The sequence below is a fragment of the Podarcis filfolensis genome (genome assembly GCF_964270895.1).
Source record: "Podarcis filfolensis genome assembly, chromosome: W".
NCBI classification, from domain to species: domain Eukaryota; kingdom Metazoa; phylum Chordata; class Lepidosauria; order Squamata; family Lacertidae; genus Podarcis; species Podarcis filfolensis.
The window spans coordinates 37,341,757-37,413,169 of record NC_139619.1 but is presented as its reverse complement, the minus strand read 5'-3'; the positions used below and the strand labels follow the sequence as shown (position 1 = coordinate 37,413,169).

The following is a 71,413-nucleotide window of genomic DNA, read 5'->3' as shown; positions in this document are numbered from 1 at the left end:
CCAGAGTGCTGGGGAGCGTACAGGCCCAGGCTGTGCACCCAAAGGTGGGGGTGCAGAGAACGCAGAAATGGCCGGAAGGGATGCTGTGAGAGCTGTTGCTACACGCCGCCGCTGTTATCGATGTGGCGCCCCCTCCCATCTTGTGAAAGACTGTCCGGTGGAGGCACAGGAACAGCCGAAGGCCGTCTCCCATAGCTACCAGATAAAGAGCTCTTCGAAATGTGGGAAACCAAGGCCGAAGGCAGCTGGCAGAGAGGGCTCTGAACATAAACATTTAACAGCCTCTATGGCAGCAGTCAAGAGCTGTCAACAGGACGCTGTACTGACTTTTGTGATAGACTCAGGAGGCTCTCATCATCTCGTGCCCTCTGGTGGTTTCCTGGAGAACTGCACCTCTGTAACTTCTGGAAAAACTGTTTGTTTAGCAGATGGGACTAAACATCCTCTCACGCAGTCTGGCTCACTGTTTTGTTCTTTCTTACAGGATTCGATACAGGCGTTTGTTGTTCCTGGACTGTCCTGCGCGTTGCTATCTGTCAGTGCTCTTCTTGCTGATAACTACAGAGTTTGTTTTGAGGATAACATGTGTTATATTTCCAGGGATGGGCAGCAACTAGTCAGTGCTGAATGTAAAGATAGGCTGTTTGTGCTAGAAGCTTCTCTTACAGGTCCAGATGACACGGAGGCAGCTCAAGCACAGTGTGCCAACGTTCCAGTCCATGATGCGTGTGCTCATCTCTGGCACCGACGTCTGGCTCACGTGTCGTGGGGGTCCGTGCAGAAGATCCCAGAGTGCACTGAGGGGTGCAAAATGAAATCATGTGCTAAGTTTCTAGATTGTCGGGCGTGCAAGCACGCAAAGGTGAAAACATGCACATACCCAAGGTCTGAGAGGGTGACCACTAGGCCTTTTCAGTTAATACATGCAGATTTGTGTGGGCCGATGTCCGTGACCAGTATGGGCGGAGCCAAGTTTGCGCTGGTACTGATTGATGATTTTTCGCACAACAGCTGGCTGTTTACCCTCAAACACAAAAGTGAAGCTGCGCCGCTAATCAAAGACTGGATTGCGGCAGTGGAACTGCAGTTTTCCACACGGGTGCAAAACTTTCAGAGCGACTGCGGTGGGGAGTTCACCGGGTCAGCTCTGTAAAGTTTCTTCCGCAAGAAGGGGATTCAACACAGGCTGACTGCTCCACATAGTCCCCAGCAGAATGGGATCGCGGAACGCAGGAATCGAACGCTGCAGGAGATGTCCTCTGCGTTGCTATTTGATGCCAGGCTCCCACAGTGCTTTTGGGGGGAGTCTTGGCAGACGGCCAACTTTATTCTGAACAGGTCGTTCAATTCAGTGGTAGGGGACACACCCTATTTTCTGCTGCACGGTAAGAAGCCAAAGGTGCATTACTTCCGTGTTTTTGGCTGTGAGGCTTGGGTCCTCATACCAAAGGCCAAACGCAAGAAGGGTGGCCCTAGGTCCCAGAAGATGATTTTCTGTGGGTACGAGCCAGGGACCAAGGGGTGGAGGTTTGCTTATCCGTCAGGGAATCAGTCCAGGATTCTGCTCAGCAACAGTGCTGAATTCTGTGAGCAGAGTGGCTGGACACGGATACATGGAAACCCTTATATTCTGTCAGAGAGTCTGCTTGACTCTGCTGCTGATGATGAAGAAGAAGAGGTGGAACCTGCTACTGAGGCACAGAGTCCAGACCCAGAGCAGGCAGAGGGGAGAACTTCTCCTAAAGCTGTGAAGCTTGAGCAACGCAGTGTTCCATCTTCTCCCACAGGTTCGGCTGAGAAGTCCAGAAGGCGCAGTAAGTCAGAGGGGGAGCTCTCTGGTGCCAAGGGCGTTCTGGCTGGCCCTAGTGGGTCAGAGGGGGTTCCTGAAGTAGTGTTGCGCCGATCAGCTCGGACGACGAAGGGGAAACCTCCTGATAGGTTTGCAGTCACTAGTCACTGCCTCAGGAAGAAGCCAGGAAATGGCATGAGGCGATGCAAAAGGAGATGAGCCCAATGGAGTCTCTAGGTGTGTTCTCCCTCACGAAGTTGCCGGTGGGCAAACAGGCCATGAGTAGCTGCTGGGTTTACCGTCTTAAACCCACAGCGACTGGAGAACCACAGTACAAGGCCAGATTAGTAGCGAGAGGATTCACGCAGCGAAGGGGGTTGCATTATACGGAAGTTTATGCTCCTACCTCCAGAAGTGAATCTCTATGCGTGCTCTTGGCCATTGCTGCACAAAGAGGTTTGCTGGTGCATCACTTTGATGTGGACGTTGCCTACTTGAACTCAGACCTCCAGGAGGATCTGTACATGCTTCCTCCTCCAGGGTTTGAGGGCAATGAGCAATGTACTGTATGGAAACTTCAGAAGTCGATTTACGGTCTGAAGCAATCGGCCAGGAATTGGAACTTGTGCCTGAATGAAGCTTTGGAGAAGCTAGGCTTCAGAAAGAGTCTTGCTGACAGTTGCCTGTACCTTAGAGGGTCAGGAGACTCACAGGAAATGGTGTTGTTCTTCGTTGATGACATCATTTTTGTCGCGAGGGCAGACAAACAGGTGCAGAAGTTTGCCAAGGAGCTAGGGAAGCGGTTTCAGCTCAAGAACCTGGGTGCAGTAAAGATCTACCTGGGCGTGGAGATAGCTAGAACTGAGGATGGTAGCTTCTTGCTCAGTCAGAAAGGCAAGATTGAGCAGTTGCTTGAGAAGTTCAGAATGTCTGATTGTGCGGGGGTGAGGACACCCATGGAGTCGAGTTACGTGAAAGATAGCCAGCAAGCGGAAAGTGCTGAGTTTGAGAATGCTGAGCTCTTTCAGTCAGCTCTGGGTAGTCTGTTGTATCTGTCCCAATGGAGCAGACCAGACATTGCCTTTGCTACCAATCTGCTAAGTAGGGAAGCGTCAAAACCCAGTGTAAGTGCTTGGCACGGTATCAAGCGGGTACTGCACTACCTGCAGGATACCAAAGACTTCAGTCTCAAGCTGCCAGCTGAAGGTGAGATGAAGCTCATGTGCTTTGCAGACAGTGACTGGGTGAATCTGCAGGACCGGAAGTCTGTATCTGGGTTGGTGATAAAGTTTGGGAAGTCACTGGTTGGGTGGAAGTCCCGGAAGCAAAGTCTCATTGCGCTGTCCTCTACTGAGGCTGAATTCAGCGCACTGTCAGACTTGTGCCGGCAACTGGAGTTCTATAGATGCTTGGTGCAAGAGATCTGTGGGGATTGTAGCTTGCCCATCACGGTTTGGGAAGACAATCAGCCCTGTTTGAAATTAGCTGAATCTGGGCAATTTAAGGCCAGAACCAAGCATCTAGACATACGTTTCCATAATGTGTGTCAGAGTGTTCAGTCAGGTTTGATACGGCTGAAGTATTGTGCCAGTCACGATAACTTTAAAGAAATTGGAGTTCTTGTTGGAAATACACTAAAAAAGATATACCAAGAGCTCAGGCCACAAGTTTCAATATAAGGAATAGTTCCTACTCGAGAGTTGAAAAGAAAAGAAAAACGTGTATATTCTGCTAAGAATAACAATTTGAAACTGATTGTAAATTTAAACACAACGTGTAAGTATGATAGTTTTAAGTAAATTTAAACACAACGTGTAAGTATGATAGTTTTAAAGTAAAACGTTTAAGTACAGGAATAATGTAGTTTCAAATATGCAGTGATATAGTATAGAGGTACATGAAATACCAGTACACAACAATTATTTTGTACAATTCTCAATGGCAGTCAAAAGGAGTCCATATTATATAGAATCAGAATAAGGAATAAAGAATCAAATAGGGCCGAAAAGGAGTATCCGGAGTGTGAATCAGATGTACGACTCAGTAGTGGTGACCAGGACAGGGCCCTGTTTCGGAGTAAACGCCTTCTTCAGCTGGTAATATCAAATAATATGTCAAAATAAATCAGGTTCTTCAATACCATAGATCATAAATATAATAAAGTATATAAATTCTAAAGTGTATTAACACATATCATGATATTTGGTTCCATACCTCGGTTTTTTGAGGACTATAAATCTGTTGGAAGTCTGTATCATTTAATTCTTTTATGTTTCTTTTTCGACATGCGTCTAGAGATAAGGATTTACAAGAGTTATTATTTCCAGTCAAATTGTTTGTGAAAAACGGACATCAAAAGAGTGTTTTCTCACCTTAGATAATGGAATGCTCCCAAGTTTTCTTGCGTTTCTCTGAGCGTTTTCCATTAGGGGGTGAGATAATTGTCTTATATGTGTGTCTGTGGAGGAGGAGGATAGACTCTCCCTTCTTAAAGGTGTAACCAGAGAAGGGATTTAAAGTCCAAGGTCATCTATAGTGGTTTTTAAAGGAAATAATTGTAGTCTTGATGTTCATTCAAGCCCTTAGGGAACATCGTTTCAAACAAATGAATATATCGTGCTTCCTGTTGTAACAATAGTCTATCAATATTTCTCCTGGTATATAAATCTACTTTAGGTTTCCAGATAATGAAGAAAACAAAATCATCCTCCGTATGTTTTTGCTGTATATAATGTTCCACCATTGGGGCTTCTAGCACTCTGTTACGGATCCGTGATCGATGTTCATTTATGCGTACTTTAATTGGTCTGGTGCTTTTGCCTATATATATCTTGTGGCATGGGCACATCCATGCATACACGCTATTCTTCGTGTTACAATTACTAAAATGTTCAATCTGAAACTTAAAACCGGTCTGTATGTTGGTAAACTCTTTTACTTGCAGTGCGTGTTTGCATACATTGCAACTACCACATTTATAGTGGCCTTTAATTGATGCTTCCGGGTATGGAAGTTGGATCCATTTGCCATCGACACTCCGTCTTATATTTTGGATACGAAAACATTTATTAGACACGTCGAGAACACTACTATACCAAAGATGGCCTCCCTTGTCACCCTGGATGTCGAGTCTCTGTATACAAATGTCCCGTTACCTGAAGTCAGGACAATTGTAGAAACACTTTTGGATTCTAAACCCACGAGAGAACCTCCAACACATTTTTTGCTCGACATTCTGGATATCATTTTGGATCATAACTTTTTTCGTTACTTAAAACAGTTCTATTTGCAAATCGGACTTCCGGTCAGCGCCAGCGACCGTAATGGCGCATTTCCTCTGATCTCCGGAGGAAATCGGCTTCGTGGAGCTAGGGTTCTACCGCTACGGTGAAGCGGGGACCCGAAAAAAATCACAGGTGGGGAAGCCTGTGAGCTGAAGGCTCGGTGGGCTCCATTTGCGCCCCCCCCCCGCTGCAAAGGAGCCTTTTTAAAGGCTCCGGAACGGACCGGGGGTGAGTGGCGCGGAGCTGAGAGCTGTTTACCCGTCTCCGCGGAGTGAAGCCGCATGCCATGGTCGGAGAGCGCTGACTTCTTCCTTTGAACATCTGGACTAAAAGTAACAACCCGTGAGTAATACGGAAATTGGACTTAAAATTTCTTTTTCGGATTTGGCACGAGTGGGGAAGGCGCAAAGAGGAAGTCCGTCTCCCCGTTTTGTAAACATTTTAAAGCAAGGACTAGATAACTAAGGTTGAGAGAACACCTTTTTCTTGAGAGGATAAAAGTAATTAATTTCACGTTTTGGCAGTATAAGTGACTTTGCTGGAGGATAAGAGCTAATTTTGAGAGTGGAACTGTCACCCCCCCCCCAGGACCCGGGAGCGATCTGTGAGAGAGCCTGTTGAAGAGACATAGAAGATTTTGACAGCTGTCAAATTAGCTGTCAAAGATGGGGAAAAAAGAGACTTTGTTTCTGTTGCCTCGGCTGGTTATATTTGTTACATTTAGGTAATAAATTGTTGAAAATAAAGAGAAAAAAGTTATTTTGACTTTTGGATTGGAACTGAAAGGAATACTAAGTAACCAGAACTCCTCTAGAGGGGGCTCTGGGACATTACAAGAATGGCTGCAAGTGGAAAAATACCGATTGAACTGGAAAAAAACTTTTCTTCTTCTGGGAAAACTTCAAGAACAATGCATTGTTTTGGCTATAAATGTTACAACATTGAATGAAACAGTAAACAAACTTGCTGAAACTGGAAGGGACTTGACTCAAGTCTTTGTATCAGAACAAAAAGATTTTGTATCTGAGCTAAAAACTTTTGCAGCTGAACAAGAAAAGAAATCCGAGAAATTTGAGAAAGTGGGGAAAGAGATACATGACAATTTAGAGGGAAAGGAAGGAGGAGCTATAATGCCGCAGATGATTAAGGAGAGCCAGAGGCCTGCTAAGATGGATATAAAGGAAAAGAAGAATGAGATTATGAAAATCCGGTTTGAATGGAAGAAGGAGGAATGGAGAGATCTCCTCATGTGGAGATCTGAAGACTTATGGATTACAAACCTGACTAAAGTGGAAGCTGGAGTTTCTGGGACATTTGGACTTAAAAGAAGTAAGAAACAAGATTTGGACTACAATTTTAAATATGGAGGTCTGGCTGGAAGAAACATGGACCTTATTGGGACAGAGCTTCTCCGAGATTTGGTGTTTAATATAAAGGACTACCAAAAAAACCGGCAGAGAGGAAATGAGAGAGACTTAAGAGCCTCAGATGTGAGGTCACCAGGCTGACACCAGATAGACTGATGGACATTTGTTGGAGCTTGAAACCGGGAAAGGTGGGGAGTGGGGTTTTGGGTATCCAAAGGCTGTACAATTATACTTTGTTTTTATATATTTTTGTTTTGTTACTTATATTAAAATGGGGAACTCGTGAAAGGGAATTGGGGTCGATCTTAGAAAAAGATATTAAGAATAAGTATTGATGCATAAAGAATGAGGTTTATGTTAAAACTGGTTAATCAAAAGGATTTAAATATAATAAGGTAAAATTTGGGGATAAGAACTTGCTGAACTAAAAATTGAATTGGAATACAAGAAGGGGAGGTGTGGGGAAGTCAAGGAAATATGTTATTGAAAGAAAGGAATGTAATTATATGTGTGTTTTTCTTTTATTTTTATTTTTATATTTTTTTTCTTTCTTTTTTGAAAATTTCAATAAATATCTTTTAAAAAAACAAAACAGTTCTATTTGCAAATCAAAGGCGTAGCGATGGGCTCTTCCTGTGCCCCTTCTATTGCGAATATATACATGATACACTTTGAAAAAACTTTCATCCTTCATGACAACAATCCTTTTAGATCTAAAATAATCAAGTATTATCGGTTTATAGATGATTTGTTCTTCGTTATACAGGATCAAGACACAGCAATACAATTCCTCCAATGGATCAATGACCAAGATCCAAATATACGACTGTCTGGTACCATTCATGATACATCAGTCAATTTTCTGGACGTCACAGTCTTTAAAGATAACTCTCAACAACTTAAGATCCGCCCATACCATAAACCAACCGATCGAAATTCATTATTACACGCTTCATCCTTTCACGCTCCACATTTATTGAACAACTTACCGTATGGACAGTATTTAAGACTAAAAAGAAATGCATCGTTCCAACATGACTATAAAATAGCGGCCTATCAACTCACACAGTCTTTATTACAACGAGGATACACATTACGGACTCTTGCTGCAGCTCAAGATAGAGCGGAAGTGAAAAACAGGAAAGACCTACTTACTTTAAAAACCTCGGATAAACCCAGAGAAGATCGTATCTACACATCACTGCAATTTACACCACATACTTCTAGCATTAAGAAACTCATATATAAACATTGGCATTTGGTATCCAACATCCCAGGATGCCAAAAACCACCTATAATTGGTCTAAAAAGAACAAAATCACTGAGGAATTATTTAGTGAAATCGGACCAACTTCCATACCCGGAAGCATCAATTAAAGGCCACTATAAATGTGGTAGTTGCAATGTATGCAAACACACACTACAAGTAAAGGAGTTTACCAACATACAGACCGGTTTTAAGTTTCAGATTGAACATTTTAGTAATTGTAACACGAAGAATAGCGTGTATGCATGGATGTGCCCATGCCACAAGATATATATAGGCAAAAGCACCAGACCAATTAAAGTACGCATAAATGAACATCGATCACGGATCCGTAACAGAGTGCTAGAAGCCCCAATGGTGGAACATTATATACAGCAAAAACATACGGAGGATGATTTTGTTTTCTTCATTATCTGGAAACCTAAAGTAGATTTATATACCAGGAGAAATATTGATAGACTATTGTTACAACAGGAAGCACGATATATTCATTTGTTTGAAACGATGTTCCCTAAGGGCTTGAATGAACATCAAGACTACAATTATTTCCTTTAAAAACCACTATAGATGACCTTGGACTTTAAATCCCTTCTCTGGTTACACCTTTAAGAAGGGAGAGTCTATCCTCCTCCTCCACAGACACACATATAAGACAATTATCTCACCCCCTAATGGAAAACGCTCAGAGAAACGCAAGAAAACTTGGGAGCATTCCATTATCTAAGGTGAGAAAACACTCTTTTGATGTCCGTTTTTCACAAACAATTTGACTGGAAATAATAACTCTTGTAAATCCTTATCTCTAGACGCATGTCGAAAAAGAAACATAAAAGAATTAAATGATACAGACTTCCAACAGATTTATAGTCCTCAAAAAACCGAGGTATGGAACCAAATATCATGATATGTGTTAATACACTTTAGAATTTATATACTTTATTATATTTATGATCTATGGTATTGAAGAACCTGATTTATTTTGACATATTATTTGATATTACCAGCTGAAGAAGGCGTTTACTCCGAAACAGGGCCCTGTCCTGGTCACCACTACTGAGTCGTACATCTGATTCACACTCCGGATACTCCTTTTCGGCCCTATTTGATTCTTTATTCCTTATTCTGATTCTATATAATATGGACTCCTTTTGACTGCCATTGAGACTTGTACAAAATAGGCAGCAAGAATACTTATAGCAAAGCACTGGAAGACTCAAGATCTACCCATTCTGGAAGAATGGCAGATGAAGTTGATCGACTGTATGGGACTGGCAGAAATGACCGGCAGAATCCGCGACCAGGGAGAAAAGGCAGCAGAAGAAGATTGGAAGAAATTCAAGGATTATCTACAGAAATATTATAAAATTAATGAACTTTGAAAAGATGTTGGTTTAAACTTTGGTGGGGACTAGCTGTTATGATAAAGATAATGGGGATTATATTGGTTTATGTTATTAAATTTAAAAAAGTTGAATGGAAAATAAGGTTTTATTTTAAAAGGAATGTTAAGAGATTAGGATTTGCTGAATTAATAAGGTGAATTAGAGAACAAGAAGGGGAGGTATGAGGAAGTCAAAGAAATATGTGATGGAAAAACTGTTATTGAAACTGAATTGTTTTTAATATTTTTCCTCTTCTTTTTCTTTTTGTGTTTATATAAAATTGGAAAATCTAATAAATATTCATTAAAAAAAAAAGAGACTTGTACAAAATAATTGTTGTGTACTGGTATTTCATGTACCTCTATACTATATCACTGCATATTTGAAACTACATTATTCCTGTACTTAAACGTTTTACTTTAAAACTATCATACTTACACGTTGTGTTTAAATTTACTTAAAACTATCGTACTTACACGTTGTGTTTAAATTTACTATCAGCTTCAAATTGTTATTCTTAGCAGAATATACATGTTTTTCTTTTCTTTTCAACTCTCGAGTAGGAACTATTCCTTATATTGAAACTTGTGGCCTGAGCTCTTGGTATATCTTTTTTAGTCACGATAACTTGGCTGATGGTTTTACCAAACCATTAAGCTTCCAGCGTCATGGGGAGTTCTGTGGTGGTTTGGAGTTGGGGTAAGTTCTGTTACTTACTTGCCTCACAGTAGCGCAGGGCGAGAGGGGGTGTGAGGAGAACTTGAGCTTACAGGGTTAAACAGCTCAGAGTGTACGTCCTGCCTACTGTGGGGTGGGGAGAGACTCTGCATCACTTCCGAGAGTCTCGGCTCTTTGTTCTCTCTGCTTTTGCTTTTGAAGAGAGCAGACGTGTTTTCACGATGCTGTGCGCTATATTAGACAATGGATAGTTCTGCTGTAAATAAAGCTGCTTTTAGTTATTAGTAAACTATGTTTGAGACTCTGTTTAAGCACACTGAAGAAGCACGGAAGACAGCAGCTTTCTCTGACCGCTGCAAACTCTGCTATTTTGCTCAGAGCATTGGAATGTGGACTTTGGAATGCAGAGGCCTGGCAGCGAGAGCGGGCCGGACGCCAGGCTTATCTGAGCAATAAATCTTCTCAGAGGTTTCATGAACCCATCTGCCAGGTTCTCCTGGCTTGGACAGTACTTCAGCTTCACCAAGCCTGTCTGGACATTCTGACACACATTCTGGAAACGTATGTCCAAATGTTTGGTTCTGAACTTAAACTGTCCAGACTCTGCCAACTTAAGACAAGGTTGATTGTCTTCCCAAACAGTGATGGGCAAGCAACAATCCCCACAGATCTCTTGGACCAAACACTGGTAGAAATCCAATTCCCTGCACAAATCAGACAACGCACTGAACTCAGCCTCGGTAGAGGAAAGTGCAATAAGACTTTGCTTCCGGGACTTCCACCCAACCAGAGATTCCCCAAACTTCACTACTAACCCAGACACAGATTTCCTGTCTCCAAGATTTGCCCAGTCGCTGTCCGTCCAGCACGTGAGGTGTGAATCTGGGCCCCAGCTGTGAATCTGTGATGCACTCTCTCTAGTGCCTGCCAAACATCCTCGGCTGTCTCAAGACCCTCCACAAATGGCAACTGTGAGCCATCCAAACTGAGCACTATAGATCCCAGAGCTTTCTGATCCTTCCTCTGTGAGGCATAGGCTGCTGCAACTACTGCCGCTGCATATCTGCCTGCAGTTTGCAATGGGGCTCCTTGCATGGCCTCCCACAGACCTTTGGCTATGAGCCAGGCCTTGACTTTCCAGGACCATTCCTCCCAGTTATGTCCATTGAGTTTGTGGAGTTTGGTGGTTATAGAGTTAACCTCCTTATGTTCTGCCCTGGGGGAGGAGCATCTAAGCGACGCTGCACTGTACATCACAGGTCTTTGTTCTGTGAGATTTGGTTTCATTTTTCTCCGAGAGCGAAAGGAGAAAGACACGATGGGTTTAAGCTCTGATGGAATGTAATGCTTTGCTTGTAAATAAAGCTTTTAGTTAGAGAAGCTGTCTGGACTATATTCACTCCCTCTTCTCTCACATGAAAGACTGCTGCGTATCTGCTATTTGTTTTTCTACCCGGGGTCATGCTTCTCAGAGTGTGCGCAAGAGAAGCGTGGCTGGACGGAGAAAGCAATAAATCTGCAAAGAGTCAAAAGGGACAGTGTAGGACTCCTGGCCATCTGCCATCTTCTCCCCCAGGGCTTAGCCTACTCACGTTCCAGTAGCTCCTCCTGGCACCCGGTCCTGAAGATGAGGCCTTCTCACCACCGAGCTTCGCTGCCTCAAACCCTAGGCAGGAGCTCCAGCTGGCCTTGCTGCACCCTCACACACAGGCACGTCATGTCAGCACCCATAACCTCTTGAGTTAGAGTGGCATCCGGCACACTTCCCTGTGCCTCTGAGCCTTAAGACTTCTTCCTGGCTCCAAGAAGAGTTTCGCAGCAGCGGTGTGTGCCTTGTGTAGGTGCAATAAATCATAGTCCGCACGAAAGCTTCTTTCTAATCTAAGCTTTAATGAACAGCATAGCTTAATAAATCAGCCGGGAGATCGAGCAGCCATCCTCCCGGTTCATCAGTGAAAAAACGAAAGTAACTCACACACAAAGAAAGATTCCCGTATGTGAAAGAAACCACACCTCAGTAGGCTGGACGATACACAGAACTGTTTAACCCTGTAAGTTCTGATTCTCCTCACATTATGTGCCCTGAGTACCTTGATGTGGTAAATGATGAAGGCTTAGAAAGTGAAGAAGAGGATGCATACAGTAGTGACAGCAGTGAAAGTGAGGACTAAGAGGACTTCCGGCGAAGCCGTGGCCATTGGAAAGAAGCGCGAGATAGCCCTTCGGGGAATCTCACGTGGCGCGAGGGTTTTTCAGAGGTTCAGCTAAGGCTACGCAGACCTTGGAACCTCAAGAGGATTATTTTGGGGGACGTAGCACCCGACAGTGCCCTGAAGTGCTCTCCTGCCCCCCAGATTTTGCTAATAGGTCTGGGGACAGCATCGAGCTGAAGGCATGAAGGGGAGGCAGCACTAACCCCTGATTTCTAATGAAAGCGGCAAGCTTCCAATAATTAGGAACGAATCCGGAGTTACACTTGGACTTATTTATTGGCCAAATGTTTAAAAGAAGTTAAATTTATTAAGATTCGGAACGCTGAGGGGTGAAAAAAGGGAGTCCGTCCCAGCAGTGGAGAGAAGATGGCGCATGGCGGAAGATTGCAGGAAGGAACAAGGAGAGACTGAAACTGCTGAGTGAGTGTTGCTAAAAGACCTCAGATACTTTGTTTAAAGTGCTGAGGCAGAGACTTTATACGGAATACTTTGTGGCATTTTGGAGTTTGAGAGGAATCTCTTTTTTCATTCTGGCCAGAGTACGGCTTGTCAGCAGCCAGAATTTAAGCTCATCACGCTCCACCATTTTAAGACTGTTAAGACTCTGCTAATTATACCTGGTTAAAACCAGTAAAGTCTTGGATTATTGAACTTGACTTTTGAACGCCCAGTACATCTCATTAAAACTTGAACTGGCTGTATGTTTTCGGAACCTACTACTTTTGTCCAAGTTTATCATCTGGTGGAGGAATTCTGGCACTGGGCTTCTTAAAACAACTTCTTCTCCGTGCCCCCCCCCCCAAACCTGAAGGATAAATTACCCCAGGTCTCTGACATTTTTTCTTTTGTTATTTTCTCTCGCTGTCCCTGGTTGAGTTAATGAGTACGTGGATTAAGCCAGCAAGTGGCGGAAGAAAGAAGAGCTCCATTTGGATTATAAATTTGCCTTTCCTTTTGTTATATTTTCTCCTTACTTTGCTGAGTGGAAAGGGCTTGAGGTCGATATAATCTAGTAGCAGAGAAAGAAATCGAAAGTAACTTTGATAAGAGGCTCAACGTCACAGTGTCAGATGCCACCGGGTGGATTGGGGATGTACTGCCTTTGAGGAACCTGTCAATTTGGTATTGCGACCTCTGGAGGTTGCAAATAGAACTGCATCTGAGAAACTAAGTATTGGTTATTGTAGTTAGTAGTGTGAGACAGATGATATGGCAGGGGAAAGGGGAGTGGGCACCCCAGGAGAAAGACGACCTTCCAGACAGGAAAATGGGAGAGAGGGCAAGGAGATTAAAGACTATGATAACTTAATGGCTGAAATAAGGAAGGAATTTAAACAAAATGAGCAATATATGGAGAGAAAATTGTTGGAGGTACAGGAGACTTTAGATAAAAAATTGGAAGGAGTAGTGTGGGAATTAACAGGTAAAGTAAAAGACTTATCTGTTAGATCTAAAACATTGGAAGATTCAATGAAAAGAACACAGAAAGAAATGAAGGAGACAAAGAGGGAGTCAGAACGGGTCAGAGGAGAGGTAAAAGAGATAAACAAGTTACAAGAAGAAATGTTGGACAATATGGCATTATTGGAGATGAGGCAAAAACAATTGAATTTGAAATTTAGGGGGATTCCTGAGGAGGCAAATGAGAATATTAGGGCTAAATTAATTAAAGAATTAGCGATCTGGATGGACTTAAAGGAGGAAAACATTGGATTTACAATTGTGAATGCATTTAGAATAAACGTAAGTTCAGTGAAAGCAAAAGTGAAGAAATTCCCAGGAGACGTTTTGGTTATGTTTAATTCGATGGACATAAGGAATGAAATTTTGAGAATGAATTACAATAAAAATTTATGTATTGAGGGGAAAACAATCATCATTTTTAAAGAAACCCCATCCAGATTTCTACAAAAAAGGGACATTTATAAATAATTGGTTGGACTGTTGAAGAAAAATGGGATCTAGCATAGGTGGGAATTTCCAGAAGGAATTTCCTTCTATTACAAAGAGATTTAAATTAAGTAGCCACCAGGAATTAGAGAAGTTTTCTAGAAGATGTGACAAAGAGCTGGGGAAAGTGGAGAAGGAAAGACCCGCCCAGGATCAGAAGGAAGAGGAGAAAAAGAAGGGAGAGGAAGAGGAGGAGGAGGAAGAAGAGAAGGAAGAGGAGGAGGAGGAGGAGGAAGAGGAAGAAGAAGAAGAGGATAATAATAAAGACTCCCAAATTTGAATCAGAGCGAGTAATAGAATTAAATAGATTTGAAATTGGCTTTGAAAACTTTATTTTGGAATGTGAATGGACTTAATGAAAATAAAAGGAATAAAATTGAACATGTTTTGATTAAATGAAATTTGGACATAATTTGCAATAAACACATGTTGCAAGAAAACATAAGAGGATTTTAAGCAATAAAAGGTTGGGAAGAGACTTTATAGCCTCAGATGCAAATAAAAAATGAGGGGTAGTGTTGTACACAAAGGAGAAATATGATCCAAAATTGATTTTCAAAGACGAGGTCGGAAGAGTATTGATAGTTCAAATTATGTTTCAGGGTGAGAAATTGATTATTGTGGGAATTTATGCACCTAACAATAAGAAGGCAGAATTCTATTTGAATCTTAATGCAATACTATCTGATTTCCTGGACCAGAGAATGATATTAATGGGGGATTTTAACGGAGTGGTTATGCCGAGTATAGACAGATCAACAAAAAGGAAAGACTTAAATGAAGGCAAGCTACCAAAAACATTTTTTGATATGGTGGACACCCTGGGATTAACGGATATTTGTAGACTTAGAAATCCTACAACAAAACAGTACACATTCTTTCCATAACCAAATCAGAGCTCCGGCAGAATTGATTGCATCTGGATTTCCAAGGAGTTGATTCCAAGAATATCTAAAGTTGACATTCTCCCAAGGACATTTTCTGATCAGAATTCATTATACTTGGAGGTAAAAGGGAAAGATCCATCATCATTTAGATGGAGAATGAATGAAAGCTTATTTAATGATAAAAAAATAGTGGAAAAAGCAAGAGAGACAATTACAGACTATTTTAAGTGGAACTTAAACAAAGGAACAGCTATTGAGACAGTATGGGACACAAGTAAAGCAATGATGAGAGGATTCCTGATTCAAAAGAATAGTTTCCAGAAAAGAGGAAGAGAGAAAAAGAAAGGAAATTCTGGCTCATCTCATGGAGAATGAGAGACAGCTGACATCAAAACTAAAAGATGATTTAATAAGGCAAAATATTAAATTGTTGCAGACTCAGTTCTCCACGATGGTGAATCAGGAAGTGGAATGGAAAATAAAGATGCTGAGACAAATCAGCAAACAAGATTGGGAAACTTCTGGCATGGCAATTAAAGACAAGGCAAAGACAAAACATAATTTGTAAAATAAGAGAGGGAGACAGGATGAACGAAGATCCTAAAGAAATCAGAAAAACTTTTCAGAGGTTCTATAAAGATTTGTATAAGAAAGAGAAGGAATACACTAAGAAAATAGAGTTATATACAAGGACACCAATTACAACAGATCCCTATAGAGAAAAAAGAACAGTTAAATTGGTCAGTAATGGAACAGGAGATTGAGAAGGCAATAAAGAGAATGAAGATAGGGAAAGCCCCAGGTCCGGACGGCATTTCGTCAAAATATTATAAGACATTAAGCGGACAACTATTGCCAGTGCTATGTGAGGTTATGAATGATACTTTGAAAGAAGGGAAAATTCCGAATATGTGGAAAGAGGCGTACATTACTCTGATCCCAAAGAAAGATGCTGATGACTTGAATGTCAAAAATTACAGGCCTATTTCACTGCTGAATAACGATTACAAGTTATTTGCAGATGTATTAGCCAATAGATTAAAAACTGTATTAAATGATGCAGTACACAAGGATCAAGCTGGTTTTTTACCGGGACGACAATTGAAAGATAATGTAAGGAACATATTGGATATAATTGAATATTTAGAGCTTAGAAATGACAAACAAGCTGCATTAATGTTTATCAATGCAGAAAAAGCGTTTGATAATACAGTGGTGCCTCGCAAGACGAAATTAATCCGTTCCGCGAGTCTCTTCGTCTTGCGGTTTTTTCGTCTTGCGAAGCACGGCTATTAGCGGCTTAGCGGCTTAGCGGCTCTTAGCAGCTTAGCGGCTCTTAGCAGCTTAGCGGCTTAGCGGCTATTAACGGCTTAGCGGCTTTAAGAAAAAGGAAACAAACTCGCAAGAACTCGCAAGACGTTTCGTCTTGCGAAGCAAGCCCATAGGGAAATTCGTCTTGCGGAACGACTCAAAAAACGGAAAACTCTTTCGTCTTGCGTGTTTTTCGTCTTGTGAGGCATTCGTCTTGCGAGGTACCACTGTATCTCATGGCATTTTATGAAATAAATTTTTAAAAGGATGGGAATGGGGAAATGTTTCTGAAAGGTATTGGTGACATATATTCAGAACAAAAAGCCAAACTCATAATAAATAATAATTTGTCGAATAATTATGATATTTCAAAAGGCACTAGGCAAGGTTGCCCACTGTCACCACTGTTGTGTTGGGATACTGCCAGGGAGATAAAGCCCATCATGGCCCCCACGTCGCCTCCGGACGTCCATCAATCTCCCGTAGATACAGTATCAGCAATTAGCGACACGAGCTCCAGAAAATAGCTTGTGACATTCCAGAGCTGATGCACGCTCTATCAGCAGATAATGCACAGCGAAAGATGCACGCAGGAGAGCATTTTTCCAAGTTTATTCAGCGTTGGTCAGAACAAAGAAAAAACATGACTGCCTGCTTCGGTCTGCTCAGGCAGAGAGAGGAAAAAAAGCAAAGACACAACATAAACTTCCTGTGAACAGGAAATACGCAGACTCTGTGACTCACAAAGCCTGCTCCCTTTTAAGGTGGAACGGTGACGGAATCCAGCCGTCACAAATGGTGCACAGCATAGAAAAAAGACACAGTGAGACAGAAGTATTTTCAGGATGGATGAGCAGCTCCTTCTTCTTACTCTCCTCCGATTTTATTATCCTTTGTTCCCCTCTGCCTGCATGGCCGGCCTGCCAATGTCTCACGTTACATCATCCGGTCATGGCTTTTACTACACCCATCACCATATAAGGTAATCACTGCCCAGAGGAAACACAACTCCATATAAGGTCAATACATTCTATACATTGTAAGGCACAGAGTGCTGGTCACCGAGGTCAGGAGGTACCCTGCAGTATTACAAGCCTCTGCCATGGCTTTATGACTCCCACATGCCCTCTTTCTTTATTTTATTAATCAGAGTCATATATTTCATTACCAATATGGTTATACCGAGCACGATAGGCAACCCTTGTGAGGCCGGAAGCAGGCCGCTGACGGGAGAACCATGCAGTACATACAGAGATTAAAGAAGGAATACATTGTATACAGCAACACAAAATAACGCAAATAACTACTATAAGGATCACTAAAATCAATAAATGTCGAAGCCAACTTCCATCCGGAAGCCAAGAATATAACCATGCCCATGGATCAATGGAAGGAGGGGGGGCAAACGGATTGTGGGCTACCATGGTTTCCATATGGTCGATCGTCGCAGATATGCTGACATTATTATCAGGAATAAACATACAACAATGAGAATGAACAAGTGCACAACCCCCTCCCTTTGAGGCTAAAATGACATCCAAAGCATAACGATTTTGTAAGACCACCTCTCTCATTGCGGACACCTCCTGGTTGAGATTCTTCAAAGCTTTTATGGTATCATTGAATAATCCTTCAGTCCAATTTGCTAGCCGATGGAGGTCCCTATAGTTCATTGCCGCGCCCACTGAGGGCAGCAAGGCCCGAGAAATCTGGGTACCGATATATTGATTTATGGGTGAATTAACCTCCCGACGATTTCGTAGTCTAAGAGAAGATGGTAACTTATCAACCTTATACAACAACGGAACCACGATACCCAAGGTACATGTGCCTGTGAGGTTTCGAGGAATGGCTTTGTATGCTTTTTTTGCCACAAAGCAACCATAACTCTCTTTGGAGTAAATAGCTGATATTACTACTCTGTTGGGACCAATTAAAGGCTTCAGTAAATAAAGAACTGATATGAAATTGCTCATCTGTGGCATTTGCTAAGCCAGGGATAGAAGAATTCAGACTCCAATTTGCATGGTAGGTTTCTTTCCTAGTTTTTAGCCATGCACTGGTGTCACTCCTATAGCACTGAGATCGGTCACTGTATGTTCCTGTAAGAGAACAAGAGCTATTAAAAGTGAAATTCAATGTATATTGACAGTTTGGATATATGCCCCATGATTCTTTTCCCTCTTTAATTTGAAAACAAATGGGGGCAGGCTCATGGAGGGTCAATTGTACTGGAGGCCAAAAAGATTGCTTAGGGGATATAACATTTGTAAATTGAAAGGATCCATTGACAGGCACACCATGAAGCATTATGCCTGAATGACGGGCAAAAGGGGGCATGTGCATACACAACCAACATTTAGAAGCATGCAATAAACTGGCAAACATAATCATATCTTGTACAAAAATATTATCCCTCCATATCTTATGATAATTTTCTCCCCTAAAAGTCTTATTCAACAACACTGTTCTTCTAGTTCGAGAGTGGCTGAGCCGTGGATACTGCCAGCCAGAGTAGGATTCTGACGACAGCGGCTTGCCAGCTGATAAGGTGAAATATGGTGGTTTCAACTGGACTGGGTCTTCTGCTTCTCTTCGTTGTATAACGGTGCAGCAAAGGATGGCAAGGCAAATGGTTAGGAAGGCGCTTCCGCCCCCCCCCCCCCCATCCAGAAGCCCCACAATCATGGCTATTCTTGCTTCATCATCTCTGTATTCTTCCCCTTTAAGCCGTAGGTAATACAAGCAGGAAGCTCGGAAGGAGTCATACTCTGCACTATTCCCATTGAAGCGTGGGGGAGGGGGGACTAGATTTTTTGCAGTTTGTCTACCGGATAAGTCGGAGAGCTGTTTTGCCTGTTCTCCGATCACTCCTTCCGGTCGTGCTAATCTTATCTTTATTATTTTTTTATTGAACTCCTGGTCTTGTTCTTATTCACACAATTTTAATTTCACTTTTACTTTTTACTAAGGAAATTCCCACAACACTAAATGGATGCACACAGTCCATGTTTAAATCATGGAAGGAAAAAGTAGGAAAACTGGCCCTGACCCCACCCCCACTAATACTCCTGGCCCATCACCCACAATTCCACCATGCATCCCAAAACATCCAAATAAAGACCTGGCAAGCTAAAGGCCTATATCGCCAAACTGACTTTTATAAAAATTACAATACCCTATCAATACAGGGAATACAGGACAGGTTAGGGGACACTCCAGTATCCCAACTGACCCATCACCAACCACAAGCCTTCTTAATCCAGCAGCAAAAGCAGCAACCATTAGGCCATTGGCTAATTTTGAAAATCTCCTCCTAACACTGGAGGGACACAGGAAGGGGGTGGTATCTACAATATATAAAATACTACTCCAAGACACTACAGACCCCTTCACCACGATTAAAAACCAATGGCAGCATGACATAGGATACAAAATAAACCCCGCCCAATGGTAAAAAATGTGGTCTAAACCACCATTTAAATCCATCTCAGCGAAAAGAAGAGAACTTACCTTGAAACTTATCTATAGATGGTACTTGGTGGCACTGTTGGTTACACCACAGAGCCTAGGACTTTCCAATCAGAAGGTCGGCGGTTCGAATCCCCGCGACAGGGTGAGTTCCTGTTGCTCGGTCCCTGCTCCTGCCAACCTAGCAGTTTGAAAGCATGTCAAAGTGCAAGTAGATAAATAGGTACCGCTCCGGCGGGAAGGTAAACGGCATTTCCGTGTGCTGCTCTGGTTCACCAGAAGTGGCTTAGTCATGCTGGCCACATGACCCGGAAGCTGCACGCCGGCTCCCTCGGCCAGTAAAGCGAGATGAGCGCCGCAACCCCAGAGTCGGTCACAACTGGACCTAATGGTCAGGGGTCCCTTTACCTTTACCTAATACCACAGAAGTTGGCACTGATACACCCAGGGACCTCATCTAAATGCTGGAGAGGCTACACCTCCATAGGCAAGTACCTCCACATGTGGTGGGAATGCCCCAAAGTTCATTCCTTTTGGATATCAGTGCTGCAGGAAATAACCACAATAACAAAACAGGTAATAGAAGCAACTAGCCCTATTAAATATTTTCCAGGACAACAACACACATGGATATGACAAGAAACTCTAAGTCACTTATTCTCAGCAGTCAGAAACATTGTAACTAGACACTCCCCTCCCTCAACACATACAAACAAACTGCACTGCAACCAAATGAACACAACCAATCAAGCTCTGGACACCCTAATCTCTTGCAATGCCAATACAAATTAAAAAAATACAAATAAAGGACCTACCCACGAGGTGCTGACACAAACTCTACACTAACATGATGCAATAGAATGAAAGAATATTACCCTCCATCTCCCTCCCGTTTCTTTCCCCCCAATCACATGATGTCTATGACAATAGTGTCTCATACTGAATGTAATCAAACTGTGAAAAAGACTCTATGAATCAAAAATGGATACGCAAGATTATTTTCCTTGTTTATTTGTTTGCTTTGTAACACATCGTTAATAAAAACTAATTTAGAAATAAAAATCCTGACATTTAATTGCAATATGTATATCTCCTCACTTCACTCCTGCCCACCCAATAGAAGCACAACATGGGCAGGCATCCTTTCAGCTTCTCCAGCTGCTAAACCCAGAGGTGGATCTGAAAGAGGAAAAATAGAAAACAAGGGTGAGAACATGGGTGGGGCTATTCATGTTAATTTTCCCCTTGCACAATATGCTAGTTTCTACACAAACACATGCATGTCTATCCTTCATCCATGCAAACATGAAAGAACTGGCAAGGGTTGTAAACTTCCAAGGGCGAGCGAGAGGGGCCTGGAGGGTCAGATTTGGCTCCTGGGTCAGAGGTTTCCCACCCTTGCCTGAATCCAAGAATCCTGGAGAGTTTGGGGCTCTAAGGAGACTTCCAACTGGTCCAGGCTAGTTGAGTGGTCTTGGACCCCCCTTTCCCCAAAAGGGAACAAACTTCTTAAGCTGCTTATTTTTTAAAAAGGGAAGAAAAACCCAAATATCTTTTTGTCACAGCCCGGTGTTACCAATTCTCATATTCCATCCCAAGTGAGTCTTCAAAGCACAAGCATTTATTAGGTTTAAAAATAGCCAAAGAGTAAGGACTGGAGAACAAGTGTGCCCACTGCTCCACATTCCCCTCATTGCTCCCCATTAGCCAAGGAGGAAGACATCTCCCCAAGATCCCCCCCCCAAAAGTGTTGAGATTGCCAATCTGCCTGGGTGAAAGGCCCAGCTTATTTTTAGCTTGCTTCATGGCACCTTGCCCTGTTTTGGGTACTTCTACAAGCCTTGCAAGTGAGGCTAAGTCCAGAGGCCTTCCCTCTACCCCACCCAACCAATAAATAATATTTCTGTCTCAGGGACTGCTTTGTTTTAACTGCTTGTATGTAAGTTACTCTAGGAGACTTTCTGGCAGAAGAACAGGTAAAAATGCTTTTTAAAAAGAAAGAAAGAAATATGATTCCCCTCTGTAGCTCCTGGTGTCTGGATATGTGGCCTTGCTTTGTCTTTCTTGTACCAGTTTTTTTTCCCCTTACCCTCTCAGGCTGCCTCTCCAGTGTAGTGATCAGGTGGGATTGCTATGAGGAATTATAAAAAATATGGAGCAAGCCATTTGTGTCAGCAATGAAAGCATTGCGTTGACTGGGTTTGAGCCATTTTGATATGATTTCTGATCAATCCACGTCTCTGCATCTCCGTCGTATTTCTCGGCCTGACAGGCACATATCATCATTCTAAACACAGGCCAGTTGCTTCATTAGGCATCCAGGGTCATAAAGATAGAAGGTAGCTTTGATGGAGTTTGTTAATCTTTAGATAGATCTTAAGGGCCAGGAAGAGAGTTCACAAAGAGATGGTAAATACTACCTGTCCTTCCTCCCCTGTTTACTGCTGTTTACGACCTCCGGGTTTCCTAAAAACATTCCTCCTTGATTCCTATTTTATTTACTCTGAACTACTATGCATGCTCAAATTAGCTCTTTGTAGTTTTAACTTTAACTTTGTCCCCACGTGGGGTTTTTGAAATGCTCAGAGGAAATCTGATTGGTTCTTATGAACACTGTGTAAAAAGTTCTTTTGTGAATAAAACAACCTGGGCCAAGGGGTGGACAGGATTATTATTGGCACTCCTCCCAGAGTCTTGCTGGTCAAGCCTCGTGTGTATTTTATTAATCAGAGTCCAATCCTTCCTTGCTTTTGGGACGCAACATCCAGGCCTTCTCCTTTTGACCCTTCCCCTTTTCCAACACTCTTTTCAAAAGATCACCTCCCCCACATCTGAGGCCCCCTCCTGCTTGTTCCATGGGGAAACCTGTGGCTCGCCAGATCTCTTGTAAGACTCCATCTCCCATCAGCCCTAACCAGCCTGGCCTTAGAAGCTCATGGACCTGAGCAGCTAAGAGCTAATGGCAGGCAAGATTCTTCTTCCCACTCTTCCTACCTCTGAAATTAAAAGGCAGCTCAGCCAATCACTGCCAGGCTGCACCACTGGCCAGTCCCATAAGCACTGACATTTCCCAGCAGCATACAAAACTTTCTTTGAACATTCTGGACTTGATTTTTGATAGCACTGATAGATTAGTGTTTTCAGTTTGTCTGTTTGTTTTATTGTACTTTATAGACACCCCTTGTCTCTGCTGAGAGATGAGGGGAGATTGTTTTGTATTATGAAAATTGTGTTAATAATACTAATAACAATAACAACAACAACAAAAAGCACAGCTTTTGACCACCTGTGATGCTCCATATATTTTAGACTACTGCCTGGGGCTGATGGGGAGATGGGAGTCTCACAATGCCTCTGCAGGCCAAGACTGATGGTTGCTCTACCAGGATGGCAAAGCCTGCTTTGGCACACAGTGCTTGTGGCTTTCAGGAACTTTTCCAATGGTGGACACTGTTGTGTATTGAGTCAAAGGATTTTATATCTGTATTATTATTGTCTGTATTTGCATTAGGGTAAAGTAACTGCCTTTTGGTTCCAGAGGGTACAGCTACTATTGGTTCATTTAAGCTGCTGTATTTGGATCCTCTGTCTTATTGGTTTCCTCCAAAAGGCAGGACTGTGATTGCCTGATATTGTTCCCTCCAAAATGTATCATTTCTAGCTAGTTCCCTGTCCCTATAAATGTAGCTCTCCCCTCCTCAGTTCTCAGTCTTGTTTGCTTTAATAAAGAAGTGTTACTACAGAACTGTCTCCAGCATATTATGTCAAGAGAGCTGAAATCACAAACCCCACGTCACAACAACTGGCGACGAGAATGGGATCCGGAATGCTGAGGAGCGGTTAAACGCAGCCCTGCCTCAGAGTCTGGATTGTAGCTAAGAACAAGACTCACTGGCCGGCTGAGAAGACGACCCTGCCCACAGGACAATGGAGAGTCCAAGGGTATTGGAGCCCTTCCAGCCATCAGAGCCCCACACGTGGGAAGACTATGTCGAACGCTTCGAGTTCTTCGCAGTGGCTCAAGGGATCACCGATGCCAGCAAAAGAAGGGCCACATTCCTGAGCTACTGTGGGCCTGAGACCTTCAAGCTGGCCAAGGCATTGCTTGCTCCAGCGAAGCTAAGTGAGACACCTCTCAAAGATATTCTTGCCTGCCTGACAAGCCATTTGGCGCCTACTGAGACCAAGATGGCCCGGCGGTTGGAGTTTCATAAGAGGCAGCAGCGTGCTGGGGAGTCTGTATCTGCATTCCTAGCTGAACTGCGGAAGCTCGCTCAGCACTGCGACTTCCAAGATCTGGAAGAGACTCTCCTGGATCGGTTTATCGGTGGTCTGAGCAGCAAGAAAGCCAGAAGACGCATCGTGGCTAAAGAAGAGGTTACCCTTGCTTCAGCCTTGAAGGAGGCCACCACCACGGAGAATTATGAAAGAGAGGAGCTTGATGCCAGTCGCAAGGCCCCTAAGCCACAGATAGAAGTTGCGCATGCCATGGACGAGCTAGAGGCTACTCCGAGCCAAAGCCCAGTCCGTGGGGTCGAGTCAGTGCGTCAGGCCTGCACAGTGCACAAAGATCACCGAGGCAGGTGCCCTGGTTGTGGCGGTAACCATGAGCGGAAGAGTTGTCGTTTCCGGGATGCTATGTGCCGGACGTGCGGGAAGACAGGTCACATCGCCAGGGTCTGTAGATCGGCGGCGTTGGGAGCGACAGGAGCAACTAGACTGGAGCATCGCAGACCGTCCACGGCAAACCATGTTCTAAAGGACTGCCACTACGTAACGGAGATCAACGGGAGGGTCGTGCAGTTTCCAGCACAAGGCAAGGCACACGTCAAGGTGAAGATTGAGGGTCAGCTGTGCGACATGGAGGTGGACTCCGGATCTGGATTCACTATCGTGTCGGACCAGACCGCGAGGACATTCTTCCCCAGGGGTAAGTTGCCCCCTCTGGAGCCCTTCCCGGCAACCTTGCAGTCATACTCAGAGGGCCGCATCCATGTCATGGGAATGTGTGCCGTGAGAGTACAGTTCCGGGACAAACAGGCGGTACTCAAACTGGTGATTGCGAAGGGCAGTCGCCCCAGTCTCCTGGGCACTGACTGGTTCCCTGCCCTGGGACTGAGTATATCAGGGCTTAATTCAATCCAAACCTGCCCTGAGATGAGCGAGGCATTATGCAAAGAATTTGCTGGTCTCTTTAATGGAAAACTGGGTTGTTATAAAGGGCCCCCAGTTGACTTCGAATTGGACCCTGGGGTGGCCCCAATCCGACTCAAACCAAGGTGAGTGCCATTTGCACTGCAACCCAAGATCGAAGCAGAGCTGGATAAATTGGTCAAGCAGGGAGTTCTCTCACCCGTGGACTCTGCTAAGTGGGAGACTCCAATCGTCACGCCCCTTAAAGCAAATGGGGAAGTCAGGATCTGTGCAGATTACAAATGTACTATCAATAAGGCACTCAGGGGAAACTCATACCCCATTCCAGTCGTATCACATCTGTTGGCTAAACTGGCTGGGGGCAAGGTGTTCGCCAAAATTGACCTGGCACAAGCTTACCAACAGCTGCCAGTAACCCCACAATCAGCGGAAGCACAGACTATTGTCACACATAAAGGGGCGTTCAGAGTTAACAGATTACAATTTGGAGTTTGTGTGGCCCCAGGGATTTTTCAAGGGCTCATGGAACGCCTGTTAAGAGGTCTGCCGGGGGTCTTGCCATTTTTTGATGACGTTTTGATTGCTGGAAAAGACCCACAGGAACTGGTTGCGCGTGTCCGTGCAGTGTTGCTCAAGTTCAAGGAGGTGGGGTTGCAACTGAAAAAGGAAAAATGCAGTTTTGGGGTGCCAACTGTGGATTTCTTGGGGTTTAAAATTGATGCATCAGGCATCCACCCCACAGATGCTAAGATTAAGGCCATCATCGAGGCACCGCGACCACAGAACAAGACGCAGTTGCAGTCATTCCTGGGACTTATTAACTTTTATCATTCGTTCTTACCCCAGAAAGCTTCGGTAGCTGAACCATTACATCGACTGTTGCAGAAAAAGAATGTGTGGCGATGGGGGCAGGGGCAGCAGAAGGCTTTTGACTCCTTGCGAGGAATGCTGAGTAGCAGGAGCGTCCTTGCTCATTATGATGAGTCGAAGCCGCTGGTCCTGGCATGTGATGCCTCTCAATACGGCCTGGGGGCGGTGCTGAGTCATAGGGAACCGGATGGGTCGGAAAAGCCCATCTCTTTCTATTCCCGTACGTTGTTGCCCACGGAGCGCAACTATGCTCAAATTGACAAAGAGGCGCTTGCAATTGTGGCAGGAATCAAAAAGTTCCATGATTATGTGTATGGTCGCCATTTCTCCATTGAAACGGACCACAAACCACTGTTAGGGTTGTTCAACCCGAACAAACAAACGCCACAAATTCTCTCCCCCAGAATGTTGCGTTGGTCTATATTCCTGAACGGGTTCCAGTACACCTTGACCCATGTGCCGGGGAAACGGTTGTGCCACGCTGATGCGCTGAGTCGATTGCCTCTTCCTGGCAGGAACAATGTGGATCCTGCTCCAGCGGAGCACATAATGATGCTGGAAACACTTCCGGGGGCTCCTCTAACGGCTACTGATATAGCTGAGAAAACGAGGAAAGATGCTGTTCTCTCCCGTGTGCTCACTTGGGTGGGGAGGGGGTGGCCAGGTGGTCCGCATGAAGACAAATTCAGGCCTTATGCGACGAGGCAGCACGAGTTGTCCATGCATAAGGGTTGTCTCCTGTGGGGAGATAGGGTGATCATCCCAGCACCACTGAGAAACAGGGTTCTTGAGACGCTTCACATGGGACACCCAGGAATGGTCAGGATGAAGTCGCTAGCCCGATGTTATGTGTGGTGGCCTGGAATGGACCAGAACATAGAACAATGGGTACGAACATGCAAGGCATGCCAAGAGGTGCGGCCAGAAGTGGCCAGAGCACCAGTTCACTGGTGGGAGCAGTCCAGATCTCCCTGGAGCCGGCTGCACTTAGATTTTGCTGGGCCATTCCAGGGGAAGGTCTTTTTGGTTATCGTCGATGCATATTCCAAATGGTTAGAAGTGGCGATGGTCCCTAGCATGGCATCAGCTGCCGTAATCAAGGTGTTGAGGCAGCTGTTTGCAACCCACGGGTTACCTGAGACCATTGTATCAGATAATGGGGCAGCTTTTGTATCCCAAGAATTCAGGGCATTCTTGGCTGATAACTTCATAAGAGGGGTCACATCCGCGCCCTTTCACCCATCGTCCAATGGGCAGGCTGAGCGCATGGTAAGAACAGCCAAAGAATCCATTGCGCGCTTAATGGAGGGTAACTGGTCAGCTCGCATCGCGCGAATGTTATTTTTGCAGCATGCGACGCCGTGTACTGCGATGGGCAAGTCGCCAGCTGAGCTGCTCTTCGGTAGAAGACTGGTAACGGTGCTGGATTATGTCCACCCCGATAAAATGCCAAACCGTAATTCAAGAGCAACCCCCCAGGCTGAGGCTGACACAACAAGGTATCTCGCCCCTGAAGATCTGGTCTGGGTGAGGAACTATTCACGAGGTCCGCGGTGGGTGGCTGGTGTGGTCACCCGGACTAGTGGACCAGTGTCCTACTATGTGACCTTGGAAAATGGGCAAGTTTGGAAGAGACATATAGATCAGCTGAGGCGCCGGGCGCTCAGCAGGGAGGGGTCAGATAATTCATCCCTGGCTAACGACGCAGAGCTGCAAGACCAGAGTGAAAATGGCCCAGAGGTGCAGTCACCAGGGGCTTCAGCAAATGAACCAGGGTCTGCTAGTCCTCAGGATGACGAGGTACAGGTAGGGGACCCTGCGATGTCTGGGACTCCATCTGTTCCTGACGAAACCCCTATAGCACCCCCCCTACCACAGGTAACATCCAATCCAGAACCGGCAACACCTGTTGTCAGGAGATCAAGTAGAAGTTGTAGGCCCCCACAGTACCTGAGAGATTACGTCTGCAGTGCTCACTAGGGGGGGAGGGGTGTTGTGTATTGAGTCAAAGGATTTTATATCTGTATTATTATTGTCTGTATTTGCATTAGGGTAAAGTAACTGCCTTTTGGTTCCAGAGGGTACAGCTACTATTGGTTCATTTAAGCTGCTGTATTTGGATCCTCTGTCTTATTGGTTTCCTCCAAAAGGCAGGACTGTGATTGCCTGATATTGTTCCCTCCAAAATGTATCCTTTCTAGCTAGTTCCCTGTCCCTATAAATGTAGCTCTCCCCTCCTCAGTTCTCAGTCTTGTTTGCTTTAATAAAGAAGTGTTACTACAGAACTGTCTCCAGCATATTATGTCAAGAGAGCTGAAATCACAAACCCCACGTCACAACAGACACACTGCTGCCTCAGTTTACTCAGGAGAGCTCTGCAACCCACAGAGCATTTACTGAGTTCCCACTTTGTGGAGCATTCCAAAAATAGTTGCTTAAAGTCCTACTTTTACAAAGGAAAAAAGTGCAGGGTGAAGAATAGAAGAAAAGAGCAGCCTATTTCTAAGGGAGGATCAGGTCCCCGGGAGAAACACTGCCTTCTAGATCTTAAGCTTCTCATTAATGTTATTACAAGGGGAAATGAGAGAGGGAACAAAGCCCACAGTCATCTCTTGCTGATTCAAAATTCAAGCAGGGATTACCATATTTAATAATATATTTCACCTCAAAAGCAGCTCTCTTTCTGGCACAAAATAAACCGAAAAAACCTACCGACAACATGGAAGGCAGCACGAGAGAGACTTACACATTAGACGATCCAAAGCCAAAGCCTGTAAGGGGTGAGGGGAAATGCAATGTTAAAGGGCTTATTGGATAGGTTATATTACAAAACACACATTAAGGAACGGTGTCAGGATTCCAAGCCAGCCTCAAAGCCACACTGTCACATCAGCACAGTTTCTCTCTGCCCCCTAACCAGTATCCAATCACACCAGTTCTCCATCTAGTGTTTAACTCTAACCCACAACCAAAGCTCTTCTTTTAATTCATACACAGAGGGAGCTGCCTTCTAAAGAGTCAGACCATTGCTTCCATCTAGCTCAGTACTGTCAACCGTTAGCAGCTTCTTGGGGGTGATTCCCAGCATCTGGGGGCACCTTCCCTCTGACAGCAGAGGTAGAACACAGCCTAATTCCTCCTTGAATTTGTCCAACCCCCTTTTAGAGCCACCCAAGTTAGTGGCTGTAACTACTTCTTGTGAGAGCAAATTTTAATTATGGGCTGTGTGAAGGAGGACTTCCATTTTCCCTGTTCTGAGAAAAAAATCCTCAAAACATCTAAGAACCAGGTGGAGGGCAAGGACAAGGGGATGGAAACTCTGCACATGCTCATGAGCAGACTTTGCAAACTCCTACTCAGAAGGTGCAGAGAGCAATAAGCCCGAGAAATGAATGGCGGCGGAAGGTTTCTGGGTTTGGGGGCTTAACATCAGCTTTGGTGTGTTTTGTAAATTGCTAAAAATATTTAAACAATTTATGTACTGCTTAACTGCAATTGTCTCTAGGTGGTTAAAAAGGCTCTAACCCTCACATAAAGGTTTTAAAAGTGTGGTTAAACATATACATTTCTTTCTATTTTCCCACCCCCAAAGGGGATAGAAAGGATGTACGCTGGATACAGTTATGTCCCTCAGTCTCTCCAACAGAGAGCCAGTGTGGTGTAGCCAGTTAAAAGTGTTGGACTAGGGTTTAAATCCACGCTCAGCCACAAAGTTCACTGGGTGTGACCTTGAGCCAGTCATTGCCTCTCAGCCTAACCTACCTCACAGGGTTGTTGTGAGTCGTTGAATGAGGGAGAGAAACCATGCACACCACCCTGAGCAACTTGGAGAGAAAGGTGGGACATAAATGCAATAAAAAATTAAAAAGCAACCCCTGCTCCCCTTTAAGATACGATTAAGCTTGGTTTGCATCTGAAATCCAGCCCCTAACAGTTTATGACTGACCAAGTGCTGAAGCTCCCCACGCTCCCACCTCTCCAAGCTCCCTCCTATTTAGGGTCAAGAACAGCTCATACCTCCTCCTCCACTCGACTCGAAAGCGGAGAAGCCAGTGCCTTGTGTACCAAAACCCGTAGGCTGCTGAGAGAGGGATCCAAAGGTAGGGGTGTTCTGGCTTGCCAGTGTTCCGAATGACACTGTGTTGGCTGTGCCACCAAACCTGTGGAACAGAGAGCAGGAGCAAGCAGTGGGTTAAAGAGGGTGTGGCTTTTAAAAAAGATAAGTGAAGCAAAAAGAGCTAGATGAAGGCAGAAATCCATAATCAGCCAACTTGGGTGCTGTAGATGGCAAGGGAGGCCATGTTGGTACTGCTGCCTGGATTGGTGTTCTGCCCGGACAGGGTCTGCTCAATGGTGGCTCCCTGTTGGTGGAATGCCCTCCTTGGTGAGGTGCATCTGCCTTCCTTTTATTAACAGAGCCACCCGCCTGCCAATCAACTGACATCACAATGACATCAGGCAATGGGGTGCTTTGAAGTCCTCATTGCGGGGACTTCACTGTACAAGGCTGTTAAATAAAATAGCACAGTGTGTTGTAGTACCACTGATCAGCTGATGGTCAAGGTTTCAATGCACTAAGCAGGGGCTCCCTGGGTTTGGCTCTTTGCAAGCACCAAAGATCAGCTGGCAGCAGCAGCCCCATGGAGCTTGAAGTAAGCTGATAGGCACTGCTTGACTTCCAATCCCAGCTCACTTTGCTATCACAGTTCTCCATGGGGAACTCTGTAGTGCAGCCAATCCTAACCAGCTTGGTGATTTGCAATGAAAGCAAGCTTCCCTGGCTTTAAGGTTCCTGACTGCACAATGGCAACTGTCCCTTGCACAGGTGGGTGGGGTTTGGTGGAAATTGTATACAGTGATACCTCTGGTTGTGAACGGGATCCGTTCTGGAGGGCCGTTTGCAACATGTATAGAACGTAACCCGCAGTGCCACGTCTGCGCACGCGTGGGTTGTAATTCACCACTTCTGCACATGCGCGTGATGTCATTTTGTGCATCTGCACATGCGCGAGCCGCGAAACCCGGAAGTAATCCTTTCTGGTACTTCCCGGTCGCCGCGGGACGCAACCTGAAAAAACGTATCATGAAGCAAATGTAACATGAGGTATGACTGTAATTCATTGCTGTTACCTGCCCCAGGACCTTCTGGCAAAGGGTAAATAAGAAATCTGATTAAAGAAATCAATATAATGAAATGTAGTGAAATGAAGGGTGGCTTGCAGAATATTTATTCAAACTAAAAAAGAAAAATGGGGCACCTGGATATCACTGCAACCCCCCCTCCCAAGACCCTGTTGTTTTGTTGCTGTTGTTGTTGTGGCTTACCCGAATCCTCCAGCGTTGGCAGCCACCGTCCCCTCTCCGAAGACTTTGCCTCCTGTCGAGCCCAGAGGGCTTGCAAAGGCTGGGGCTGAACCGAATGCTGGCACCCCTCCGAACCCGGGGGAGCCCCCAAAAGTGGGAGGGCTGCCGAACACAGGAGCAGCTCCAAAGCCACCTGAGCAAACACAGAGGCAAACAAAGAAAAACAAAGGGAAGGGGACATACACAAGCAAAAGAATAAATAAAAAGTCAAAATAGCAGAGAGAGAGTGAGAGAGAGAGAAAGGCAAGGCAAGAAGAGCAAAGAAAGAAGAAATCAGAGTTAGGACATTTCCCGGTGCAGAAGCCCCACAGACCTGAACTTGTGGGGAAGAGGGGCTTTATTTGTGCTGCAGAAGCAATGGGACCCTGACACACTTTCAAAGGCCCCGATTTCATCCTAGAAAACATAAAGTCAGTAAATATTACAAAATATCCTCTCCCCTCATTTTTTAAGGCACAATTAAAAGAGGAAATTGGGGGGGGCAGTTGTCTGATGAGTCCTCTCTGGTTTGGGCCTCTTGGGCAAAGCAAAGAACGTAGATCAGGCTCAACACCTTTTTGGATGTCAGAACTCAGGATTCTGAACTCTCCCTGTAAGAGACTCTCTCTCTCTCTCTCTCTCTCTCTCTCTCTCTGTGTGTGTGTGTGTGTGAGAGAGAGAGAGAGAGAGAGAGAGAGAGAGAGAGAGAGAGAGAGAAAAGCATTGCTTAATTCAAGAGGCAAAAGCGGGAATGGGGTGGGGAAGCAGAAAGGAACAGCTTTAGGCAGAGGCAGGCCTTAGCTAGATTTTTCCTCTTTTTTGTTTAGAGTTGCAGTCTATGTCTGCAAAGGAGACGTGAACTATCGGATTTACAGCACTGCATTCCCCCCCCAACTTCCCATCTAAGGGGAACCTCGACCTCCTGCTGGCCTTCATTCAAGAGAGTCCGGATGTCCCCGAGAACTGCAAATCGGCAACCATCACCCCCAACTCTCCACTCTCCCCCCCCAAGAATGCACCAAAGAGAGAGAGAGAGACAGCGAGGAAGAGAGAGGGGGGTTTGGGGATGGGAGAGTTTCTCATTAAGAATTGCCTTCTTTACCCTCCGCACAGCACTTACTGCAAAAGGGGTGGCTAGATTCTGCAGGCATGTCCTTAAGAAGAAAAACCTTAGACATGAATTAAAAGAAAAACAGGCCAAGAACTCCCGCTCTAGAGCACCTGCATGAAAAAGCAACAGTTGCTGATGCCACCACCAGCAGCAGCTCTCAGCAAAAGATGGGGGAAAGGAGGGGGGAAGCTAGCAGTTGCTAAGGTAGCTGTTTTCTGATGTCGCCAGCAAAACTGCAATCATTTCAGCACAGCGGTGTGTTGCACCCTAGAGGCAAGCTAACCACACACCCCTGACCTGTCACAAGCAGACCAGGAGGAAAGCAAGACATTCCCAAGTCTATGATGCCATTTCCTGTCATCCCCACTTTCATTTTAACTGATGCCAAGCTTGCTTTATTTATTTATTTATTTATTTATTTATTTATTTATTTATCAGTGTTTGCACATTACTCTTCAGTTCCAGCCCCTGAAAAAGGCTCCTAGAGCAGCCTGTATCTGTGAAATCAACTGAAAACAAGGCTAGCTTACAAGCTTAAAAAAAGACAACACATGACAAACGAGAAAAATGGGACAAGAAGGGAAGAGGAAAAAAGCAAATCTGGGCACCCGTTCTTAAACAGCCATTCTTATAAGGACCAGCTGGCTTGATGGAGCTGGTATTCTGGCAGAGTTGATGGGATGAGCCCTGCTTCCCATCTCTCCTACTGAGGCAGCCTAATGGGAATGACTGGTGACAGCTGAGGAAGGGGGTCTTTATTCCCCACCCCCCCAAAAAAGGTTATTTTCTGAGTTGCTTTTCAGGGCCACTCCCTCACAAAGAAACGTACGTAAAAAAGGAAGGATGCGAAGAGACACTAGGTGTATGGGAAATAAAAAGTATTCAAGGTCTGCTTGAAAGTCTGCTTGCAGCTTCTCTCATACAGCCAGTAACATCTTGGCCCTTTCCTAGGAATGCAAAAAAGCCATTGGGCGCCGGGGCACGATTCACACTGGGAGTGACATCATCACACACACCATCTTTTGAGCCTCTCCTGTAAAAACAAACTCACGGCTCACACGGGAAGTGTGTGACACTGAGCCAATAACTGAACCAATTTGTTTGCCTTCAGCTCACCAACATGACAGCAGGTACAAATCTGGCTAGTAGGAAGGAATGTGTGATGGAGCCTTTCTGGTGGTGGCCTCTTCGCCTATGTAACTTCCTTCTCTGGGAGAGACGTTTGTTTCCACCCCCCATTTTCTTTTAGATACTCCTTTTCCAATTCACCTTTGGTTAGGAAGCTGGTGGGGCATTAGAACACCCTCCCTATTGTCAGCATGATGGCATCTGATGACACAGGCTGACTTGACGGTCAGTGGGGATGTGTGCCATTTTTGTGTGTTTATGTTGCTCTTTTTTTAGCTTTTGGAAATTTCCAACTGTATGTGGTTTTGAAGACCAGAGCTGCAATGCTGTTATTTAATTGTGTTTTGTGTTACAACTTTTACTTATTTATCTGCAACCCCCTTCGAATCGGCCTTGGTCCTGAAAAGCAGCATAAAATAATAATATTCTAAAGTAAAGGAGGGAAGCCAAAGAAAGCAGCCCTGTTGGGTCAGACCAAAGGCCCATCATCACAGGGGTGGATAACATCAGGTCTGGGGGACAAATGTAAGGGCTCCCCTGCCTAGTCCTTGGGACCTTCCCCAGATAACACACATGACCCCACTTTGCACCTTCCTTGGCCAAAATGTGCCCTTGAACTCTGACAATGCCTTTTGCTTGCCTGGATGGAGAACAGCAAGTGGATGTGAGAAGAAAGCAGCCTACAGGGACAAATAAAGGGACAATTTATAATCATTGCTCCGTCCACTATTGCATCTGGACCTCTCCAGCACTGGCATGTGGTCCTTGGGCTTAGAAAGTGTCCATACCCCATGCCTATCCAGTCCAAAACCCTGTTTTTGTTAGGATATAGTTCCGTTCCTCCTTAAAAGAGTCAGGCATGATTGTTGTGTGTCACATGCCTGTTTACTCCCTGCACTGTTCTCGCTGGGAACTTCCGTTTTGTATATAGCTTTTGTTCTGGCTGTTTTCCTCGACACGGATGCAAGCAGTCATGTTTTCCTTTGTTCTGACCTACGTTGAATAAAGCTGTAAATATGCTCTTCTGTCTGAATCTTCTGTTGCGGAGACTGCTGAAAAGGGTGTGCATGAGTCTTGGAATGTGTCTGAGGCTCGTGTCGCTAATTGACTGATGCTGTTTCCACGGAAGACCGGTGATCATCTGGAGATGACATGTAGGCTGCCTGATGCCTCTGCCTCCCTGGCAGTATCCCAACAACAAGGTTATGGGCCCAGATTCACGACACTTACAGGAGAGTAAGACTGCAAAAGACTGCGAGAGGTATGTGGAAAAGGGAGGCTTTTCTGATGCCGCGGCAGAGACTTTGAAGTCCGGCAGACTAATTAGGCTGGCAGAGAAGAGCCAGAAGGCCTCGTAATTTATGACCTGCCAAAGATAAGGAGTCTTTGAAGGGAATAAGGCTCACGGCTGAAGAGCTGAAATGGAGCTTTTACAAGCCTCAGATGGGGTTCCATACCCAAAGCTTAATGGCTACAACTATCAGACCTGGGCAAGGTACTGTGAGAGCCTGTTGAGACAGTTTGGAGTGTGGCACACTGTGTGTGAAGCCCCTCCAGTTCCTCTGACAGATAGATGGAGGGCCGAGGATTCAAGGGCCATAGACGTGATCGTCTTGTCCATCTCTCTGGAGGAAATTGTAACACTGGCTGGCAACACGACAGCAAGTCAGATGTGGAATGCTTTGAAAGTAGCCCATCTGGCAGCCTTCCCAGCACAGAGTTTGACTGCGTCAGAGGGCCTGGCTGTTTCCCAGATTGCGAGTGGTTGCAGGGATGCCGAGGGCGCCGGTTGCAAGCTGCAGGGGGAGCTGACTATGACATCATCCCAGACAGCATTCCAGCCTCCAGGGGGAGCGAAGGAGTCGGCAGCTGAGAGCTCTGTTTCCTGTGAGAACCAAGGTCATCTTCGCAGAAGTCGGAAGGCGAGATGTAAACAGAGACAAAAGCCTGCAGATGGCCAGGAGCAGGGGGGCAAGCAGCAGCCCAAGCCGGTGGAAAACAAGGTTTTGTTTGCGGGAACTGCTTCTCCAAAGGCCAAAGGCAAATTTGTTGTCAATTCTGGAGCCACAAGGCACGTGTGTAAATCAGCACCTGTTTATTTCCTTCACGCCTCAAGATGGAGAGATCCAACAGGCCGATGGAAGGACGTTGAGAATTGCAGGAGTCGGGACAGTGAATACACTCTCCTGCACGATGTAGCTTAATCTGCAAGTACTTGGTTCTTTGCTTGCAACTCTCTGAGTTCAGCAAAGCCAAACAGGATCTATTGTCTTCCCCCAGTCTTCTATGCAGCTCACAGTTTTTACTGTTTTACGTGGACACTTTTCAACGCACACTTCCATCTTATTAACAGGCTGCCTGTCCGCTACAAGAAATGACTACCAATATAGCTCCTTGCTGTTTTTGACTGGAGGTGCATTTTAATACCCTGGGTGAAATTCCAGTCTGACCAATGTAACAGATACTAAACACAACTGTCGGGGGGGAGGGGGAGAGAGAGCTGCAGCTGAATTATTTAGCAGAGATTAGAGATCCAGTGACACTTTTGTCCATGAGCCATTGGGTTTTACCTATATCCTCCAAGTTTCGTGGGAACCAATGCATGTATTGCAAGTTAAGAACATAAGAAGAGCCTGGTTGCTGCACCAGGGCATAAGTCTAGCTGGCCCAATATCCTATTCTCACTGTGGACTTCCGGGGTGGCGCCACCGGCAATGGCGGACTCCCTCTGAACTGGAGGGAAGAGCTCTGCGGGAAACGGGTCTTCTCCGCTACGGCGAAGCGGGGACCCTTTCAAAAATCACAGGCAGATGAAGCCTGTGAACATGGGACTCGGCGGGCACCTTTAGCGCCCCCCCAACTCGCTAAGGAACCCACCAACGGGCTCCGAAGTGAAGAGGGGGAAGTGGCGCGGTGCTGAGAGTCAACGGCTATTTCCGTGGAGCGAAGCCACATAGCCGTTGCCGGAGAGCACTGCCTTTTTCCTGGGACAATCTGGACTTTAAAATAAGCACCCGTGAGTACTTAGATTTTGAACAATTGGACATCAAACAAGGACTAGTGAGCAGAAAAGAATTGGATTTTAAAATACCTATTTTAATTTGGTACGGAACGGGAAGGTCTAAACAGGAAGTCAGCCTTCCGTTCTTTTGTAAACAGAATAAAGCAAAGACAATATAAACTAGAGCTAAGAAAATCGTCTCTAAAGGACTGGATTTCATCATTTATAATTGTGGAACCCCCCTTTGACAGCAGGAGAAGGGGGAGGATCATTTTTAGACTGTTTAAAGTGAATTTAAAGTAAAGTAACTTTCCTCCGTCCTGATACTGGAGCGGGGGTGTCAGGACCGACGTTTGAAGTTCACTGACCAGAAATAAGTGTTTTTGACAGATAGTGAAAAGAAGAGAAACATAGTGATTCCAATGTTCCTCTTCGCATTTGAAAGGAATAAATATTGACAAAGTATCTTAAAAGGGGAAACTCTGTTGCAAGAACAAATAGAAGTTTTCCCCCTAGAGGGAGACTGTGAAACTGTAACCAACTCCAGGGAGTCAGCAGCTGTTATAGATTACAATCGTGGGAACAGACATTTGACCTTGCAGGACAATGTATTCAGAAACCTTGTTGTGTGTCTTTTATAAAACAAATGCCCTACTGGAACAATTACACGAAAAGGTGAATTGGATGGCGACCTCGGCTAGAAATTTGGAACAGGCAGTGGGAAACTTTGAACAGGCAGTGGGAAAATATGTGGAGCCCACTCAGGAATTAAATCAGGAGTGTGTCTTGACAGAACAGGCCCAACAGGAATATGAGCTTTCGGACTTGACAAATGAACTTGGAAAAAGCCACATTTGGAAAGAAAAAGTTTGGTTTGGCTTGGAAATGGGGGGCTGGATTGACCCCCCTATGCTGAAATGTCTGGACTTTTCAAATGTGGCAATGGGCCGTGAGATGTTTGGGATTGTGGGGGCTCCTAGCCTTGGAGGGTTTTTGAAACATGCTGTTAAATACCATATGGAATTTAGTGTTGAATATGGAAAAGGGGCTGATCTGTCGAGAAGGGTTAAAAATATTGCCAAGCTGGAGCTACCACGAGCAGGAGAGAAGGGAAAATACAGCTACAAATATGAAGAAGAGCTGCGGAAGGGACATGGAAGAGACTTCAGGGCCTCGGATATAAGGTTGCCAGGTTAATGAGCTAGATCAACGTGATAATAAGGACTGACAAAACCCGGAACCAGGAGGAAGGGACGCTGGATGAAGATTGGACTTGTTTGTATTTTTTTTCTCTACCATTAGAACTGTTTTATAAAATTGATGAACATTAGGGAAATGTTGGAATGAAATTACTTGGCTTTAGCAAAAATGTTTAAAGATTTATGAAAGAATGTTATGGTTATGAGAAGCTGGTAAGGACAAGATTTAAGTTTTAAGCTTTAAGATTTATCTTATTATAGAAAGATAAGACTAAAACAGATTAGGGTAATGTAATGACAGAATATTATGAAATATGGAAAGGATTTGCTGGGATAATTAACAACTAGGATACAAAGAAAGGGAGGAGGAGGAGGTCTAGGAAAGAAGGTAATGACAGTTGAGGATTTGGAAATAATGAATTTGTTTTTTTAAATGTTTTTAATTGTTTGTGATGTATTGTATTTTTTTCTATTTTTTTTCTTTTTTTGGTTTGAATTTGCATTTGTTTTTGTCTATATTTTATTTTGTAACATTTTGAAAATTCTAATAAATATCATTTAAAAAAAACAACAACAATATCCTATTCTCACTGTGGCCGACCAGATGCCCCAGTGAGAAGCTTGCAAGCAAGACTTGAGTGCAGCACTGCTCTCCCCTCTTGCAATTCTCAACAACTAGTATTCAGAGTCAAGCTGCCTCCGATAGCTCTATATATCATTTTCTACCGTAAGGGGACCTGCGGCATGCAAAGCAGGTGCTCAACCATTGAGCTGTGGTCACTTCCTTTCTGCCATCCACCAGTACCAGTGGCACAGGGAACCAGCACCTGACCTACAGAGCTCCTGGTCTGAGCTGCAGAGCACCCTGATATGAATTTAAGAAGAGCCTGGGTGCTGGATCTGGCCAAAGGCCCATCTAAATCCACCATCCTGTTCTCACAGTGGTCAACCAGATGCCCCAAAAGGAAGCCTGAAAGCAGGACATAAGCACAACCGTTAAAAGTCACAACATACAAAGGTCACCCATCCTTTTGGAGCCTGTGGGAACACTGATATAGTATTGAGGGCACCATCCTCTATGGTTGCTTCTCCCCACCCTCCTCTTGGGTCAGTTCACTACATATCTAGAGAAAGATGTGATCTACAATTTGATGACAACAGTGGTGGGGAAAGACCCATAAAAAGAAGAAGATCTGTTTTACCGTAATCAACACTTGTATACATGGTTGCCTCCTCCCTCCCTCCCTCTGTGCATGTGTCTGACTCCACTTTCTTCCCTGACTCCTGCAGCACCTCGCTTTCTCTCCCCTCACTGCCTCTCAGTTGTTCTCTTTTCCTCCCAACACGCTCTGGAATTGAAGGAATGGGTTTCTGTGCAGTCAGTTTGAAACGGGATCCAACCCCCCCCCCCCTTTTCTTCTTTCTCCAAGGGAGCATTTCTAAAATGCATTAACTTGAGCTGTTGAGCAAATGCATAACAAGAACACAGCTGTATAAACAAAGCTCTCTCCTTTATCAGTCACGGCAAAGGATGACCTTGGCTGTTCCAGTGGAGTAGGGATGGCACGTCTAGGTCTTATCTTACATTCTGAACACACTCTGATGCGCAGACCTAGTCCGGGAACAGCGCCAGAGTGTGTTCTTGGAGTTGGTGACCTCTTGCTCCAAGATAAGAGTATAGGAACAGGAATACCCTTTTATGGTCAGAGGTACAGGAAGGAAAACCCTTTTATGGTTAAGAGTACCAGAGCAGGAACACCTGTGATGTCAACCTGCGTGTACAAGCTGACATGACTGGATTCCTGGGGAAGGGGGGAGAGGGTGCCTGGAGGATATATATACTGCATGAAAACTCTCATTTCTTTGGACTTCCTGTGGACTCACCACGCAAGTGCCTTTCTGCTGCTCTGGAGAGCAGAAATAAAGAACTCTTTCTCTGAACCAACCCTCGGTGTCATTTGACTTCCTTCCTCCCGTCCGGGAGCAACGCAGAGCCCACCAATCGGTAAAGTCTAATAAGGCTACAGAATCACACCCTTTGCACCTCCTGGCTGCACAGTTTTCTGTTTGGCTGCCAATCTGAGCCTTGAAAAGAAGAAAGAAGTAAAAAGTGGAAGGGAGAACACAAGAACATCAGAAGTGTCTGGCTGCTGTATCAGGCAAGTGGCTCATCTTGAGCTGTACCAGGTTCCCACAAGGCCCAGCCGGAAGCCACAAGGGAAAACCCACAAGAAAACTCAAAGCCAATGTCCCCTACGTGATGATGTGTAAGTTGGCCTAGAATGCAAGATCTGATGTAACTGTTGTTCAAAAGGCAGGAGGATCTTCCCGATGCTAGAAGAACGAGTTCTCCCCATTTCTCCCCATAGTGGGGAAAGCTTGGTTGTAGAGCATCCACTCTACATGCAGAAGGTCCCAGGTTCAATCCCTAGCATCTCTAGGTAGAGCTGGGAATGTCCCCTGCCTGAAACCCTGGGAGAAGGGCCATTTCTGCCAGTCAGCACTGACACTACTGGGGCAGATGAACCAAAGGGTCTGACTTGGCGGAAGGCAGCTTCCTATGTCCACAATTAAAAACAATAGACAAACTAACACCTGCTTTAGTCGGGCTGGAGAACCCAAAGCCTTGAGATGCCACGCTCCCTCCACCAGAGCTGAATGTGCCCATCGGCTTCTGCTCGCCAAAGGAGGTGGTGGTGCCAAATCCAAAGGTCTTGGCACCACTGTTTCCAAAAAGGCTTGACGTATCTGGGGCAGGGAGAAACGAGAGTCTTTTCTTACATACCAGAAAAAGGCCCACCTCCCCCAAAAAGTGCCCAAAGCCCAATGGGGGGGGGGGAGAGACACAATGAGGATCAGGGGTTTAAGATGGCACATGTCACCGCTTGCCTATGGTGAGAAAGCATCGGCACCAGATGAACAGCATCTTTTCTTGAAATGGAAATACTTTTTTTTCTTTTTCATTTAACTTCAGGACCATTATACTTATTATCTGAACTGCTACTGCTGCTATACCACATGCACACACATATACACTCCTCCCTGAGAAGATTGGATGGAATTCTCTTCCTGGTCAAATAGGCTAGACACACTAGGTTGTTTTTCCTCCCCTAGGCACTATTTGGCTTTCTGGGCTCGCTCAAGCCATCTGCTTTTCAGAAGAGGTTGACCATCTGAACCAGCAACAACCAGTCTGGAATCAAAGAAGTGATGCCTGCAGGGGGATGGGGGGCTTTGTATCAAACTGCCCATCTTAAAATGTGAATACTGAGCGTCATGACACCACAGAAAAGGGCGGGGTGGCCCCTCTATGAAGAGCAGGAGAAAAGATTTTAAATGACAACCATCTATTGATAGCCACCAATGAAAAAATTACCACCTTATCATGGATGCCAGGAATCAAAGTCACATGTAATAAGCAGCAAAATATTATAACAGAGAAATACAGTAAGCATGCAACTTACATGGGGGTTACATTCTGGGGATCTTCCCTAAAGCTAAGGGCTGATGGCAGTTGCAGCCCCATAGGCTTCCAGCCTGTTGGGTTAAGGCTGTAACTCAAACCACTTTTCCACCAGGTTGGAGTTTCTGCTGGTCTCTTCTCATTCCGCCTGCCAAAAGTGTGGGCAGGCAGGAAGTAGGCTAGATACTGGAACCCCTGCCAGCAGCAGTCCACAGGAAGCCCTGAAGCAGAGGGTTCTGGGAGCAGCCCCACTGCTATCACTTGAAGGCCCAATTGGGCCTGTCTCCCTGATGGGTTGAGCAAAAGGGCTACAGATGCAGCTCCACCATTCTGGATTCAGGACACCACTGCTACTTGTTCCTGCATTTTCAGCAAAACAGTGAGACAGATGCACTATAACGTGCACAAAGAGAAAGTATAAAGCCTGTCTTCTCAAAGTGCCTCTACATCCATGTCCAGTTATGGCTCACAGAAGTGAAAGCCTCACTGATCTTCAGAATCAGAATCCTCTTTCAAACCCCAGGGGCTAGGAAAGTTCAAAAGAGTACTAGTGTTGTGAGTGTGGAAACTTCTCTTTACCACTCAACGATAAGACACATGTATATGTTCCAAGACCTCTTTGTCCTTAGATTTAGGGGACTGGGCTCAAGACTGCAGCTTCTTTCTGAACCCAGCCCCCTTTATTAATTGTTTGTGTGTGTGTGTGTGTGTGTGTGTGTGTGTGAGAGAGAGAGAGAGAGAGAGAATGGATTATTCACTACATTAATTTGAATTAGAAAACTTATCAGAGTAACACTATTATTATTATTATTATTATTATTAATTTGTAAGAATATTAATAAACCATCAACTCATAAGAAAAATATCTTGGTGGTGTACAAAATAATTACATTATACAATCAGGGGTGCTGACTTGCCCCTCGCATTGAGGGGGTGTGGCGGTGCGTGACATTATACGCCCCTCTGTACAACGTGCCCCTGCCTGCCTGGCGGCAGCAGGGTATAGAATGTGCAAAGGGCGATTTCCCCTCTCCACACATCCCGGCTCCACCCAGCACACGAGTGCTCTCCCGGTGGTGGCAGGTGGCAGGGAATGGCGGCCTGCTCAATATTGGCGGAGCTCAGCCCCCTGCCCACAAATACTGAGGGGACTGGAGCCCTTTCCGCCCCCTATAGTTGGCTGATCATAATACAGAAAAGAATGACCGCTGCTGAATCAAATTAATGCTCTAAAAGTGCTTAGTGGCAGAAAAGCATTTTCAGCAGGTGACAAAATGTCAAAACAGTAGGTACTCATCTCATTTCAATAGGAACAAGGTCCCAAAATACTGACGCCACTACATTAAAAAGCCTTAGTATGCATTGGAGCTAAATCAGGGAGGGGAACCTTTTTCAGACCAAGGGCAACTTTCCCTTCCGGACAACCTTCCTGGGGCCACATGCCAGGGTGGGCAAGGCCAGTGGCAAATGTGAGTGGAGCAACGAATGGCAATTCTGCCTTTGTACAGTAGGCTAGTTTCTACACACCTTCACATACACAGAGCCCTCTCTATCCTCCATCAGGGCAAGCAAGAGGCGTGATCAGAGTTCAAGGACACATTGCAGCCAGGCAAACACACTCAAGGAGGGTGTGAAGTAGGGTTGGGGTGGGGTGGGGCCTTGGGAGAGTTAAGAGTGCTGAGGGTTGTTAAGTGACCCTTCTTCCCCTCCTGGAGTGGTTATTACAATCAATCTTTCTTCCCAGGGAACTCTGGGAACTGTAGCTCTGTGAGGTGGGACAGCAGTCTCCTAACAACTCTCAGCACCCTGAACAAACTACAGTTCCCAGAATTCTTTGGGGGAAGCCATGACTGTTCAAAGTGGGACCATAGTGCTTTAAGTGTATGGTGAGAATGGGGCTTTTAGCAAAACAGAAATGAAAACACAACTTAACACAAAAGTTAAAACACCTCTAAAAGGCCTGACAAGACCTATCTCACATCTAGCAGGAGAGGGGCCCAGAGAAGGGCCTCCGGTGCAGAAATTTAATACAAAAGCAGGTTTGTGTGTAAAGAGACACCTAAATGGTACATGGGTCCTAAGCTGCTTATAGGGACACTGAAGTGAGCCCATGTGAACCAAGATTTGAAATCACAAACCCAGGAGCTCTGTAACTAATGGTTGGCTGCCAAGGAGACTTGATCTCCCCACCTCCATCACTTCCAAAATCAATTCCCATTTCCACCCTGGGCTTTGTTGCTATTGTGAAAGCCAAAAGATTCTGGTTGGCCTAGAAGAGGGGTCAGCAAACTTCTTCCGCAGGGGGCCGGTCCACTGTCCCTCAGACCTTGTGGGGGGCCGGACTATATTTTTTTTTGGGGGGGGGGGGAATCTGCCTTGCCGTGGCAAAGGGGCTTGAATAACTCAGAGAAGCTATGAGCTATGCCAAGCAGGGCACCCAAGATGAACAGGTCATAGTGGAGAGTTTTGACCAAACATGATCCACCTGGAGGAGGAACCGGCAAGCCACTCCAGTATCCCTGCCAAGAAAACTCCATGGACAAAGACAACAGGCATATAAAAGTTATGACGCTGGAAGATGAGCCCCTCAGGTCGGAAGGCGTCCAACATGCTACTGAGGAAGAGCAGAGGACAAGTCCAACTAGATTCAGAGCTGATGAAGTGGCTGGGCCAAAGCCGAAAGGTTGCTCAGTTGCGGATATGGCTGGAAGTGAAAGGAAAGTCCAATGCTGTAAAGAAAAATATTGCATAGGAACCTGGAATGTAAAGAGGACTTCCGGGTTGGCGCCTCCGGTAATGGCGGAATTCCTCTGATCGGGAGGAATTTGCCCCGTGGGAATTTGGGTCTGGCCGTCACGGCAAAGGCGGAGACCCGTTAAAAATCACAGGCGGGTGAAGCCTGTGAACGTGGGATTCGGCAGGCACCTTTTGCGCCTCCCCTACTCACGGGGAAACCCAATTTCGGGGATCCGGAGCGACGTGGGGTGAGCGGCGCGGTGCTTTGAATCGTCTGCTTTTTCCACGGAGTGAAGCCGCATAGCTGTTGCCGGAGAGCGCTGACTTTTTCCTGTGGACAATTTGACTCTAAAGTAACTACCCGTGAGTAGAGCTGAATCGGAAGAATTGGATTTTTAAACGTCTAATTTGGCATCGTAACGGGGAGGTTCAATACAGGAAGTCCGCCTTCCCCTTTTGTAAATAGACTGAAGCAATGAGGCTGCAAGCTGAAGTCTTGAAAAGCCTATTGTAAAGGACTAAATTTCCATCGGTAAAGAACATTAAACCCCCCCTTGGAGGCAGGAGAAGAGGGGGGGAAGTTGTGAACTGAATATGCCTGCGGGAGAGAGCAAAGAGAGTTAAAATACCGCCGCTCAGACCCTGGGAACGGGCTGCTAGCAGGACTGACGTTTTTTGGAATGTTCACTGACAGCGATTAGAACGTTCGTTGACAGCTAGCTAATAAGAGAAATACATTGTTTCTACTGTCTCCTTCTGCTTTCAAAAAGGAGCAAAAGTAACCGAAAATTGAAACTAACTTCATTGTTTGAGCTGTGTCTAAAAAAGGACATTACTTACTAATATAAACAGAAACTGTTTCCCTCTAGAGGAAGCCTCTGAAACTGCTACAAGAGTTGGGCTGGGGGAATTTCCAGCTGCAAGATAAAAAGCTGTGAGACTCTGGGACTGACCTTGAATCGGTTAAGTGTTATGGCAAAAGTATCAGCATACACAAAATCAAGAGAAATGTCGACAGAAGAAGCCTTAGTGGATGCATTAAGTAAGATAAATGATTCACTGGAACAGCTTAACAAGAAGGTGGATGTGGCAACTACTAAAATTGATTTAAATACAGAAAGTATAAATAATTTGGGACAAAAGGTGAATATCAATACAGAAACCATCCAGAAATTGATACAGGAATCTACTCCGACATGGCAGACTGTGGAGGAAGCTAGGGAGAAAGTTGTTGCTGCTGAACGTAAAGTAACACAATTGGAGAGAGAGAGAGTCCCAGCCTTACAGATGCAACTTGTTGACCATAAGTTGATGTCTGCTATGACTGAATTTAAAGAAAATCAGATGAATTTGTGGATCAGAGCCCTACCTGAACTGGAGAAGGAAAGTTTGATACATTTCCTCACACAGGAATTTGCTGATTTTTGGGACTTGGGTCAAGAAGAGATTAAAATTGTGAGGGCCTTCAGACTTGGAAGAGGAGGGAAAAAAGAGAAGAACAGAATAAGAGACTGTTGGCACTACCAGAAGAACCTAGAAGAACAACAGTTAAGAGTGGAAATTTTTAAAGACGTCCCGAAATACCTTTTGGATCTTAGGTCTAACTACGGAGATTTGGTTGTCCTGTCGAGAAGGAATAAAATCATCTTTAGGTGGGAGTTTCCCCAAGGTCTACTCTTTAGCCTCAAAGGAAGGAAAATAAAAATAAGATCAGCAGAAGACAAACTAAAGTTTTTATATAAATATGAAGAAGACCTGCAGAAGGGACTTGGAAAAGAGCTAAGAGCATCGGACAGAAGATCACCAGGTTGATGGACTATAGGTAACTGGCGGAAATGACTGGCAGAATCTGAGACCAGGGAGAAGAGACAGTGGAAGAAGACTGGAAAAAGTTCAAAGACTATTTATAGAAATATTGTAAAATTAATGAGTGTTAGAAAAATGTTGGAATGAAGTTATATGGCTTTACTAGAAATGTTATAAGGAATTAAGTACAAATAGATTATTAGCGTATTAAAGGGAAAATAAGGTTAAAATATGTTAAGATAATTATACGACAGAAAACAGAGGAAGATGGAAGGGAATTGCTGAAACAATTAATAGAAGTGGAATACAAAAAGGGAGGTGTGAGGAGGTCGTTGAAATAAGTGAATGAAAGATAAGATTTTGAAATTGTATGATGTGTGTATGATGTGTTTTAAACTGTTTTTGTCTTGTTTTGTTTACTTTATTGTATTAGTGTTGTGTAATGTTTTTATATTGTATTGTATTGTATTGTTCTTTTTCTTTCGTTTTTTCTCTTTTCTTTCCTTCTTTGTAGTGTTTAAAAGTAATAAATATTATTTTTTTAAAAAAAGGGAACCTGGAATGTAAAAACCATGAACCTTGGTAAGCAAGATGTGGTAAAAAATGAGATGGGAAGAATAAATATTGACATCCTGGGCATCAGTAAACTAAAATGGACGGGAATGGGCAAATTCAGTTCGGATGGCCATCATATCTACTACTGTGGGCAAGAATCCCGTAAAAGAAATGGAGTGGCCTTCATAGTCAACAAAAGAGTGGCAAAAGCTGTACTGTGATGCAATCTCAAAAATGATAGAATATCTCGATACGAATCCAAGGCAGACCTTTTAACATCACAGTAATCCAAGTTTATGCACCAACCACTGGTGCTGAAGAAACTGAAATTGACCAATTCTATGAAGACTTACAACACCTTCTAGAAATGACACCAAAGAAGGATGTTCTTCTCATTATAGGGGATTGGAATGCTAAAGTAGGGAGTCAAGAGATAAAAGGAACAACTGGCAAGTTTGGCCTTGGAGTTCAAAACGAAGCAGGGCAAAGGCTAATAGAGTTCTGTCAAGAGAACAAGCTGGTCATCACAAACATGCTTTTCCATCAACACAAGAGATGAATCTACACATGGACATCACCAGATGGGCAGCATCGAAATCAAATTGATTATATTCTCTGCAGCCAAAGATGGAGAAGCTCTATACAGTCAGCAAAAACAAGACCTGGAGCTGACTGTGGCTCAGATCATCAGCTTCTTACAGCAAAATTCAAGCTTAAACTGAAGAAAGTAGGAAAAACCACTGAGCCGGTAAGATACAATCTAAACCAAATCCCTTATGAATACACAGTGGAAGTGAGGAACAGGTGTAAGGATTCAGATTTGGTGGACAGAGTGCCTGAAGAACTATGGATGGAGGCTCGTAACATTATACAGAAGGCAGCAACGAAAACCATCCCAATGAAAAGGAAATGCAAGAAAGCAAAGTGGCTATCTAATGAGACCTTACAAATAGCGGGAGAGAGAAGGCAAGCAAAATGTGACGAAGATAGTGAAAGATACAGGAAATTGAATGCAGATTTCCAAAAAATAGCAAGGAGAGACAAGAAGGCCTTCTTAAACGAGCAATGCAAAGAAATAGAGGAAAACAATAGAATGGGAAAAACCAGAGATCTGTTCAAGAAAATTGGAGATATGAAAGGAACATTTCGTACAAAGATTTCCATAATAAAAGACAAAAGTGGTAAGGACCTAACAGAAGCAGAAGACTTCAAGAAGAGGTGGCAAGAATACACAGAGGAATTATACCAAAAAGAAATGGATGTCTTGTATACCCCAGGTAGTGTGGTTGCTGACCTTGAGCCAGACATCCTGGAGAGTGAAATCAAATGGGCCTTAGAAAGCACTGCAAATAACAAGGCCAGTGGAAGTGATGGCATTCCAGGTGAACTGGGACATTCCAGCCAAAATGGGAGTGCCTGATCACCTTATCTGTCTCCTGAGAAATCTCTATGTGGGACAAGAAGCTACAGTTAGAACTGGATATGGAACAACTGATTGGTTCAAAATTGGGAAAGGAGTACGACAAGGCTGTATATTGTCTCCCTACTTATTTAACTTATATGCAGAATTCATCATGCGAAAGGCTGGACTGGATGAATCCCAAGCCGGAATTAAGATTGCCGGAAGAAATATCAACAACCTCAGATATGCAGATGACACAACCTTGATGGCAGGAAGTGAGAAGGAATTAAGCATTAACCTTATAATGAGGGTGAAAGAGGAGAGCGCAAAATATGGTCTGAAGCTCAACATCAAAAAAACGAAGATCATGGCCACTGGGCCCATCACCTCCTGGCAAATAGAAGGGGAAGAAATGGAGGCAGTGAGAGATTTTACTTTCTTGGGCTCCATGATCACTGCAGATGGTGACAGCAGTCACGAAATTAAAAGACACCTGCTTCTTGGGAGAAAAGCAATGGCAAACCTAGACAGCATCTTAAAAAGCAGAGACATGACATTGCCTACAAAGGCCCGTTTAGTTCAAGCTATGGTTTTCCCAGTAGTGTTGTATGGAAGTGAGAGCTGGACCATAAAGAAGCCTGATAACAGAAGAATTTATGCTTTTGAATTATGGTGCTGGAGGAGACTCTAGAGAGTCCCATGGACTGCCAGAAGATCAAACCTATCCATTCTGGAGGAAACCAGCCCTGAGTGCTCACTGGAAGAACAGATCCTGAAGCTGAGGCTCCAATACTTTGGCCACCTCATGAGAAGAGAAGACTCCCTGGAAAAGACCCTGATGTTGGGAAAGATTGAGGGCACAAGGAGAAGGGGACAACAGAGGACGAGATGGTTGGACAGTGTTCTCGAAGCTACGAACATGAGTTTGACCAAACTGCGGGAGGCAGTGGAGGACAGGAGTGCCTGGCATGCTCTGGTCCATGGGGTCACGAAGAGTTGAACCCGACTAAATGACTAAACAACAACAACAAATGATGCAAGAGCACCACGAGCCCCAGTGGCTGCTTACCTGTGTCTTGCGAGCTGCAGAGGCTGGCGGCAGTGGAGGGATGATGAGTGGTGTGCGAAAGGGCTCTGGAGAGGGGCTGCTTAAAATGGCAGCCACTCAAATGCTGCTGCTCCTGGCACCAACAAAGCCCAGCCCCCTTCCTCCTCTAGGCAGGGCAGGGAGAAGCCAGGAGGAGGCGCTGCCGCCACCGTGTGAGGGAGAGGGAAAGAACGTGCGAGCTGGCGATCCAAGCGGTGATTCCTGGACCGTCTGCGGGCCGGATCCAGAAGGCAATTGGGCCTGATCCGGCCCGCGGACCTTAGTTTGCCGACCCATGGCCTAGAAATTAGGTCCCTGGCCCACACTAGTTGATCACTTGGTTCTTTGCTTCCACTGTCAATGCAAACAGATTCAATTTATAAAGTGCTCCAATGAAGGGGACGTTCTACACGGGGGGATAGGTCATTCACATAAGGTGATGACACATAGGTGATGCAGGTCTTCCAGCATTTGGGGGGGGGGAGAACACCCTGTGTGAATCAGCCAGTTCTGAGGAACAAAGATGGACTGGCTATGACACTGAACACGCAAGACTTGGCAGTACTTACTCCGGGTGGCCGAGGAACCAAATCCCCCACCGGTGGCGCTGAAAGGGTTCTTATCTGCTGCCTCATGGCTTGGCTTTCCTCCTAGGCCACTGAAAAAACTCCCGCCGCTGCTTCCAGACCCGAAGAGACCCCCGCCAGAAGAAGTCTGCTGTAAGGAGGAACAAAAAGTGGGGGAGAACTGTTTTCACTGGCTCGCAGGTACACAGGGGCCAGCTTCCATGAGGACTAGAAGCATTCCTTAAGCAACCCTGCAGACTTGGGCTAGGATCCAAAAAGTGTTAGTGGGCTGGCAAATTCTCCGACTCTATATTTATTTTAGATACAGTGGTACCTCTAGTTGCGGACATGACCCGTATCAGGGTGCCATTCGCACCCCGAAAAGTCCGCAACTAGAGTGGCGCTTCTGCGCAAGTGCGAAGCACGATAGAGCACTTTTGCACATGTGTGAAGCGCACAGAACGCTTCTACGTGTGCGGGAAAACCCAGAAGTATACAGGTGAAACTCGGAAAATTAGAATATCGTGGAAAATTTCATTTATTTCAGTAACTCAACTTAAAACGTGAAACGAATATATGAGATAGACTCATGACATACAAAGCGAGATATGTCAAGCCTTTATTTGTTATAATTGTGATGAATATGGGGTACAGCTGATAAAAAACCCAAATTAACAATCCCAGAAAATTAGAATATTGTGAAAAGGTGCAGTAGCTATTCAATCCATAACACCTGCAATGGGTTCAGTAGGAAGCACAATCATGGGGAAGGCTGCTGACCTGACAGTTGTGCAGAAAGCCGTCATTGAGACCCTCCATAAGGAGGGAAAGCCTCAAAGGGTAATTGCAGAAGAAGTTGGATGTTCCCAAAGTGCTGTATCAAAGCACATTAATGGAAAGTTATGCGGAAGGGGAAAGTGTGGAACAAAAAGCTGCACAAGCAGCAGGGATGATCACAGCCTGGAGAGGATTGTCAGGAAAAGACCATTCAAACGTGTTGGGGACTTTCACAAGGAGTGGGCTGAGGCTGGAGTTAGTGCATCAAGAGCCACCACACACAGAAGGATCCTGGAGATGGGCTTCAAATGTCATATTCCTCTTGTCAAGCCGCTCCTGAACAAGAAACAACGTCAGAAGCATCTTGCCTGGGCTAAAGAAAAAAAAAAAAAAGAACTGGTCTGTTGCTCAGTGGTCCCAAGTCCTCTTTTCTGATGAGAGCAACTTTTGCATCTCATTTGGAAACCAAGGACCCAGAGTCTGGAGGAAGAATGGGGAGGCACACAATGCCAGATGCTTGAAGTTTAGTGTGAAGTGTTGATTTGGGGAGCCATGCCATCAGCTGCTGTTGGTCCACTGTGCTTCATTAAGTCCAGGGTCAACGCAGCAGTCTACCAGGAGATTTTGGAGCACTTCATGCTTCCTTCTGCAGATGAGCTTTATGGGGATGCTGACTTCATTTTCCAGCAGGACTTGGCACCTGCCCACACTGCCAAAAGTACCAAAACCTGGTTCAATGCCCATGGGATTACTGTGCTTGATTGGCCAGAAAACTCGCCTGACCTGAACCCCATAGAGAATCTATGGGGCATTGCCAAGAGAAAGATGAGAGACATGAGACCTAGCAATGCAGAACAGCTGAAGGCTGCTATTGAAGCATCCTGGTCTTCCATAACACCTCAGCAGTGCCACAGGCTGATAGCATCCATGCCACACCGCATTGAGGCAGTAATTGATGCAAAAGGGGCCCAAACCAAGTACTGAGTACATATGCATGCTTCTACTTCTCAGAGGTCCAGTATTGCTCTATTTGCAGTCCTTGTTTTGCTGATTTCATTTAATATTCTAATTTTCTGAGATTGTTAATTTGAGGTTTTCATCAGCTGTACGCCATAATATCACAATCATAACAAATAAAGGCTTGACATATCTCGCTTTGCATGTCATGAGTCTGTCTCATATATTAGTTTCACCTTTTAAGTTGAATTACTGAAATAAATGAACTTTTCCACGATATTCTAATTTTCTGAGTTTCACCTAGGTTTGCCGTGTTCGCAACCCTAAAATCCGCAACATGAAGCGAATGCAACTAGAGGTATGACTGTACTTATATACTGCTTTTACATACAAAAAAATTGGCGAAATGTATATAGCATGATTTTCAAAAGTTATTTGTTAAAGTGGACTACAATTAAAGGAAAAGAAAGTCGCAATTATTATTTTTTAAATCACAACAGCAACAGAAGATAAAACACACATACACACATGCACATAAAAACATCCCTGAAAAGTTTTGACAGCTTATTTAAAAGGGTCATTCTCTAGGACTGACTGTCCTGAAGCTGGAAACAGATTCCAGGGTTTAGGTACCACCACCCAAGAGTTACTGGTACTGCTTGGTATTATCTGCTAACCTGACCGATGAATTGGACGGAACAGCCATGAGTGTAGAAAGCAAGTATTAAGTAGACAATGTGTTCAACTTCATCTGTACCTCTGGGGAATTGCGGTGGGCTATAGACATCTGAATACTCGCAAGCTGCGAAGGACAACATATTTCCTCCCGTCTTCTAGGCTTTTCCTCCCCCTACTCTGCTAAGCACACAGGAGTCATCTTTTCTAGGGGAAAGAATCTGAATCCTGTGAGATTAGCAAAGTGGGCGGGGGGGGGGGGTTAGGGAGGTGGGAAAGGAGCCAGCCAATGAGTTCCTGCAAGATGGGAGGTTGGATTTTGGGGAACAGATTTAAGATGATAAGAAAAGCCTGCTGGATCAGCCACCCAGTTGCCCCAATGGGAAACCCACAAGCAGAACCTAAGCAAACGGAGCAACTCTCTCCTTCCTGGGGTCTCCAAAAACTGGTGTTCAGCAACATCACTACTTCAAACAGTGAAGGCAGAGCACAGGCATTTTTTCATGGTCAGGTGAGCTAGGATATAAAAGCTCATGTGGTCTTTAAGGTTCCTCGACTCATATTGCTCTGCACTGTATGAAGCACTTCCTTGCATGTCCCTGAATCAACCACAATGCAAATCTACGGCAGGATGAACCAAGGTAGTGCCCTCCAGAATGTTGTTGGATTCCAGCTTCCAGCAGCCCCGGCCAGGATGGCCAGTGGTCAGGGATGATGGGAGGCAGGAGATGAGCAGCATCCAGAGGGCAACACATCGGCTACTCCTGATCTACGGTCTTGGAATATATAAACCCCTAAGGGGGATTCCCCTGCTCTTCCCACCAGAACCAAGCACAGGGGGGTTTTTTGCCCATGAAGAAGTGTGACAATAAGTTTAGGAAAGATTACCTGGCCAAAGAGGTTCCCGCTGGTGTTGGTCGCTTGCCCGAACATAGGGCCTGGGCTGCTTGAGCCAAATGCTGGACATGGGAGAAAAAGAAAGAAAAGAGGGCAGGGAGAAAGAGTCAGCATTTAGACACAAGACAAATGAGGACTGCTGGACTAGAACCAAAGATATGAGTTTGAGGGGAAGAGTCAGTCTGGATGATGCCAGGAGTCCCTTCCAAGTATTGGGATCCTGTGTCTGGGGCAGAATGCATGAGAGCAAGCTTGCCAAGCCAGTCCCTTTGTCCAGGCTAGGGGTTGCCAAAGTAGGAAGCTGTTATCACTGGATCAAGTTCATCAATTTTGTTGAATTAATTAACCTAAATATATTTGTCTTTTGAATAACTCTGCCATTGATTAACACAGTGTTTTGAATTCCACTGTGTTGTCAATGCCCTTGGTGAATCATGCAAATTCTGAATAATGCTTTTTATAGGGTAGGGAGCACTGGGGATGAGTTTATGGAACCAAGGGGGAAGTGGCCTGAAAGACTTTGGGAACCACTGGACTGTGCTAGCTGAGGCTGATGGGAGCTGTAGTCCAAACAGCCAGGTTAGCTGGGAGATACAATCCAAAGTGTCTAGAGGAGAACAAGTCAGTGAAGGAGACCACAGAATATAGACTTGCGTGTGCAGAATGAGGAGGCCTTGCTAGAAATGCCACTGCCATGTCAAGTTTGTAGGAGATGCATTGATGTGTGGCAGGCTATGGAACTTCCCCTCTTACGAGTTGAGTGTGGCCCCCTCCTTGTATAATTTTTCACAAAAATGTACTTCTTTGCCCAGGTCTTTTGAGAGGAAGTGGGGAGGAGAGAGGAGGACTGTGCCATAGCTCAGTGGGGTTGAGCACCTGCTTTGCATGCAGAAGGCCCCAGGTTCAATCCCCAGTCATATCTCTGGGAAGGGCTGGGAAAGACTCCCTTGCCTGAGATGTGGGAGAGATGTTGCCAGCCCATGTGGACACCACTGATCACCTGATCAGTATATGGTAGCTTCCTACATTTAGTGATGTCATCTGGGCGCCCCCTATTGCGGTGCTCTTGCTGGCCTTGATTGCTATGCAAAATGGTTTTAATTGTGGGCTTAGTGATAAGCACAGCATGGCCTCAACATGTTACATTAAGCCAGGATAGGCAACGTGGTGCCCTCTGTACATGGATGAGCTTCAACTCCCATCACCTCGCCTTTTCTCCAAAAAAAGCAAAAATACTGAGCAATGCTGAGGTTCTAAAATCTTGAAGGAATTAAAAAAGCCTGGATTTCCATTAAATACATCTCAAAATGGCAGCAACTGCTAAATTAGTCCCAGCCGAGGACTCAGATTTCCTTTGTGCGAGAAGGATCTGGAGCTGTGTTAATCACCTGTTCCCATGAAAAGATAATGAAATGTTTGTATTAAAAAGAATTCCCCTGCTCACTTCAAAATGCACACCCTGCCATCAAAACTAAGACACTTTCCTGTAATTAAGGCCCCTTTCCTGTAGGCAGGGCTCACTTATGCCTTTTAAAGATATTTTGTCCCGGTAATTAGCAGGGCGGGAGGGGGTGTTCTTTCTTAAATGTGCATCTTGTATATTGAAACCTACTTAGTTTTCCACCTTTGGGCACTGTGATCCATGGGGAGAGCTCCCTCCGCCCCATCCCCCTGCTGTGCTTCTGGGGAGTGGAATGTCTTGATGGATCATGCCCTGGGCTTCCCCCATCACCTTTCCTGTACATTACAGGGGCCTCCAGGCAGCAACTGCATTTCCAATTCTTTCAGTGAGAAAACTAAAAATGTCCCGGATCATTGATATTTCTTCTGAAAACTTGAGGTTTTTCAAGTCACCTTTAAATTTTTGTGGGGTACCATTTAAGGTGCCACAGGACACCTCATGGGAACACAGGAAGAACACCAGAAGCTGTCTTATTTGGAGTCAGATCACTGGTCTTTCAAGCTCAGTATTGTCTACACTGACTGGCAGTGGCTCTCCGGGATTTCAGGCAGGGAGTCTTTCTCAGCCAGCCCTGGAGATGCTGCTAGAGAATGAACCTGGGACCTTTTGCATGCAAAGCAGATGTTTCACCAATGAGTCATGGACCTTTCCCTTAAAAAATAAAGCAAGAATCTAGTCCGCATGGATCTGAATGAAGGGCTGAATTGAACAGAACCATAGGATGCTGTCTTATAACTGAGCCAGGGCACTGGGTTCAACCAGCTCAGTATTGTCCACACTGAGTCTCATCGACTCTCCTGACCCAACATGGAGATTGTAGGTACTGAAGCTGAGACCTTCTGCATGCAAAGCAGTCCCTCTGCCACTGAGCTACGGCTCTTTCCTCTCCCGCTTAACCCATTACCCTTGGTCCCTGCACATGCCTTCTTACCTGAAGCTTGACAGAAACTGAATCCAGCCAAGGATGTTGGGGTGGCGGTGGCGGCCGCGCCCCCAAAAATGGATGCCCCCTGCCTGAAGATGGAACTCTGCCCCAAAGCCAGGGTGCTGCTTTGGCCAAAGAGGCTGGTGCCTGCAGTGGCCGCAGGCTGTCCAAAAGTGAAGGAGCTGGTGGTGCTTGTGCTGGATGGTGCCCCGAAGATGCTCCCACTGCTGGATGCAGGGGTAGTGGAAGAAGCCATCTGCCCAAATGCAGGAGCAGCCCCAAAGGCTGCCTGGTTGAAGGTGAACCCACTTGATGTGCTGGCTGGCTGGCCAAAGGTGGGGGCTTGGCCAAAGGCTGGCTGAGCAATGCCTGTGGAGGTGGTGGCACCACCAAATGCTGATATACTGAACCCGGGAGTTGCTGCCTGTGTGGTGATGGTGGAGGTGGATGGTGGCGGGGTGGCAGGGGGTTGGTTAAATGGAGAAGGCGGCGCTGCAGAGAGCTGGCCGAAGATGGGGGGCATGGAAGGGGTCACTAAAGCCTCAATTGCAGGTTGGCTGAAGGCTGAGCCAGAAGAGCAGGTGGCGGGGGGGCGGTGCAAACACAGAAGGGGGCGAGATATTGACTGTGAACGCAGAGGTGCCAGTGGCCAGGGCCTGAATGGACGCACTTGGGCTACAGGAAGCTGGAAGCACTCTGGTCACTTCGGCAGGCTGAGAGGCCATGCTTGCTGAAGGCAAGGTTGCTGGAGTGTGCTGGTCCAGAGATGTTGCCACAGAAACCACCTCAGCCTTTGAATCTGAAATATACTCAGAGTCGCAAAGTGATTTCATGCTCTTTATTCAGCTCATAGTGGTGAGGAGGAATGAATGAAAGTCCCCTCAAGGTATCTACTTTATATACATTATTTACACAATGGGCTGCACATGATTGGCTAATTCCGGAATTCTACTATAAGCCATTCAGGTTGTGGATTCACTTCTATCTGGAGCATGATTGGGTGGTTCCTGCCAACCAATCATACTGCTGCATTGTTCTAGGACCAATCAGACTGCTGCATTCTGAATCCTATTGTTCTAGGACCAATCAGACTGCTGCCTTTTGGATCCTATTGTTCTAGGACCAATCAGACTGCTGCAGTTTGGATCCTATTCAACTCAGTACATAACACCCCTCCCCTCTAAGTTCCAGTCCTGCCCGGGAATCGTCGCCGTATCTGGTCGCAGTGGCGGCGCCAGCATTGCCCCCCATCTGTTAGCACCTCGTACGACACGGGGCCAGTGACCCTGGTGACTGTGGCGGGTACCCATGCAGGGCCTGCCCCAAAATTCTTTGCATACACTGGGTCCTGGGCCTCGAAGGTCCGGGGGTTCCTGCCTTCCCCCACCACTACCTCATCCTGAGCTCTATCGGGGTGAAGGCGGTCCAATCTGATTGCAAGGCGCCGACCCATTAGTAGTTCAGCGGGGCTCCGGCCAGTCGTTGAGCTGGGGGTGCTGTGCTATGCTAGAAGGAATGTGGCAAGGCGGTACTCCCAATCCCCTTGCGTCATGCGGTGAAGGGTGTCCTTGGTGGTCCGCACCATGCGTTCTGCTTGGCCATTGGTGGCAGGGTGGAATGGTGCTGAATGGATGTGGCGGATGGCGTTCTGCGCTGTGAAGGTTTGGAATTCTCCTGACGTAAATGCAGTCCCGTTGTCTGAGACGAGAGTGTCAGGGAGCCCGTGGGTTGCAAACAGCCTGCGTAGTACCTGGATGGCTGCAGACGTAGAAGTGGACGGTACCAGTGCGACTTCCAGCCATTTGGTGTAGGAGTCCACCACTATGAAGAATGTTTTCCCCTGAAAGGGGCCAGCGAAGTCCACATGCAGGCGTGACCATGGTGCTCGGGCGGACTCCCAGGACTGGACTGGGGCCCTTGGGGGATCTGGGCGGGATTCTTGGCAGGCCTGGCAGTGTTTGACCCAGGCCTCTATCTCTCTGTCGATCCCCGGCCACCACACATAACTCCTGGCAAGGGCCTTCATTCTTACTACCCCTGGGTGTGTCTCGTGTAGGGCTGTGAGGACCCTTTTGCGGAGGGGCTGGGGAACAACGACCCTGCTTCCCCATAACAGGCACCCCTTGTGGGCCGACAGTTCATGTTTGCGGGTTGTGTAGCCGGCGAATTCTGGCCCGGGGCTGCTGCTGGGCCATCCCCTCCACACCCAGTCCAGGACCCGGGAGATGACCCTATCTTTCTTGGAATGGTGTGCAACTTCTTGTGCCTGAATGGGGCGGTCGGGAAGCAGCTCCAGGCTCATAACTTCTTGTGCAGGTGCTGGGTCGGGGCCTGTTTCCGGTAGTGGTAGCCTGCTGAGGGCATCCGCATGGCCCATCGCCTTCCCAGGGCGGTGAATCAGTGCATACTGGTAGCTGGCAAGGAAAATTGACCACCTGAGGACGCGAGGAGACAGCACTTGGGGGGTCTGCTTTTCGGGGGCAAACAAGCCAAGCAACGGCTTGTGGTCAGTCACCACGGTGAAGGGCCGCCCGTACAAGAAATCATGGAATTTTTTTACTCCCTTCACGATTGCCAGACCCTCCTTGTCAATTTGCGAGTAGTTCCGCTCGGTTGCGTTGAGTGTCTGGGAAAAGTATGCCACCGGTACCTCTCTTCCATCCGGGAGTCGGTGTCCCAGGACAGCGCCAATGCCATAGGGTGAGGCGTCGCATGCTAGCACCACCGGCAGCCTCTCGTCGAAGTGTGCCAAGACCGAGTTTGAGACAAGCAAGTCCTTGACTGCCTGGAATGCGGCCTCCTGGCGCTGGCCCCACACCCAAGGGGCCCGCTTGTCCAGGAGTCTGTGTAGGGGCTCCGCTACCGCCGCCTTGTGGGGAAGGAAGGAATGGTAAAAGTTCAATAGTCCCAAGAAGGCCTGAAGTTCAGTCTTGTTCTTGGGCGCTGGGGCATCACAAATGGCCCGTACCTTGTCCCCAGTCGGGTGGACCCCTTCTGCGTCCACCATAAATCCCAGAAAGTCCACCTGAGGCACTCCTAGTAGACATTTTTCCCGCTTCACCTTGAGACCCGCCGTCTGGAAACGGTGCAGAACGCTGCGGAGGCAGTCCTCAAACTCCTCGGGTGTGAGCCCGGCAATCAACACATCATCGAAGAAGGGGGTGACACCAGGAATCCCTTCAAGGAGAGAGTCTATTAGATTCTGGAATATGCCTGGTGCCACGCTGACACCGAATTGCAGCCGCTTTACCCTGAACGCTCCTCTGTGCGTCACAATCGTCTGTGCCTCTGCTGTGGCCTCATCTACTGGTAGCTGTTGATATGCTTGGGCCAGGTCCAGCTTGCCAAAAATTTTCGACCCAGCCAGGGTAGCAAGGACATGGCTGACCACTGGTACTGGGTATGCATGGGCCGTGAGGGCCTTGTTTATGGTACATTTGTAGTCTGCGCAGATGCGGACCGAACCATTAGGCTTGACGGGTGTGACGATTGGGGTTTCCCAGGGGGCATTAGGCACCGGCTCCAGCACTCCTTGCTCCACGAGTCGGTCCAATTCCTCGTCTATACGGGGTTTCAGGGCGAATGGGACCCGGCGGGCCTTGAGCCTGACCGGTCGTACTGCGGGGTCAAGCTGTAGAGCAATGGGGGGGGGCCATATACTGTCCCAATTTCCCATCGAAAACCCCCGGAAATTCCTTGCATATGGCATCCACGTCCACTTGTAAGGTAGTGTGGTTCACCCCGGTGACGGCTAGCCCCAGTGGTCCAAACCATGCCAATCCCAGTAAGCTAATGTAGGGGCCCTTGACCACAAGCAAGTCCAGTTGCCGCGTCCACCCTCGGTACTGCACCCTGAAGGTCCCCACCCCCATTGTGGGGACCTTACGTTTCTGGAAGTCCCGGAGGGTGAATGGGGCCGGCCTGAGTTTGGGACCCCCAGTAGGACACAGTTTCCTTAAGGTCCTTGCCGAGATTATGGATAGAGTTGAACCCGTGTCAAGCTCCATGCAGCATGGGGCCCCCTCTATCTGTACCTCTACATAAATTTTCTCTACGTTGGGGTGGGGCAACTGGTATACCTGGAAGTCCGTGAGCTCCGTCGAGTTGCCTTGGTGCGTTGGGCCCCGGGACCTGGGGCTCTTGGATTGGTCATCTGATGCCTGGCGTCGGGTGGGCCGAGCTCGACACACCCGGGCGATGTGTCCCAATTTTCTGCACTGCCTGCACTCTGCGTTGCGGAAACGGCAGGTCCTCCTCTCGTGACTTTCTCCACAGCTTGCGCAGTTCCCTCTTTCTCGTCGAGGCAGCTGTGGTATGTGGGCTGCTTGAGTGCGCTGCTGTACTCGGTGCACCTCCTCCCTGTTGGATCCTGAGTCGTCGGTGAGGTCTTCGTGGTGGACCCTCGGTTGGGACGGCTGGCTCGGCCGTGCCTCTTGCATCGACCTCTCGGCAGCTTCCGTTGCCAGGGCCTCCTCCAGAGCGACCTGGAACATTAGGTTCTTCTTAGCGTAGAGGCGTCGTTGCAGCTTCTCATCCTTCAGGCCACCGACGAGGCGGTCACGAAGCATGTTCTCCAGCTCTGAGAAGTTGCAGAACCGGGCAGCTTGGCGGAGAGAGGTCACAAACCCAGTTATGGTTTCCCCAGGGGCTTGCCGCTTTGTGTAGAAGGCATTTCGACGAGCCACCACTGAGGGCTGTGGCGAAAAGTGCCCCTTCAGCTGTTCCATTATTGTTTTGTATGGAACAGTAGCAACGTCTTCAGGCGCAAGGAGAGCCCGGGCGATTTCAAACGTCTCCTCTCCGCAGACGCTGAAGAATATTTCCCTCTTCTTGGCGTCTTCTTCATCGGTGACCCCTTTGGCTTCTAGGAAGAAGGTGAAACGGGAGGCGTACGCTTCCCAGTCTCCAGATGCTGGGTTGAACGGCGAGAAGCTGCTGTCGGTTGCCATTCTGAGTTCCTTGTGTCCCGGAGCTGAAGCCTGGATACACGGTGCGAGGCAGCGGTGCGGCAGGTGGCGGTACTGCGGTGCTGTGTGTGGCAGTCAGCTCAGCGGGATCCCATCCTCGTCGCCAGTGAAATATACTCAGAGTCGCAAAGTGATTTCATGCTCTTTATTCAGCTCATAGTGGTGAGGAGGAATGAATGAAAGTCCCCTCAAGGTATCTGCTTTATATACATTATTTACACAATGGGCTGCACATGATTGGCTAATTCCGGAATTCTACTGTAAGCCAATCAGGTTGTGGATTCACTTCTATCTGGAGCATGATTGGGTGGTTCCTGCCAACCAATCATACTGCTGCATTGTTCTAGGACCAATCAGACTGCTGCATTCTGAATCCTATTGTTCTAGGACCAATCAGACTGCTGCAGTTTGGATCCTATTCAACTCAGTACATAACACCGAATCAGTAGGAGAGGTGGCGGGAATGGCTTCTTTGGCAGGTGCTACTGTTCCCGCTGCTTCCACAGCAAGACTGATTGCATCCACCTCTTCCAACGAAGGTGTGGCCAGAGCAGGAGGAACTCAAGGAGGTTCTGGAGTATGGACCTGGGGCTGGGGCAGCAGCTGCATTGCTCCAAGCTTGCTGGCATCACTCTGAGGCAGCTTCGCAGGTCCTGGGGAGGTTCTGGCATCTTCCTCTCCTTTACCCGTTGGTGTGGTGGCCACAGCAGTTGGAGCTGAACTCAACAGACTTCCGAATGACAGAGTAGCGGTTGCCACTGGTGCAGAAGAGGGTGTTGCCATTGCGGCATTTGCTGACTGAACCCCAAGTGTGAAAGTTGACTTGGCACCCCCTGCAGGCACTCCAAGGCCAAGGAGAGCAGGAGACCCTGTGTTGACCAATTGGACATTGCTGAAGATGGTGCTAGCAGACGTTGATGTTAAGCTGGTTGTTATCACAGAGACAGCCGCCTCTGTTGGTTTGCTGACCTGCAAAGAGCTTCCAAGAGTAAACCCAGAAGCTATTGTACTCGCTTTTGCTGGCTGTCCACCTGTGGCATTAACAGGTGGAGATTTGGTAGTGGCAGCCTTGGAATTCTGATTGGCTTGACCGACTCTTAACCCAGAGAAGCTCCCAAGGGTCTCCCCAGCAGCGGTGCCCTGGAAGAGGTGATCTCCTTGTTTCAATGGAAGCCCTTCCAGTTTCCCAGAGGTTGAGAAAGGGACGGAGGCCACAGGGGCTGAGGTCACCTGGCTGTTTGCCAGGCTTGGATCTCCTGAGCCACTGCTTGTCATGGGGACTCCCAGAAGACTGGATGGTTTTGCGGACCCAAAAGTGAAGGAGCTCTCCAGAGGGGTTCCAAATTTAACGTTCCCGCCAAAGGGAAAGGCATCAGGCTGGCTTAGCTGTTTTGGAGGAGAAGGTATTGCTGCCAAGGCACAAGAGAAAGACACAAAGCAAACAAATTTCAAAGGTAAGGTTCACTGATCACTACCACCCAGCTCCAAAGCAGCATAAACCCTGGAATTCATATCTCAGAGGTAGATCATCTGTTTTGCCTGCAGAAGGTCCCAGGTTCAATCCCAATCAGCATCACCAGGCAGGGCTGGGAGAAACTCTGCCTCAATCACTGGAGAGTCACTGCCAGTCAGTGCAGACAATACCATGCTAGGTGGACCCTAACAGCTCAACTCAATCAAAGGTAGCTTCCTATGTCTCTCTGCTTAGGTTGTTGAGTTGTGTGTTGTTTGGTTTAACCTCCAAAACCTTTTCCCCTTCCTCTTCCAGACCATCAGTTCCACAGTCTGTTACATAAACCACCCACCAACTTCTGGCAAACTGCAGCTATAGATCAAGTCAACCAGGTATTCCCAATCTCTTGAAACATTTGCTTCTGTTTACTCCTTTCCTGAAGACAGGAGTGCCTGGCGTGCTCTGGTCCATGGGGTCACAAAGAGTCGGACACGACTAAACGACTAAACTACATTCCTTTCCTACTGCATATATCCAGGGAGGTTTATGTTTAGTGGCAGAGCTTAGTGGTAGAGCATATTCTTTGCATGCAGAAGAGCCTAGGTTCAACATCCAGCATACCCAGTTAAGAAAAAGGCCATCAGGCAGCAGACTACAGGAAAGGGCCCTGAAGAGCTTCTTCTTCTCAAGAATTAACAAGACTGGATTAAATGAGGAATGATGGAAGCTTTGGCCCTCCAGATGCTGTTGAGCTTTATCATCCCTGGCTGCTATGGACATGCTTGCTGGGCCTGATGGGATTTGTGGTTCAGCAACATCTGGAGGGCTAAAGGTGTTAGGATATTTCCGTTCCACCTTAAAAGGGAGCAGGATGTTTGTGTCACAGCCTGCGTATTTCCTGTTCACAGGATGTTTATGTTTTCTGTTGCTTTCGTTTCCTTCTTGGTGTCGAAGACACTGAAGCAGGCAGTCATGGTTTTTTTTTTCTGATCAACGCTGAATAAAACTTGTAAATAATGCTCTCCTGAGTGCGACTTTTGCTGTGCATTATCTGCTGATAGAGTGTGCATGAGCTCTGGAATGTGGCAAGCTAGTTCTGCAAGCTCGTGTCGCTAATTGCTGATACTCTACGGGAGATCGATGGATCGTCCGGAGTCGACATGGAGGCAGTGATGGCCTTTGTCTCCCTGGCAGTATCCCAACAACAGGTTATGGGCCCAGATTCACGGCACTTACAGGAGAGTAAGACTGCGACAGACTGCTGAGGTATGTGTGGGAAAAGCGAAAGCAGAGGCTTTTCTGTTTGCCGCGGCAAGAGTCTCTGATGTCCGGCTGGCCTAATTGGCCTGGGAGTCGAGCCAAGCAGGCTTCGTGATTAATGGGAGCCAAGATAAGGAGTCTCTGAAGTGAAAAAGACTCACAGCTCAAGTAAAAAGCTGAGATGGATCTTTTACAATCCTCAGAAGCTGCTCCGTCTCCACCAAAGCTAAATGGCCACAACTATCAGACCTGGGCAAGGTACTGTGAGGGCCAGATGAGAAAGCTTGGAGTGTGGAATACCATTTCTGAGGACCCCCCAGCCCCTGTGACAGATGATTGGAGGGCACAGGACTCAAGAGCTATGGGGATAATTTTGCTCTCAGTAGCTCCTGAAGAGTTAATCACCCTGGCTGGCAAGGCCAGTGCCCGTGAGATGTGGGACGAGCTTAGAGCCTGTCATCTCCGACAAGAGGCTGGGTCTGTGTTGCTTTATTTCAGAAAGCTGCACAGGAAGCGTTTGGAGCCAGGGGAAGACCTTAGAGCCCACATTTTACATTTGCAGCATCTCAGACAGGAATTGACTCAGAGAGGTTTCAATATGCCTGAGTCACTGTTTGCAATTCTCATCCTGGACTCCCTGGATGAAAGCTACCATGCCGTGGCAAGTCAGCTGGCGACCCTCCCTGCGCAAGACCTCACTGCTACAAAGGTCTTGGCGACTTTGCAAAACGAATATGATAGGAGAAATGCAGCTGAGTCGGCTTGTGCGCTTCAGGGGGAGCAATGTGGGACAGCATTCCAGCCTCCAGGGGGAGCCAAAGCATTGGCAGCTGTGAAGTGCTGGAACTGTGGGACCCAAGGTCACACTCAGAAGTTTTGTCCAAAGACTGGAAATAAACAAAGGAAGAAGCCAGCAGATGGCCAGAGGCAGGGGGGGGGGGGTGGAAAGCCCAAGCCAGGGAAAAACAAGGCTTTGTTTGCTGGCACAGCTTCACCAAAGGCTAAAGGCAAGATTGATGGCCAGGAGCAGGGGGGCAAGCAGCAAAAGCCCACGCCGGTGGAAAACAAGGTTTTGCTTGCTGGAAAAGCTGCTCCAAAGGCCAAGGCCAGATTTATTGTGGACTCTGGTGCGAGCCGCCATTTGTCAAAAGATAAGCACCTGTTTATCTCCTTCACACCTCAAGACGGAGAGATCCACCTGGCTGATGGAAGGACGTTGCAAATTGCAGGAGTAGGGACTGTGAAACTTGCAAGTCTGCACACTACCATCAGAGATGTACTTTTTTGTTCCAGGTGCTGCGGACAATTTGCTTAGTGTCCCACAGCTGATTGGGCGTGGCTTTGAGGTTTCCTTCAAGAGGAGCGTCTGTGTCATCAGGAAAGGCAAAGAGGACATTTTGCATGCAAAGTTTATGGATGGCTTATTCTGTATAACTTATGATGACAATGCTATTATGTCTAATGTTGATTCTTGTTGTGTTGCACAAACTAACAAGGTTCTTCATGCAGGATGTATTCATGATCAACATCGAAGATTTTGTCACATGTCTTGGCAGGCACTGGCCAAGATGCCTGAGTTGGTTGAAGGTTTGAACATCAAACCCTGTAAGTTTCACATGAAATGTGTATCTTGTGCAGAGAACAAGGTGAAGGTTGCTCCAAAAGGCAAGGAGTCTAGCAGGCAGGCTTCCAAACCCTACCAGCTAGTTCACGCAGACCTGGTTGGTCCACTTGCGCCCTCTTTGGGTGGAGCAAGGTACTTCATGGTTCTAATTGATTCTTTTTCTAGGTACATTCATGTGTTTATGCTCGAGCAGAAATCGCAAGCGTTTCTTAGGTTCAAAGCATTCTGTGCTTGGTTGGAGAATGTTCACAGTAAACGTATTGGTTGTTTGTTTACTGATCGGGGCGGGGAGTTCACTTCTCAGCAGTTTGAAGCTTTCCTGACTGAGAAGGGAATCCAGCATGACTTGTCAACTCCTAGATCGCCATGGATGAATGGACTTGCGGAGCGAGCAAATCAGACTTTGCTTCAAGGCCTGAAAACCTTGTTGCATGATGCCAACCTCCCTGAGAAGTTTTGGGGGGAAGCCCTGTCGACGTTTGTTTATTCCTATAATCGCAGACTGTCATCACCTATTGGTTGTACTCCCTACAAGAAGATGTTTGGTAAGAAACCGAACGTCAAGCACATGAGAATATTTGGTTCTGACATGTGGGTACACACCCCACAGAGCAACAAGCTTGGGAAGTGTGGGGCACATGGTTTGTTCATGGGGTACGAAAAAGGTGCATACAGGGTATGGATGACTGACTCTAAGTCCATTAAGTTCACAAAGAGTGTTGAGTACAATCCTAAGTGGGGGAAAAATGTGGGAATTTTCCAGAGTTACCCAGAGGAGGATGAAGGTGATGTGAAAAAGGCAGATAATGTTGAGAAAGCTGAGAAAGCTGAGGATGAGGAGGATGATGATGATGATGATGATGATCAGAGTTCGGATTCCAGTTCAGTGGGTGGTGCTGCTGCTGGTGTCAGCGACAGTGATGACACAGCAGACTACAAGAACGCAAATGCCTCAGTCAGACCATCTGATGCGTCTGACAATGAACTGGAAGAACCACTGTTCACCATTGGTCACTTTTCTCCTAAGAAGGAGGAGATGAGTCCAGAAGACTTGCGTCTGGTTCGCAGGTCTGAAAGGGCGACCAAAGGCAGACCTCCAAAGAGATTTGCTGATGAGTTTGCTAAGACGGCAACTGCTGTTCTTGGTAGCTCAGAGAAGGTGTGGGAACCTTCAAGCTTCAAAGAGGTTCAGGAGTTAACCTCTAAAGATGCTGAGCCTTGGCTTAATGCCATTAAGGCTGAAGTTGATTCCTTGAACAGGAACCAAACTTGGGAACTGGTACCGGTAGTCCCAGGAATGAGACTGGTAGGCAGCAAATGGGTCTTCAAGGCCAAGACAGACCAGAATGGCAAGGTTGTCAGACACAAAGCCAGATTGGTTGCCAGAGGTTTTTCACAGGTACCAGGACAGGATTACCACGAGACCTACTCGCCCACCGTCAAATATGAGAGCATTCGGCTGATGCTCAAAATCGCTGCAGAGGAGAAACTGCATGTTTCCCATCATGACATTAATACAGCTTTTTTGTACGGGATTTTGGGGGAGGAGCTGTACATGCTTCCACCTGATGGAATGCAGATACAGAAGGGAATGGTTTGTAAACTTCGGAAATCCTTATATGGTCTCAAGCAGAGTGCCAGGTGTTGGAACACAAAACTCACTGAGACGTTGCTTTCTCTAGGTTTTCACCAGGGCAAAGCTGATCCGTGTGTGTTTGTCAAGGAGGAGGGGCAAAACAAACTGTATTGTTTATGTTTTGTTGATGATCTTCTGATGTTTTGGAAGAATCAGGCTTTCTACCAAAGCACCCTAGCTCAGCTGAAAGAGCACTTTGACATGAAGGATCTTGGTGAGGTATCCAACTATCTTTCTCTGCAGGTGGAGAGGGACCAAGCAGGTAATTTTCTGGTACACCAAACACAGAAAATTGCTGATGTATTAACCAGGTTGAATTTGGTTGATGCAAACCCAGCAGACACACCGATGGTGACAGGTTACCAGGTAGATAGTACTGCTGAAGCGTTTTCTGACACTACGCTGTACAGATGCATTCTAGGCAAGTTGAATTTCATTGCTAGATGTTCAAGACCTGACATAGCTGTAAGCACTAACCTGCTTAGCAGACATGCTAATAATCCTACTGTTCAGGATTGGAAAGCTCTGAAGCGCATAGCCCGCTATTTGAAAGGGACTATGCACTACAGGCTGAGGTTCACCAGTCAGAAGACTGGAGGTCTTGAAATCTTTGCAGATGCAAGTTTTGGAAGTGACACCACGGATGGTACAAGCACTTCTGGAGTATGTTACATGTACAACCACTGCCTGTTTGACTGGTTGTGCAAAAAGCAGACAACAGTGAGCCTAAGTTCCTGTGAAGCAGAACTCAATGCTCTGTCATTTACACTCATGGATTGTGAATGGTTGATGCAACTGTTTAAGGACATCGGAGTTTCTGTGAAATGTCCTATACAAGTGTATCAAGACAATAGATCCTGTTTGGCTTTGCTGAACTCAGAGAGTTGCAAGCAAAGAACCAAGTACTTGCAAATTAAGCTACATCGTGCAAGAGAGTGTATTCAGAAAGGACTCATTCAGGTGTCCTACATGGCAGGAAATGAAATTCCTGCTGATCTGTTGTCTAAGGTTGTTAACAGAGAACAACTTAAGGTTTACGTACAAAGGTTGCAATTGGGTTGAACCACAGGTACTACAGGTTACACGGAAAGGGGGAGGATGTTAGGATATTTCCGTTCCACCTTAAAAGGGAGCAGGATGTTTGTGTCACAGCCTGCGTATTTCCTGTTCACAGGATGTTTATGTTTTCTGTTGCTTTCGTTTCCTTCTTGGTGTCGAAGACACTGAAGCAGGCAGTCATGGTTTTTTTTTTCTGATCAACGCTGAATAAAACTTGTAAATAATGCTCTCCTGAGTGCGACTTTTGCTGTGCATTATCTGCTGATAGAGTGTGCATGAGCTCTGGAATGTGGCAAGCTAGTTCTGCAAGCTCGTGTCGCTAATTGCTGATACTCTACGGGAGATCGATGGATCGTCCGGAGTCGACGTGGAGGCAGTGATGGCCTTTGTCTCCCTGGCAGTATCCCAACAAAAGGCCCAAGAAAAAGGCCATCAGGCAGCAGACTACAGGAAAGGGCCCTGAAGAGCTTCTTCTTCTCAAGAATTAACAAGACTGGATTAAATGAGGAATGATGGAAGCTTTGGCCCTCCAGATGCTGTTGAGCTTTATCATCCCTGGCTGCTATGGACATGCTTGCTGGGCCTGATGGGATTTGTGGTTCAGCAACATCTGGAGGGCTAAAGGTTCCTTATCCCTGGATTAGAGAGGGAAGGAGATGTGGCTGTACCAGCAGGACTAGAGAAGTTGTTTTTTTCCAGCCTGAGGGCCACGTTCTCTTCAAAATGCACACCCCATTTTAAAACAAAAACTCACCTTCTACTGGAGGGACAGATGTTGCAAGATTGGAGAGGATTGCATCAAGGTTAACTTCAGGACTAGAAGACAAAACAAAAACATTAATGTACAATATTTGGCCTTTTCGAAAAGGGAATCAGAAGGTTTGCGGGGGGCGGGGAGGGAAGAAGGTACACGTGTATACACTACATATTTGTTCCAGTTAAACATCATGGCTCTCACTAATGGGAAGTATAGTTTGGTAGGATGTCAAGAGTTCGCTACCTACCTGCACTATGCATTGTCTATTAACACTGTGTTGCTTTTTTTTTTTTTTTTGTGGCTCTATATGCCACCCAAGTATGCGTCAGTGAGTGGCCAAACAGATCTAGTCATCATAATAATTTCTTAAAAAGAGAATCCTGTTTAACAGCTGTGCCACCTTTCTCTCCATTTATTTTCAGGTTTTCATTACACAGGCTTTTCCCTAAAAGCAATGAGATAATAAGCTATTCTACCTGAACTGCATGACAAGATGAAAGTGTTCGCTGAACGACCCCTCCATATATAAATTAAACATGTGCATGGTTACTTAATTTGCACAACACATGCACAGTGCAGAATTTCAGCTTCTCCTAATTCACACATTGGGGAGCCTGGGTTCCTAATCCCCCGTGACCCCTTCCCATCTGAATCAGGCGTGGGAGAGGATTTTTGCTGAACTATAATTCTGATCATCCCTGGCTATTGGCCATGCTGGCTGCAAAGGCTGGTGGGAATTGTAGTTCAGCAACCACAACCCTGATCTAAATGGTTGTTCCCCAGGTCTGATTATAATGTGATGGAATGAGAACTGCCTACCCCATGGCGACCTTCTCCATGTGACTGCTTATGCAACTGAAGCCTCCAGATGGCAAAAGGACGATTTAGTCACCTCCATGAGTACAGATTACAGGCTTTCCCTCCCAAGCCATAAAAGCTACATTATGGCTAACTGTGCCACTGCATCTTTTCCAGCTTCCATGCTCTCATTCAGCCCTTCCATGCGTGCATTTCAGTTTCTGTGCCTGGATCTGCATGAAGGCTTTTGATTTTATATTTTATTTTACATATCCAGTGCTGCAGGTTGCAGGGGAGGCTAGCCTGAGCAAATGAGGCACTGCCCTACTGACTTCAGTCAGCCCCCACCTGTGTTCTGTTATTGCTGTTTATTGTTTGTAAGCCACTTTGGGATTCATCTGAATGGAAAGCGACATAGAAATACAATAAATCAAATCGATTCAAATCAGTGTTGCCCCTTGCAGAACTCAGCTAGGAGGACTTAGCCGGCTCTGCCCGTCATTGGCTCTGCTGCCGCCTACTGTTGGGAGCTCCTGACCTCCCAAACCCACCAGTCTCAACGCACACCAGTGGCTACTGGCAGGTTGACCAATACACTGTGAGACATGCAATTTCTGTCCTAGCAAAAGGACTATCGTTAGGGCTAGTGCCAATATGGAGAAATCGGCTTACAAATATGGCCAAGAATTCTGGTGGTAGCTGGTAATGAGATAGCATTTCGTGTGGGGGGGGGGGTTGTTTTTTTGTTTTTGTTCTTCTGAACCCTTGTCAACAAGAGCCAAGGGCAGCCAAACCAAGATAGAAGGCAGGTTGTTGTACCCTCCCCTACAACAGTTCACTTGAGCTTCATCTCCACCTCCCACCTAGTGCACATAGGCTGCAAACCTGGCCATGCCTATTCAGAAGTACTGGATTTCATTGGGCTTATTCCCAGGTTGGGTGAAGGCTCCGGTCTTGCACCCTATATTTGCTCCATGGAGCTCAAGGTGACAGCCATGACTCTCCTGTTTTAATCTCACAACAATCCTGCAAGGTAGTACTGAAGGTTATTCCCCAGGTCCTCAATCTAATAGTCCAGGCATGTCCAACAGGTAGATCGTGATCTACCAGTAGACCTGAACCACCCCAAAAGGGGGTAGATCACTGCCAGTTTTTAACTCTGTGAGTAGATCGCAGTCTCTTGGGCGTTGGCCACCCCTGTAATAGTCTAATGCAGCCTTTTACCAACCGGGTGCTCTCCAGCTGTTTTGGACTACGACTCCTACCAGCACGGTGCTGATGGGAGCTCTAATCCCAAACAGCTAGAGGACACCAGGTTGTCCATGGCTGCTCTACCCAAGCTTCGAACTAAGAGGCCAGGGTGGCCTTCATCGCTCAGCCTAACAAACCTCTCAGGAATATAACCACTGCATTACACTGGCGCTCTGAAAAGTGATCATGTGTCTTGCTGTTGCTATATAAAACACCAGTGCTATCAAGGGACATTAAAGAAACGAAAACAGAAAGACATCCATACATACACAGAGGTGGTAAATGTGAACGCTTTGTTGATCTGGGCAGCTGTTGATGGAGTGAGCGCAGCAGGAGCAGAAGTCACAGATGCTGATGTCTTCTGAGGGCCTTGCCCTGGGATTGTAAATACAGCACAGAGTTATACACACACCATAGATAGAAGAGAAGGGGAGGGGGAGAGAAATTCCACTCAGCTTTCCCAGGACAAGTCTTTTTGAGTTACTATGTTTTATACCCCACCTTTCATCCAAGTATTTAAAGATGAAGCAGGGACATTCCGCATGCAAAGCAGATGCTCTGCCACTGAGTTACGGGCTCTTTCTGGGACTTGCTGTGTTACCTCCCAAGACAGATTGGGCCATAAGAAGCCCTCTCCCTTTCCTGAAGACAAGTAATGATAGAGGAGCTAGTAACACTCAAGCCTAAGACAACAAATTCTGGGCAGAGAGCTCTGAAAACTGGCACTGAGTGGGTGGAGGCAGAGGGAGAGATTATATGACTGAGCTCCAATAAGCAGATCAAGCAGCTTTCCATAAATGTATCAGCTTAACAAGCCTTTGCACCACTCCGACTCCATCCCCACTAGAAATATGAACATGTATTCAATTGTGAGAGACAATACTTTAGAGAAGTTATAAAGGGGGTGAATGCATGAATGGCGTGAAGTGTGTGTAAGTGTGCGAGAAGGGGGGGAAGGGAGAGGGAGAAGGAATGAATCAATGAATGAATCAATAAATAGTATATGAGAAACAGAATGAATGAATGCTGGTGTGGTGAGAGAAAGGATGGTGTGGCTCTGCCCCAAATTTGGCTACGGTCCTGCCCTTCTCTCCTGCCTCCCCCCCCCCCCCCGCATGCAGCCCTTTAAGGATTACCCCACAAAAAAAAGGAACCCTTGCAGGGAGGAAGGTTCATAGAGGAGAAGGCTACCAGTGACACCAGTCACAAAACCTATGCTCTACCCTCTATTGTCAGAGTCAGCATGCTTGTGAATACCAGGTTGGCCACTGTAGGGAAAGGACACTGGACTAGATGCCCCACCCCCACCATTTGGCCTGATCCAGCAACCTGGCTGATATGTTCCCAACTCCCAAGTTCACATAAACAGTAACCAGCCTTCAGAACTGAAAAACATGGTTTGACCAATTCTGGGTTGCTAGCAGTGTTTGGCCCCTTCAGAGAAAATGCCTGAATCCCCACACACACCAGAATCACACCAACCCCCTTTTTCAGGGCTGTTTGCAGGTTCCTTCCTTGCATGACAAAAAAGTATTGCCAATGCCGGTTATAAAAATGATTTCCGTTTGAGTGGTTACCTAACCAAAGCAAAAATTGGTATGGATTGTGTACTGTATGCACTGAAAGGAGGGGTGATGAACAGGGAGGCTGACAGCCACTACCGCCCAAGAGGTAATAGCACTGTGTATTTTTTTATTTATTTAACTGCATACAAAAGCTATCAAGAGACCTTGGGCAAACATCTCTCGAAATCGTCACCATAACAACAAATGTTCAAAATGAGGGGGATGAGGTCTGTTGCTTTCACGTTCCACTTGTGAGCCTCACAGAAGCACCTGACTGAGCTCCACTGGAGAAAGAAGGCTGGATGAAATTGGATCCAGAACTTTTTTAAA

At 46.2% G+C, this 71,413-nt stretch overlaps 1 protein-coding gene and 1 long non-coding RNA gene across 5 annotated transcripts; both read right to left on the bottom strand.

Moving 5' to 3' along the window:
- Window positions 1-20,647: 20,647 nt before the first annotated feature.
- On the bottom strand, window positions 20,648-55,507 carry LOC310753897 (nuclear pore complex protein Nup214-like). Of its 4 annotated transcripts, none has more exons than XM_083595245.1 (8): window positions 54,720-55,507; window positions 52,318-52,388; window positions 49,024-49,171; window positions 40,001-40,153; window positions 30,949-31,120; window positions 29,641-29,783; window positions 28,336-28,394; window positions 20,648-20,778 (listed from the first exon to the last, which is right to left on the bottom strand). In XM_083595245.1, exons 1-7 carry the CDS (start codon window positions 55,234-55,236, stop codon window positions 28,366-28,368), a joined length of 1,233 nt encoding a protein of 410 aa, XP_083451371.1. In that variant the 5' UTR covers window positions 55,237-55,507; the 3' UTR covers window positions 20,648-20,778; window positions 28,336-28,365. The 4 variants fall into 4 exon arrangements, with proteins under 4 accessions (XP_083451371.1, XP_083451369.1, XP_083451370.1 ...); XM_083595243.1 differs by having other exon boundaries at window positions 28,370-28,394; XM_083595244.1 differs by having other exon boundaries at window positions 28,370-28,394; window positions 49,024-49,168.
- A 4,618-nt stretch (window positions 55,508-60,125) lies between these two features.
- Window positions 60,126-69,881, bottom strand: LOC310753910. Its single transcript, XR_014543500.1, has 3 exons — window positions 69,788-69,881; window positions 67,467-67,528; window positions 60,126-61,089 (listed from the first exon to the last, which is right to left on the bottom strand). It is a non-coding gene; the product is annotated as an uncharacterized lncRNA (long non-coding RNA).
- Between the last annotated feature and the right edge of the window lie 1,532 nt (window positions 69,882-71,413).

Excerpts from the sequence above, each read along its gene's own strand:
- LOC310753897 (XM_083595243.1), bottom strand. The coding sequence starts at position 55,236 with ATGCCCCCCATCTTCGGCCAGCTCTCTGCAGCGCCGCCTTCTCCATTT. Across the intron at positions 52,389-54,719 it reads CAGTTTCTGTCAAGCTTCAG|CATTTGGCTCAAGCAGCCCA; the intron begins GTAAGAAGGCAT and ends TCCCATGTCCAG. Across the intron at positions 20,779-28,369 it reads GGCTTTGGATCGTCTAATGT|ATCCACCTCTGGGTTTAGCA; the intron begins GTAAGTCTCTCT and ends TTCCTCTTTCAG.